Source organism: Brachyistius frenatus, unplaced genomic scaffold, assembly GCF_029030835.1.
Source record: "Brachyistius frenatus isolate BFR_SWC_R1_liver_20210118 unplaced genomic scaffold, ASM2903083v1 Contig_231, whole genome shotgun sequence".
Lineage (NCBI taxonomy): Eukaryota > Metazoa > Chordata > Actinopteri > Embiotocidae > Brachyistius > Brachyistius frenatus.
This window is the reverse complement of record NW_027210830.1, coordinates 27799-90000: the sequence shown is the minus strand read 5'-3', so window position 1 is coordinate 90000 and position 62202 is coordinate 27799. Positions and strand designations below refer to the sequence as shown.

At 45.4% G+C, this 62202-nt stretch overlaps 3 protein-coding genes across 3 annotated transcripts in view; all 3 read right to left on the bottom strand.

Annotated features, from left to right (window-relative positions):
- Nucleotides 1-1484: 1484 nt before the first annotated feature.
- npdc1b (neural proliferation, differentiation and control, 1b) lies at nt 1485-19108 on the bottom strand. Its single transcript, XM_069720069.1, has 9 exons — nt 18759-19108; nt 8057-8224; nt 6431-6520; nt 6149-6346; nt 4478-4544; nt 3697-3778; nt 2853-2932; nt 2587-2686; nt 1485-1714 (listed from the first exon to the last, which is right to left on the bottom strand). Exons 1-9 carry the CDS (start codon nt 18826-18828, stop codon nt 1643-1645), a joined length of 927 nt encoding a protein of 308 aa, XP_069576170.1. The 5' UTR covers nt 18829-19108; the 3' UTR covers nt 1485-1642.
- Nucleotides 19109-19818: 710 nt separating this feature from the next.
- On the bottom strand, nt 19819-42434 carry niban2b (niban apoptosis regulator 2b). Its single transcript, XM_069720063.1, has 14 exons — nt 42223-42434; nt 33594-33724; nt 33002-33130; nt 32804-32909; nt 31606-31773; nt 27585-27700; nt 27319-27423; nt 26989-27151; nt 26049-26236; nt 25811-25966; nt 23072-23185; nt 22369-22476; nt 22115-22226; nt 19819-21288 (listed from the first exon to the last, which is right to left on the bottom strand). Exons 1-14 carry the CDS (start codon nt 42275-42277, stop codon nt 20441-20443), a joined length of 2499 nt encoding a protein of 832 aa, XP_069576164.1. The 5' UTR covers nt 42278-42434; the 3' UTR covers nt 19819-20440.
- Nucleotides 42435-48368: 5934 nt separating this feature from the next.
- Nucleotides 48369-62202, bottom strand: part of LOC138633681 (protein mono-ADP-ribosyltransferase PARP14-like) — a 16071-nt gene continuing 2237 nt past the window's right edge. Inside the window, exons 5-23 of the mRNA XM_069720059.1 lie at nt 61805-61975; nt 61571-61696; nt 61039-61140; nt 58416-60591; nt 57296-57499; nt 57031-57106; nt 56252-56488; nt 55349-55558; nt 55101-55209; nt 53916-54065; nt 53164-53226; nt 52852-53037; nt 52323-52526; nt 51554-51672; nt 51161-51393; nt 50795-51066; nt 49811-49950; nt 49510-49684; nt 48369-48866 (exon numbers count right to left, since the gene is read on the bottom strand). Coding sequence (XP_069576160.1) covers nt 48583-48866; nt 49510-49684; nt 49811-49950; nt 50795-51066; nt 51161-51393; nt 51554-51672; nt 52323-52526; nt 52852-53037; nt 53164-53226; nt 53916-54065; nt 55101-55209; nt 55349-55558; nt 56252-56488; nt 57031-57106; nt 57296-57499; nt 58416-60591; nt 61039-61140; nt 61571-61696; nt 61805-61975 — 5237 coding nt within the window. The 3' untranslated portion in view covers nt 48369-48582. The remainder of the gene's footprint in view (nt 48867-49509; nt 49685-49810; nt 49951-50794; nt 51067-51160; nt 51394-51553; nt 51673-52322; nt 52527-52851; nt 53038-53163; nt 53227-53915; nt 54066-55100; nt 55210-55348; nt 55559-56251; nt 56489-57030; nt 57107-57295; nt 57500-58415; nt 60592-61038; nt 61141-61570; nt 61697-61804; nt 61976-62202) is intronic.

Sequence of the window (62202 nt, the reverse complement as noted above, 5' to 3'; positions counted from 1 at the left end):
AAAATCAAGTTTTACAGTAAAAATATATGAACTGAGAATGAAATTATTTGCATTGCAAATAAATTTGTTCTTACAATTTTGGTCGCAGAATTCAGAGTTTTGCTTGTGAAATTTTTGATTGTTAAACAATATCGAGCGCCGTAAATAGGCTCCGCCCACTACATCCAACTCAACTGGGAAACCAAAACTTTTTGTTTAGAAACCAAAAAGTTACAAAATTCTGAATTCTGTGACCAAAACTAACAAAACCTGAGAGCTAAATTGTTTTGGCTAATGAAAATAATTTTATTATCAGTTCATATATATATATATATTTTTATATTTTTTTTTTACAAACTTAAATGTAAAAATGTGCTCTCAATATGGGCAGAAATATGTTGGTAGATTAACTATTACAGAAAATAAATTCATAATTGAACATTTAGTTTAAAGTTGATTGAAAATTCAGTTTCAAACTAAAAAGTTGCGCAATTCAAATTGAAATAAAAATGGTTTAAATTCAGTTTCTAATGACATATTTCTGCCAACATCTCAAATTGTTGTTGTTTTCTTGCTTCTGTAATAAAGACACAAAAATACCTTCATAAAAAAAATGAGCGTCACATTAAAAGTCACCGTTTGCATGATGTCATCAGTTTGCGTCCGACGATGACTCAGCAGGTCGGAGGATGCTCTCCGTTTCCCAAAACTCTCACGTTTCAGTTAAAAGCTACAAATATAACAACAACAGGTCCGACAGCTTTTCTCTGAAACCAACAACAGTTGTACGAGCGCCGGGGTCAGAGGTCAACAACCCCCCCCCCCACCCGATGCACATCAGCAGCTATTTACACATCACAAAAAAAAACCATGTCAGTCAGGTGATCGTATGTACAGGAAGGACTTTCTGCTTCAGAGTTCACATCAAGAACATTTTCGAGAAACTCCTTTGAAATCGTTCAAGTCGTGTATTTATACCGCGTCCGCATATCGACTTTCGGGTTTCTCATCAATTCATGCATAGAGGAGCGAGACGGAGAACACGGCGGCTACGTGACACACACTGGTTATAGAGCGTGGTGCGTTCAAGGGCACGTTAAAAAGTTCTGTTCGTTTAAATAAAAATAAAGATATATATATATACACCGGAGTAAAAAAAAACCTGAAGCCACACGGAGAGCTATCAATAAACTGATAGAAATAATATGTGTGTGTGTGTGTGTGTGTGTGTGTGTGTGTGTGTGTGTGTGTGTGTGTGTGTGTGTGTGTGTGTGTGTGTGTGTGTGTGTGTGTGTGTGTGTGTGTGTGTGTGTGTGTGTGTGTGCTACATAAATGAAGCAAACTGTCCAAAAGCTGTGATGAAAAATGAGGCGAGCGGAACAGAAAGAGGCCGTGTGGTCGGGAGACGCCGGTCCCAGATTCAGTCCTTCAAAACATCCTCCTCTTCCTCTTCCTCTTCCTCTTCCTCTTCCTCTTCCTCTTCCTCTTCCTCCTATCTCCTTCCTGTCCTGTTAAAAAAAAAAAAGAAAGAAAAAGGCCGGACTCGAGCACAGCGGTGTGTGTGTGTAAAAGTCAAAAACACACACACACACACTCACGCAGGTTTGATGCTGCGTTTGGAGACGAGTCGTCGGAAACGTCCGGCTGTTTTATTTTTATTTTTTTACTTGTGGAACTTATGCAGGTAAAGTGTGGAGTCGTCAAACAGCGGGTTCTTCACCTCCATCTCTCCTGTCTGTACACACATGGAGAGGAGCAAAGGATTGTGGGTTAGGAAAACAACCACAGCACACACACTGTACAGTGGAGGAAATGCCTGCAATACCAGCGAGTGCCACTAGAGGTCGGCTCCAAAAAGCCTCCGGCTCCATAGACTCCCATTCAACTTCTCTCATAAAATCCAAAGTGACTAAAATGTGTCCATCAGTTATCTCGGTGTTGTTAGCTAAAGTCACTCCTTCTTATTAGTTTTCTGGAGGTCCATCTGAAAATAATCCCTCATTCATTAGAAAAGAAGATTCAAGAAGACCTGTTTTTGGGGGCGTGTCTGTTTGATTGACAGGCCTGTGGTGCAGTCAGGTTACAGCTATCGGTGGGCGGGACGTAGTATCGTCAGGTTTCCAATCAGATCGGTCAGATCCTCTACTGGCTCCTCCCCCAACTCGTCCAAATATGGTCACTTCCTGCTCCAAACTGCTCCGAACTATCAAGATGGTGACGGACAAAATCTGAACTGGAGGATTCATAACTTTGTGAACTCTGACTTTGGATTTGATGAGAGAAGTTGAATGGGAGTCTATGGAGCCGGAGGCTTTTTGGAGCCGACCTCTAGTGGCACTCGCTGGTATTGCAGCTGAAGACACTTCTGGATCAGAACCATTTTACAAACCTGAAGCTACGAACATTTTGGCGTTAACATCCTCGAAGTCTCTCCAGTTATTTCCATGCTGATGTCAGTCTGAACCCGACATTAAGACATTAAATTCAGAGGTATATTTTACTCTTTACGGCTCCGCTGACTCAGCGTGGTGTCGGATTACGCTGACACACAGTTTAACCTCCGAATAAAAGAGCAGATAAGAACCGCTTAAAGAGACGTTAACTCACTGGAGCCAAACCGGGACACTCGTACACCGTGAAGTCTCCGTCCTCGTTCTCCTCGTCCGTCGAGGCTCCCGAGTCGGGAACTTTCGGCTCGTCCCTGTGTCTGCACGAATCACACACACACACACACACACACACACACACACACACACACACACACACACACACACACACACACACACAGAGAGAGAGAGAGAGAGAGAGAGAGAGAGTCATAAAATATTCAACGAGGACGACAGTGATTGGCGGACGCTGTCGGGGTGACTCACCTCTCCAGGGAGAGCATCTGCTGCTTCTGGTGCTGGTAGTGGTACATCTGGGCGCTGTGAGCCAGCTTCTTGTCCCCGGGCTGCAGCACGGAGACGAGCAGAGGGGACAGCACGGAGACGAGCAGAGGGGACAGCACAGAGACGAGCAGAGGGGACAGCACAGAGTCATTCAGTGACATTCAGCACGAGTTCCCCCGACGCACCTGTTCGAGTCCCCGAGAGGACAAACGAGGCGTTTCCACGTATTTCTGCTCGTGAGACTGATGGATAATTAAAAATAAGAAATAACGATGATCTCATTTTTAAACGCCAGACACATTGGGGTTCAGATTTCGTAGCAGCTGTCAGACTGTTCAACACCAACCTAAAATAACTCCATTTCATTTCAGAGCACCTGACACTTTTTTTTCATCCCAAGCTGTATTTGTTTTTTTGTGTAAATAGTTTGTGTGTGTGTGTATTTATTTATTGTCATTTTTTTGCACCGTTTTCTTCCTAACTGTGTTTCTATGCTGCTGTGACGACTACATTTTTAAATATCTGTCTGTCCATCTGTCTATACTTTACATTTTTACAGCTATTGAATACATTATACATCCAAATGCTTTAATATTTAATATTTAATACTGATTTATTATTAAAAAATGTATTAACCTGATCAAAAATAGTCAACAACAAAGTCGCATGGCACACCAGACACGCTCAATTATATGTAATAGAGAAATATTAATGAGAGATTGCGACAGCTGAAGCTGTGAGTCTGAGATTCGGTTGTGGGACATAAATACGTGTTTTTTACCTGCAAATCCAACCGACCGCGTCACTTTCTCGGTTTCTTACTCACCATGTTGTCGAACGTTTGAGCCGTCATCAGTCCGTACGCCGGGTAGTCCACCTTCTGACTCAGACGCACTCCTTTCTGCAACCTGGAGCCACAAAGTCACACGTTTTATTTATTTTCTGTTCATTGAATACATGCATATATATTTCTATAATGCTTTTTTTTTTATCCTCTAGTAGTGGCTGTAAAGCTTCAGTCTCACCACCAGTTTCATCACACTGTGTTTTCCAGTCAGGACACTTTAAAGAAGCAGTCTGCAGAATGTAGTGGCCTCTAGTGGTGAGGCTGCAGACTGCAACCAACTGAACTTATAAATAATAAGTCGATTTACAGGATGTCGAGTTTTTTTTAAATTAAATCGTTGAATAGTTTTAAAGCAAAAATGTGAAGAGTGATTTATTTCCAGACCCTCAAATGTAAATATTTACTGTTTTTTTTTTATGGTTTTACGGTGTATTTTTTTCTTTATTTCGATAGAACGATGGAGAAAAGAAAGGAAAATGTGGGGAGACGGAGCAGAAGAAAGAAAATCAGCTGCTATATTTTGCCTCGTGTTGAATTTAAAGACGTCTCCTGAGGCTCTGGGAAATAATAACAAGCATTTTTCAGATATTTTACAGCCCAGATGAATCGATTGAGACGAGAAAATATAAAAAGTTTTGCTCAATATTCAATGTGTATTTTCTGAGGTTTTTTTGACAGAAAATCTACAGCCAGTCTTCAGGTTTTATTGTGAAATCCTGACAGGAAGCATTCAGAGTCTCTCAAAAAATAAACATCTCACCTGACCCAACAGGCCCCGGCGACGACCAGCGCCACGGAACCGGCCATGATGAAGACGCTGCTCATGACTGAGAAGAAATAGAGAAAGACGGTCAGCGGCAGGAAATGTTGAGCCGGTCTGGAGGCGACGGCGGACGACATGATGCCCGACCGAGGAGAGAGCTGCTGGAAATAACTGAGGAAGATATATAAATGAGTGTATCAGGCCCGGCCCAGAAAACACGTCTGAAATCTCAGGACCGACCCTGAAATCGGGACACAACAGAAGCCGTGTTCGTGTCCTGTTAGTTCTGCCGCGCTGCGTTACCGACATCACAGCGTGAAATGTTCACGACGAGCCGCACAGCAGATCTTTTAACTCACAATGTTCTACAGCGTGAAATCTTCTCCTCGTGTTTCCACGGAGACCAGTTCAGACTCGGTATTCAGTACAGAAGTCTCTACATCTGGCACGTTTTTAAGTCTACTTGGCTCCTTTTTACTTGTTTAATTGGATCCAATACGATATTTTGCACGTGTTCAGAAAAGAGAAATAATAATAATTGTACGCAGCCCGTCAGAACCAATCAGAACCATCAGTGATGTTCGGAGTGGTTTGGAAGCAGGAAGTGACCATATTTGGACGAGCTGTGGGAGGAGCCAGCGGTGGATCTGACCGATCTAATTGGAAACTATGACGACACTACGTCCCGCCCACCGATAGCTGTAACCTGACTGCACCACAGGCCTGTCAATCAAACAGACACGCCCCCAAAACCAGGTGTTCTTGAATCTTCTTTTCTAATGAATGAGGGATTATTTTCAGATGGACCTCCAGAAAACTAAGAAGAAGGAGTGACTTTAGCTAACAACACCGAGATAACTGATGGACACATTTTATTCACTTTGGATTTGATGAGAGAAGTTGAATGGGAGTCTATGGAGCCGGAGGCTTTTTGGAGCCGACCTCTAGTGGCACTCGCTGGTATTACATTTTGAATTTGGAAAAGTATTTCCTTCCTTATTTAGACAGATTGTGGTGATGGTGTAGTTTTTTTTGAGTGCTGCGAGGAAGATTTATTTTCGAACATATTGACGTCAATAAGAGCAGTTCAAATGGTTCATTAGCCGGGTCGAGGTCCTGGTATTTCCCAACACTCGTCCAGAAACCCCCGCCGGCGGTCTGGATGTTGGTCATGTGTGCTCCAGGTTGTGCTCACAGTGACCATAGTAAATCTGGATCCTCCCATCTTTCTGGGATTTGATGTCCTCATCACTGGTGTTACTCTTCTCTTAACACAAGAATCTTTCACTGGGTTGTGTAAATGTGTGTGTGTGTGTGTGTGTGTGTGTGTGTGTGTGTGTGTGTGTGTGTGTGTGTGTGTGTGTGTGTGTGTGTGTGTGTGTGTGTGTGTGTGTGTGTGTGTGTGTGTGTGTGTGTATGAAATTTTAGGCTGCTTCACAACAACAAACAGTTTCCTCTTGTGGGGAAATAAATATGCGAACTGAACATTAAAAAGTCCCCAAAGCTGTTTGAATAATTTACACCAGATCTTATTGGAAACTTTAGGTTCCAGAAGTAACCCTGGTTCTCTGATAACATACCTCCCTCATCTCATCAGAGAACTGAGGTTATCTCTGTAACCTAAAGTTTTAACCTCAGCAGAGCTCTTTGGAGTCAGAAAAGACTTACTGATGAAGACATGGTCATTGGAGGGGTACGGCAGGATGATGGGGTCGCTGAGCAGAGCGGGGGTGAGGTTTGTGGTGGTGGGCGGAGCCGTGTCGGTGGTCGTGGGGCCGCGGCTGGTGGGCTGCGCGGTGGGCGACGCTCTGTGGGCGGAGCCAGGCTCACTGAGCTGCTTGGATTTGCCATCTTGGGGGGGCGGAGCTAAGTAAAGGATGAAAAGTCAGCATGGATGCTGTTGTCGTTGCTACTGAACAAATAAAGGTGAAGCTGCGGCCCGTTGGGTACCTGGCAGCCTGGACTCAGTCCTCTGCTCGCTGATGATGGCAGACAGGAAGTCGATCTCCTCGTCCAGCTCGGGATAGGTGTTCACCTTACCTGGAGGAACACAACCAGAACCAATCAGTGCCTTTCACTAAACAATCGAGTTCAGTCCACAAACATGACTCAAAGGAGCAGCAGCAGTAATCTCCTCCGAATACTAAACACTGATTTTTAGCTTATTTTCTATCACCCTATTAATTAATACAGGAACTTAAAATGGAAAAATATTCATTTCTGCATCAACAACATGTTTCTATTCATCATCAGGCTGCATGTAAAGTTACAGATTTACATCCCTGCAGGGCTGAAACCATCTGAGGCAGCTGAAGATGGGAAATGAGGTCAACCAGCATCCTCTCAAGTTAAAACAATCCACCAGCTGAGCAGCATTTAAAGGGGCAGTACTTAGATTTAGTACGGCAACAACAACAAAAAAATAAATAAATCTTGAAATATAAAAAGATAAAAGTGCATCTAAAAATATAAAAATGAAAATAAAATACAAAGAGCCCTTTATAATTGGTGTAAAATTACAACTTAAAGATGCACGCTAGTGATTCATCAATGCATACGCAGGAAGTTGGTGGAGGCAAATTCAAAAAACGGACTTTTATTTCCCAATATTGGTCCAAAAAAAAAACCCAAAGTCTTCTAGTTCCACAACAAACCTCAGAAACTCTTCTGTTCAGGGTTCATTCATGATAAACACCTGTGTTTATGTAAATAACACCGCCCTCATGTGGCAGAAAGCCGTCACCTCCACCTCCGTGATCCTGCGCTGCACTGCAGATCACTGAGGGAGGAAGTTACTCAGGCGTGAGAGCTGACTGACGCAGTGTGTGTGTGTGTGTGTGTGTGTGTGTGTGTGTGTGTGTGTGTGTGTGTGTGTGTGTGTGTGTGTGTGTGTGTGTGTGTGTGTGTGTGTGTGTGTGTGTGTGTGTGTGTGCGTGTGTGTGTGTGTGTGTGTGTGTGTGTGTGTGTGTGTGTGTGTGTGTGTGTGTGTGTGTGTGTGTGTGTGTGTGTGTGTGTGTGTGTGTGTGTGTGTATTATGTTAGTGTGTGTGTTAGTGTGTGTGTTATCGTGCTCTGCTGTCATGCCCGGTTGCTCCCAGTGTGGGTGGATGGCAACGGGTGGGGGGGGGGGCAGAAGAGAGAGAGAGCGAGAGAGGCTGCTGTTGATGGTGGAGCGAGTCTTCCTTGGATTCATGAATGAAATGTGTCACTATGGCAACAGGGAGGAGGAAGAGGAGGAGGAGCAGGAAGAGGAGGAGGAGGAGAGAAAGAAAGCCAGGATGTTGCACAGAAGAAGCTCACACTGTAAATCATTTGGTTCAAATTAAAGGATGAGGATGACAATTTTCTGTTTGTTTAATATTTTCAATAAATCCCATTAAAAAAACACGTTGTGGTTGTTTTGTGTCTTTGTGGTTGTTTTGTGTCCCTTTGTGGTTGTTTTGTGTCTCTTTGTGGTTGTTTTGTATCTTTGTGGTTGTTTTGTGTCTCTTTGTGATTGTTTTGTCTCTTTGTGGTTGTTTTGTGTCTCTTTGTGGTTGTTTTGTCTCTTTGTGGTTGTTTTGTGTCTCCCACCTACCTTTAATGGACTGAGCAGGGTGAGGAATGCGTCTCCCCTTGGCCATGCAGCGGCCGTGGGAGTTCTCCACTAGGGGGCGCAGGCAGGGCCCGCAGTGAGAGCTGCCCGGCTGGCAGAAGTGTCGTCCCGCCCGGGCACAGTCTAAACTCCGAGGGCACAGATGAGAGCCTGTGGAGACAGACAAGACACGACGCTTTGAAGTGAAGCTACTCGAAAATGTTCTGAAAAAAAAAAAACGGAGCGTGGATGTTGCTGCTGGCGTGTTTTCTCCCCGAGCTGGTAAATAATTATAATCAAGTTTTCACAAAATAATACGGTCATGGTGAGATGTTTATGTTCACATTATGCAAAAGTCATATTTACATCCTAATTCTCTGGTGCGCCCCCTAGTGGAGTCCTGGAGTAACATGCAAAGCACAAAGACAATCAAGTCGTAAAAACACTGTTGCTAGGCAACGTGGACGGCGTCTAGAAGCCACAGAGGCTAACAGTTTATCATGCTAACGGGGAGGTAACGTAATGCAGGAAATACAAACTCTAAGTGACTAAAACTACAGTATATTAGCTTAACATCCGACCAAACATGAACCTCCACGACCTCTGACCTTTCTGTAAACGTCAGCAAACACATCACAAACTCATGAACTCGAGGCTGATAGAAAATTTTTAGTTCTGACGTCGTGAATACCACAAGAGGACGCCGTTCATTACGGACTATTCTACTGTACACGGGAAATATATAAAAGTATAAAAATGTGGACGTAGCTTTCAGGTCTGATAAGTAAGGACAATGCAAAAGTGTCATGAGTGCAATACCAGCGAGTGCCACTAGAGGTCGGCTCCAAAAAGCCTCCGGCTCCATAGACTCCCATTCAACTTCTCTCATCAAATCCAAAGTGAATAAAATGTGTCCATCAGTTATCTCGGTGTTGTTAGTTAAAGTCACTCCTTCTTCTTAGTTTTCTGGAGGTCCATCTGAAAATAATCCCTCATTCATTAGATATTAGGCCTCATAAAAGCGATATGTTTGGGAGGAAGTCTGTTTGATTGATCATGATTTCACTCGAAAAATCCTGTGTGGAAAAATCGTATCCCTCAGAAGTCAAAGCAGCTCGATCAAAGCTGAAGAAAAAGTGGTGTGTTTGAAGGTCAGAGATGACAAGTGGAGATTTATTACGGGGCGACTTCAGGAAAATGCCAACTGGAGAAAAAAGGTTCCCGTAACGTGATGAGAGCGAGCAGCGTGACCTCGTCTGGGCCGCCGCTGCTACGACACGACGAGGACGCAGGTGGAGGCAGGCCCTGCCCGTCTGGGGTCAGAGGTCACGGAGGGGAGCTGCAGCAGGTCAACGAACATATCAGGACAACAGGGAAGACAGGGACACCTCAAGACCCTCACGAAGACGTCGGAGACTCGTCACGCTCAAATTAAGTAGAAGTATATGAATACACAATAAATGAATGTGAGAGGAAGTAAAACATCTGGAAAGATAATAGAAATAGATATAAAAAAAAGGGGAAACAATTAAATATAAATTAAACGAACTGAGACACAATTAAAGCAAAAAAGATGCTGTCAGTTAAAGGCATTTTTTAAAATATATTATGATTTAAGATTTGATTTATATTATGCTGTGTTCAAAGTCATATTCACTGTGTACATGAATGGTGCCCTCTTCTGCTATTCACAACAACGGAACTCAAAATATATAATAAAATGACCAAAAACCATAAACCAAGCAAATATCTTCCAAATCTCAACAACATGTTTATAAAAGTGTTCATAGCTTACAGGTCTGAAAAATGAGGCTTTAAGCTGCAATACCAGCGAGTGCCACTAGAGGTCGGCTCCAAAAAGCCTCCGGCTCCATAGACTCCCATTCAACTTCTCTCATCAAATCCAAAGTGAATAAAATGTGTCCATCAGTTATCTCGGTGTTGTTAGCTAAAGTCACTCCTTCTTCTTAGTTTTCTGGAGGTCCATCTGAAAATAATCCCTCATTCATTAGAAAAGAAGATTCAAGAAGACCTGTTTTGGGGGCGTGTCTGTTTGATTGACAGGTCTGTAGTGCAGTCAGGTTCAAACTAGCAAAGATGGTGATGGACAGAATCTGAGCTGGAGGCTTCATGACGTTCACAAACCAACGACGTCCCTGCTGGTTGCTGATTGGTGGACCCACTGACCCACAGCATCAGTGGGTCTCCAGAGAGTCGTCATCACGACAAACAATCAGACAGCAGCTCTTCACCCTGCTGCTCTCTGGAAAAACAGCAGCGCTGAACAACTATTTATTTCTATCTATTTTTGTTTTTCTGCTGTCTTTATATATAAGCTCAATTCAACATTTATATATTTTTAGTTATATCTGCAGTTCTCGGGGGCAGAAGTTGTTTTGTTTTACAGGAACAGACTGAACTGAGGTCTTATCCTCCGTTACTCCTCTCCAGTCCTCTCTGCCACGGACGCTTCCCACTGGGACTATCTATTGCACTTGTTGTTCTGGTGTGACAGTGCATCCATTGACTTCACACACACACACACACACACACACACACACACACACACACACACACACACACACACACACACACACACACACACACACACACACACACACACACTCAGAACAGAGCTCGACGCCACACGGGTGGGAAAAAATAATCAGACCCCCGGCCGTCGATATTAACCCCGATTTTAGCTTCTCCTCCTTATAGCGATCGAGGAACCTGGGCTCTGGTTGCCACGACGACTGCCATGGCAACTAGAGGAGGGAGGGAGGTGTGACATCATCAGAGGGGGGTGAGTCACCACGGTGGATGTACAAGTGAAGTCAGGGATGGAGGATGTTTTTTTTTTTTTGTCTCGGGCTGCTGTGTCAAGTAGAAAAAACAGGCGGAGACGAGGAACGGTCGGGGGTGGGGGGGGGGGGACGCCGACATGGTGTGTGTGTGTGGGGGGGGGCATGGTGTGAGGTGGGGTGAGGGGGGGGGTTGAGCAGGGTATTTAGAAGTTCCTGAAATCAGAAAACCTTGCTTTTAAACACGTGGTTTTATGTAACGGTGCTGATGATTAATACTCTCACACACACACACACACACACACACACACACACACACACACACACACACACACACACACACACACACACACACACACACACACACACACACACACACACACACACACACACACACACACACACACACACACACACACACTCACACACACACACACACACACACACACACACACACACACACACACACACACACACACACACACACACACACACACACACACAGCTCGCCCTTGACGACTACAACAGTGCTCAGCAGCTACTCGATGTGAAGCGTTTCCAGCTGGATAAAAAAACCTGAAAATAATCCAACTTTGGTTTGTTTTTTTCACCAATCAGCTGTTTCAGATGTTTCTCGCTGCACAAAACAGAACAGAAAAGTCATTATTTCCGTCGTGTCATAAGAGGCAGCAGCTCTGGGTGGACCTGTCGCACTCGACAAACAAAAGGAAACTCTGCGCTGAATCTATTGTTCCTCTGTCGAGTGCTCTGCTTCAATCCTTCCACGTTCATCTTTTTTACGGAGGCCGTTTGGAGACAAAAAGAGGCAGCGAGTCCCGAGAAGGGCTCTCGGTCATCTGTCTCCTCAGGTCTCCGTCTCCTAGCAACCTTTTGTCTCGTGTTTGATCAGAGGAAACATGTTCGGTGCCTCTTTTTCTTCTTTTTAGCTTCGTGCCGGAGCGATTTGTCCCTGAGAGGGTTCAAGGAGACGCCGCATACTCGCTGCACGTCTCCGATCGGATATCGACTCTTCCGTCAGACCGGATGTCGGTTTATAAATGTTCCGCTGAAGCATCGCAACCAAATTTTATACAGACGAAATCCAATTAATGGAGGAAAGAAAAAAAATGCCAACAAACTCCCAAGACAAATAAAAAACCTTCTTCCCTTTCTGTCAGATCCACCAGAGCACTAAATGTATGATCAATAATATGACCACGACGTGACCACGTGAACATTTGTAATTTCACCGTGGACCTTTTGGAAACAGGAAATCTTCCTGAGTGTTCCTGAGCCCATGCAGTGATTTCCACTGAGTCAAAATCATCAACAGAAACCCTCGAAACGTTTCAGAAAGTCTGTCGGAGATGAAGCGACGAGCCGGGCGAGGTGTTCTGATGACATCACGTTTCAAGAGGGGGCGGAGCTTCACCGTCCAAAGACTGAAGAAGAAGAAGGAGCGTCAGGTCAGGAGACACCAGGTGGGGTTTTTCTTTGACGTTGGTGGAAGTGGTGCAGCCGTGAATTCGTCCCCCCAGAGTCAGACTGTCAACACCGAGTTCCACTGGGAACCTTCTGAGGACTCTGAGGGTTGTTAGCGTTGTTAGCTGGTCGTTAACTTGAGTTTAGCTGTTTTTTAATAAAATTGGCTCTTGGTTAGCTTTGTTATTTGGTTTTTAGCGTTGTTAGCTGTTAACTTGTTCAGCCGGTGTTTAGCAAAAGTAGCTGTTTGTGAGCTGGATGTCGGCAGGTTGTTATGAACTGTTCGTTAATTTGAGTTCAGTTGGTTTTTAGTGAAATTAGCTCCTTGTTAGCAGGTTGTTCGTGTGGTTAACAATTAATTTGAGTGAAGCCGGGTTTTTTTTGGTGATATTAGCTGTTTGTTAGCTGTTTGTTAGCTTTGTTAGCTGTTTGTCAGACTGTCAACACCGAGTTTGTCAGACTGCCAACACGCCCGCTCACGGCCAGTCGAAGACGGGACGAACACAATCGTAGCTCCCCATCAGTCCTTTACATTAAACTGAAACCTTCTTGTTCGTTTCGTGTGCGTTCGAGCGTCGGAGGTTTTCTACGACGAACCTCCGACCGGCGACACGAACACCGTCGGGTCGGTTTGACCTGACGAAGACTTCCTCTTCCTCTTCCTCTTCCTCTTCCTCTCCGAGGTCAGAATGATGTCACGGAGGAAAACACACGTTTATGGTACGAAGACAAAACAAGAAGAACCTCCTTCTCTTGCTGCGACTGCCTCCGTCTGCGGGTCTTAAAATAGAGACGCAGAAATAGAAACCCGACCGGAGCGTCCGTCAGAACGCCGTTCATGACGGGACTCCGTCCGAGTCGAGCGTCTGAAACACCCGGCGGTGATGAAGAGCGTTTTAATGAGTCATCATCGTTGCGTTGAGCCGCCGCCTGCAGGAGTGTTAAACCGGCGTGAGGTCTGATTTCAGCGCCTCCTGCACGCATTGTTTTTTCATCCGTTTCTCTGCTGCTGAGACGACGTGACGTTCAGCAGGAGGAGGAGGAGGAGGAGGAGAAGGAGGAGAAGGAGTAGGATGATGAGGAGGAGAAGGAGGAGGAGGAGGAAGAGAAGGAGGAGAAGGAGGAGAAGGAGGAGGAGGATGATAAGGAGGAGGAAGAGAAGGAGGAGGAGGAGGAGGAGGAGGAGGATGATGATGAGGAGGAGTAGGATGAGGAGCAGGAGGAGGAGGAGGAGGAGGAGGAGGAATCATGTTGGATGCAGCGAGCGTCTCCCGTCAGTCAGAAGTGAGACGGAGATGTTCCATGTTTTTATTCACGTGTCCGTCCGACGTCCTGAAACTCAACAAATCCCAATTTGTGCAACGACGCTTCTTCCACGACGAGAGTCTCTCGGTTCAAAACGCAAACACGATGAATATTTTGTCGTAAACATCAGTCCGTCCTCGAGCGACATCACACGAGAGGGTGACGCTTTACCGTCAATAACAACACGACATGCAATGGGTCATTTAATAGACCTAGAACAAGTAGAAACTACATTAGGTTACATATTGTATGAAATTCTACTCTAGTTATATATTCCCATTGAGAAGGTGGAGTGATATTTCTGGTGATGTCATGATGATTTGTTCCAAATGTTCAGTCGACCAATCAGATTGTTGTATAATGTAATTTAGCCGAGATCAGCGCTGCTAACTGACGTCTGAATCCAGATGTGTTGAACTAGTTATGAAAGTTTAACGTGAAATGTGACATGTCAAATGAGATATACTGACAACATCACGTGAATAAATATCAAACTGAATTTTTTTTCGGAATATAAAAGCATATTTGATGTAGAATAATAAGACTTTTTATATGAAACCAATAATCCTGAATAAAAAAAGAGTATCGCCAATGATTACGTTTATACATTTATATATACGTATATATACACACACACACACACACACACACACACACTGACAGTCCACAGAAAACTAACTGACTTGCAGTTGCGTCCTTTCCTACCCATGTTGTCTCAATCCTCTGCCATCATAAAGGTCACCTGGACTTGATAAGTCATAAACACGTTATATATCCAGGATGTGGTTTCATTCGCCCTCCAGAGGGAACCTCAAACACACTCCGACTGAAGAGGCCTCTCCATCCTGATAACACGGCCCGCTTGACCTCTGACCTCTGAACACGGAGCAGCATGTGACCTGTTATCACAGCTGGCACGTCAAGAACAGACATGTTTCATTCATCATCTTCTGAAAAACACGTTTCATCTTTCTGACCCGATAATGGAGCTTTAAAAGGATTTCAGGTTTGGTTTCAGTTGATATATTTTTTAAACATATTTCAGTGGATGTCCAGGAAAATATGTTTCAGTCCAAAAATAGCTACAAAAAGAAACTAGAAAAACAAAAACAACACAGTTAGGAGTGTTTTCTAATTCCCACCTACATATACAGCAGTACGACCCAGCAGCTTCTAGTTTTTATCTCCATGCCGACACGATGGCACCAAACAAGGAAACCTCAGAGGACAAGATGCCTGGTTGTTGTTGGTGGTAAAAAAAATAGTGCCTCCATAAACTGATGTTTCTACATCATATTTGTGAGCGAATTTTCATTTATCAATCCAGTTTCTCCAGCTCATAGAGTCACTGTCTCCTCCTGGAGGTCTGTTTCAGTCTTTATCTGGAAATATAGAGCATTTTGGGGGACGATAACTGGACATGGGAGGAATTCAGATATGGACAGATATAAGACATCTTTACACTTGTCCCTCCAGTCAAAGTTTGTGCCAAATCTGAAGAAATTCCCTCGAGGTGTTCTTGAGATATTTGTATACACAAGAATGGGAGGGACGTGAGGAAACAGTGACCTTTGACCCTCAAAATTTTATCTGATCATCGTTGAGTCCAAGTGAACGTTTGTGCCAAATTTAAAGAAATTCCCGCGAGGCGTTCTTGATATATCTCCATCATGAGACCATGACACGACTCAGCAGAACTGAATCAAGCAGAAGATATTATTCATATCAGTAAATTAGTCCCGGTGCATTAAGTGAATTAGCTGCATTAAATCACCTCCATTGATCTAATCCTCCACCGCACTGAGGCTCAAACTGTCCAATCAGCAAACAGCTTCAATATCAAACTGACACGTCTGACAGGATTTACAGAGATCCTGCAGGAAAACACTCCGACATCCACCTCAGAGAGTCTTTACTTTATTTATACTGTCCGTGAGTAATGATATGATTCAGTTATTGTAATGGAATTTAGGATAATCATGTATAAATACATTTTATGTGATATATGAACGTGTAATATATGTAATAAAATGACCAAAAACCATAAATCAAGCAAATATCTTCCAAATCTCAACAACATGTATATAAAAGTGTTCATAGTTTCCAGGTCTGAAAAATTAGGTTTTAAGCTGCAATACCAGCGAGTGCCACTAGAGGTCGGCTCCAAAAAGCCTCCGGCTCCATAGACTCCCATTCAACTTCTCTCATCAAATCCAAAGTGAATAAAATGTGTCCATCAGTTATCTCGGTGTTGTTAGCTAAAGTCACTCCTTCTTCTTAGTTTTCTGGAGGTCCATCTGAAAATAATCCCTCATTCATTAGAAAAGAAGATTCAAGAAGACCTGTTTGATTGACAGGCCTGTGGTGCAGTCAGGTTCAAACTAGCAAAGATGGTGATGGACAGAATCTGAACTGGAGGTTTCATAACGTTCACAAACCAACGATGACATCACTGATGTCATTAAAACATAAACACTGACAATAAATAAAGGCTAACTAACATTACAGCTACGTACATGGAAACTTTTATGTTACATTTTTAAAACTCTTTTCCCTGTCTGGAAAGGAGTTTTTAAAATGCCCTGCGAACATGAATGAATATTCTTTCATCATGTCGTTGAAGCAGACAGTCGAACGCCTGCGTCATGAGACAGCAGCACCGGCCTCCTTCAGACGGCCGTAATCAGGTTATGTGAGGTTTAATAGTCTGGATTAGAACTCATCAGGGATCACAGCCAAGAAGCTCAGACACCGAGCTGCTGGTCAGCGTGGGAACGTAAAGACTCTTCACGTGCTGCCGGCTGAGGGAAGGAGGTTATGAAGTCTGCTTATTTATGAGACTATTTGTTGTGAAGATATTCAACCAACCATCAGTGATGTCATCAACCATCAGTGATGTCATCGTTGGTTTGTGAACGTTATGAATCCTCCAGTTCAGATTCTGTCCGTCACCATCTTTGCTAGTTCGGAGCGGTTTGGAGCAGGAAGTGACCATATTTGGACGAGCTGGGGGAGGAGCCAGCGGTGGATCTGACCGATCTGATCGGAAACCTGACGATACTACGTCCCGCCCACCGATAGCTGTAACCTGACTGCACCGCAGGCCTGTCAATCAAACAGACACGCCCCCAAAAACAGGTCTTCTTGAATCTTCTTTTCTAATGAATGAGGGATTATTTTCAGATGGACCTCCAGAAAACTAAGAAGAAGGAGTGACTTTAGCTAACAACACCGAGATAACTGATGGACACATTTTATTCACTTTGGATTTGATGAGAGAAGTTGAATGGGAGTCTATGGAGCCGGAGGCTTTTTGGAGCCGACCTCTAGTGGCACTCGCTGGTATTGCAGCTGAAGATACTTCTGGATCAGAACCATTTTACAGACCTGAAGCTACGAACTCTTTTAGAAACAGTCTGTGTTGTCCAAAAATACATCAGAGACACACACACAACCATGTGGTTTAAAATAGTCCAGACAAATCCACCATTTCCTGTAGCTGCTTTAGGAAAATAAAATTGCTTTTTTTACATTAAATTGTGAGTTTGTTTGTGTTTTGTCTGTAAAAATGAACGGTTTGAGGCCCCGACAGTAAAGACGGGATGTTTTTAATCCGGCTGTCGTGTCACATGGTGGCGAGACATCAGTGTGTGACGGTCAGGTCCGACAGCAGGAATGTGTTCCTGAGGGCCACCAGGCCACCTCCAACACCTCTGCTGTGATAACCGGGGGGCCACAACGCCCCCCTCCCCCACACACACTCCCCTCCCCCCGACGATGCCACACACACACCCCTGAAAACCATCCGTCTCTGATTCATCCTCCTCCCTCCCTCCTCGCTGCCTAATAGGATTCCTGCTCCACCGCCTCCCGTCCAGACGCAGCATCACACGTCAGCGGGTGGAGAAGCCACGGAGCCACGGTGGCACCAGACGGAGCCTCTGATTGGTCGACACCGCAGATTCATGTCCAGTATGGGCGTCTAAAAATCTGACTTTTTTTTTTACACTCAATTATGAAACTAAACGCTCCTTTGAGGATATAAATAAGACAGACGGAAGCAGCGATGTTAGAGAACTTCACACCAACCAGGAAAACAGCTGCACGTCAATGTGAAGCATCTCATCACGTGTGTTTCAGGTGAACACGCCTGACCTCGTGATTCATGTCATGTAAACTCATCTTCAAGATTTCAGGTCTTCAGGTGTCACAACAGATCAGACACTGATCATCTCAGTCTAATTAATGAAGTGATTAAAGCTGGAGGGTAGCGTGTCTCACACACACGGAACAATAATAAAACGTGTCCGTCTTTATGAATGAACATCATTATTTACAGTAAACATAAACAGCCTCCATCAGCTGTTTTTATTACTATGAATTGAACCTGAAGATTATTTCCTTATTTAAACGTGCAAATAATAAATGTCAGAAACTCATAAAAACTACACAAAAGCATATTTGGATTTTTGTTTTGATTTGACAAAGATATTTAATTTTCTGTCACACAAACAAATAAAGCAGATTAACTGGTATTTTTTTTTACTATCATGTAACCTGAAGATTATTCCCTCATTCAAATGATTAAATGTTTAATATGTCAGAAACTTTAAATTTCTGTTTCTGAAAAACAGTAAAAAAAAAAAAAGATACTTAATTTAAAAACAAATACAGCAGCACATCTGCTATTATTATTGTCAGTTAAACAGAAGATTATTCTCTCAGTTAACTGATTAAATGTTTAGTTTGATGTCAGAAACTTGTGAAAACTACAAAATAGAGTATTTAAATGTCTGTTTTGGTCTGAAAACCATAAAAAAAAAAGATATTCAATTGACTTTCACATACAAACCAATAAAAACAGCCGATCTGCTGTTTTTATTGATGATTTTGTGACAAATAAATTACAAATATATATGAATTGATCACAAAAATGGACAAATAAATGGGGGAAAAAAAAAAAAATAAATAAATAAAGATGCAACAATAACAGAGTCACATATTGTAAATACTAAGCGGAGGTGATAGCAGCAGATATCATGAGGTCAGACTCGGAGGGCCGCGCGCAGCTTCCTGCCACAGCACCGCGTGTGTGAGTGACAGGTTGCAGATCTTACCTGTCAGACAGGTGCTCAGCGACAGCAGGGCCGCGAGCACCGCAGCCTGGCCGAGCAGCGGAGCCCGCATTCTGGGCAGAGCTCCGACGGCGGGTCGGGGACACGGAGACCTAGCGACGGAGGAGGAAGAGGAGGAGGAGGAGGAGGAGGGCAGTCGGTGCCGATCATTCCCCCATCTCCTGGTGCTCAGGGAGGGGAGAGGACTCCGGAAATAAGAACAACCAGGTAAATACACAGGAAGGAGCCGCGGGGAGGTCGGTGGAGGTCGGCCGGACGCTGCGCTGCGTGTCTGCCGCGGGAGGGCTGCTCTTCTCCGGGGACCTGCTGCTCGGTGCACCGACGGCTGTTGGACTGATCGTGTTCTCCTCTTCTGCTGCTGCTGCTGCGGAGGAGGAGGAGGCACGTCGGCCTGTGACGTCAGCCCGCTACACCCCCTCCCTCCGTGCTCCGTTCAAGTGCAACAGAAGATCAAAGACACTCATCCTTTGTCCAGGTGAGTGTTCGATACGGTGACCTTTGACCTTCAGGAAAAAACGGCCTTAAAATCTAGTTATGAACATTAAAATCTTCTTTCTTCTTCCTGTCACCTGCTGCAATGTTGGACAGGAAACAGAAATCAAAACAAAAGAGAGAAAGGCTGTTGTTTTTAAATGGGTAAAAGAAGAAAGGTGATTAATGGGATGGATGCTTTGGCGCCCTCTGGTGGCACCCAGTTAAATAACACTTCTGGTGGAGAAGGAATCCGTAAAAATCCTGATTTTTAAAACCTTTCTAACAAAAAAAAAACATTTACATTTTATTCCTCTTTGTAATTGTTTTCTAAAACTTGTAGCTTTGTTTCTAGTCAAAGCAACAATATTTAAGATGGAGAAGAATTTTATTTTCCATTTTCTTTCATTTTGATTTGTTGTACTGTATATAAAACATTGATATATAAAGCTGTAAAAACTGAAAACAAAAATGGAAAAATTGTGAATTCAACTTTATAAGTTGCTGAACTGAAATAAAAAAAAGAGAAAAAAGTGTTTTGCAGGAGAACAGCAACAAACTGACAAGCTCATTAATCAATTCATGATTTATTATCAATAACAGCCATTTTTATATCACACAAATAAAAAGAATCTAAAATTAAAGAGAAGAGGGTGCGAAATAATAAATAAAACAGGAATTTGGAGATAATGAAACGATATATAAAATCATGTAAAATGAATGTTTGGTACTTTTATACATAATATACACAAGCTTTCTTTCAATGAAGGATGAAATCGTAATAACATGATGTCGTTCCCACCGACGCTGAAGAAACTGTCGAGTCAGCGTGTCGTCGAGGCGATGAATTATTTATATGGAAGTTTAACGGTTTCGAAATAAAACCCCAAAAAATATTCTGGAGCTTTTTGTTGTCACACTTGGTTTCAGATGCTCGTCGACTTAAAACTCGTAAACAAACAGCACAAACTGTTATCTGTATGAAAAATGCAGGTCCTTGAAGGCCACACACAGGTTAAACGGGGACAGAAGGAACCTGAACTCATCGTTTCTGTGAGCATTAAAAAAGACAAGGACGGCACCGGAGCCCGGCTTGGTGACGGAGACGCTGAGTGACTCCGAGAAGTGAAGTGTAAAGAGTCTTTAAAAAAAACAACAAAAAAAAAACAATCAGGGGGTCAGTGAACGCATCATCACTGCTCTCTGCTCTCTGAGTCCCTGCTGTTATCGGGCTCTGCAGCTCCTCCCGTCTCCTTCACCTCCTCAGGCTGCGGGACGGCTGTACTGGTGGCCACCTCCTCCTCCTTTGCTGGCTCCTCCTCCTCCACCACTGGCCCCGCCTCCTCATTTGCTGGCTCCGCCTCCTCACTGCTGGGAGAATGGAAGCCGCTGTTGTCGTGCGGTGGCAGTGGCGGGAGGTCGGAGGTCGTCTCTGCAGTTTCGGGTGGGGTTTCCTCAGGAGGAGGTGGAGGTAACGCCTCCTCTGACTCCTGCTGGTCGGAGGTTGGATGCACCTCCTCCTTCTCCGCCGGCTGGCTGTCCGCTCCCTTCACCTCCTTCCCTACCTCCTTCCCTACCTCCTTCCCTTCCTCCTTCTCTTCCTCCTTCTCTTCCTCCTTCTCTTCCTCCTCTTTGGTTGAAGCAGCTGATTCAACCTTCAGCAGGACTTCTTCATTCTCTTTCTTCCCGACAGATCCGTTCGACATGTTCGGAGGTTTCTCCTCAGAGGAAACGTCCTCCTCCTCCTCCTCTTTCTCCTCCTCCTCCAGGATGTCGTCCACGCCGGGCATCTCCATGCAGGACTCTCCGACGGAGCCCTCCACCTGGATCATGGACACCACCTGCTTCATCCTCCTCCTCTTCTGCGACTCCCCGCCTTCTCCCCCGTCAGGGTCCTCCTCCTCCCCCGCTCCTCCATACTCCCCGGCCCAATCGATGGACGGGTTGTCTCCCAGCAGCAGCAGGTTGGGGTCGCTGTTGCTGAGGACGATGCTGTCCCGGTACAGGTTGTGTCTCCTCTGGACGGCGGCCTCCTTCACCGCTGCAGAAGGAGAGAGGAGGTTAAAACGGGATTCTACATGACGTAAATAAACACATTTAATGTCTCCATCATGTTGCCTTCAGGAGTCCAAGTGGAAATCACTGCGTGGGCTCAGAAACACTTCTGAAAACCAACACAGTTCATCGCTGCGTCCACAAATGCAGGTTAAAACTCCCCAAAGAAGAAACCAGATAGAAACATGATCATGGACGCTGCATCCTCCAGGTTAAAGAGGAGAGGGAACATCCAGCTTGTTATCAGTGCTTGTTATCAGCGCTCAGCATGGTTCTCTAGTAGAAGAGTCCGCTGATGAACTGGCCTCCTGCAGTCCAGACCTGTCAATCACTGAAAACATAAAACTAACCCTGAACTGTCGAGCAGCTGAAATCCTCTGTCAGGCAAGAATGGGACCACATTTCACTTTCAAAACTCCAGAAACTGGTCTCCTCAGTTCCCAGACGTTTACAGAGTGTTGTTAAAAGAAGCGTTGCTGCAACACGGTGGTAAACATGAACCTGTTGCAGCTTTCTTTTTTCTTTTTTTTAAACACGATGCCATCAAATTCAAAATGAGCACATATTTTTCATAAAACAAAACAATTTCTCAGTTTTAACATTTGATTTGTTGTCTTTGGTCTAATTTCAATAAAATATGGGTTCATGTGATTCTGTATGTTTTTACATTTCACACAGCGTCCCAACTTATGGAAACGGTTGTGCACTGATCTCTAACATTATGAAGGGAGCTGCAGTGACGGGCTGTGACCACCAGGGGGCTCCGACGCACTCAGTGAGACTGCAGTGGAACAGTAACAGAAACCACTGACCCATCATGATGTCCTTCATCACCGAGTGCAGCACCACCTCCTCGAAGATGTTCTCCACCAGGATGAAGCGTGAAAAGTCCTCAAAGATCAGCTCCTGGAAGCGCGGCAGCTCCTGGTGTTCGACAACAAACAAACAAACAACAACAAACCTGTCAGCATCTGAACACTGTATTAGTGCAGGTTGTTGCAACATCGTTGTTGATGTTTTCTGGATGTTTTTTTTGTTTTTGGTGATGTAACGTTCAGGGACCCACCGAGCTGCAGGAAGGGCTGAGCTGCTTCAGCATGTACGGGATGAAGATCTGCAGCAGAGCCTCGCGGAAGAAACGCTTCCTCACCGTGCTGCTGTCGTAGTCAAATTTCTAAAAATACAAAAAAAAGAAGAAGAAAAATATCACTGAGTACAACAAAACCCAAAATAATCCAACATGGAGAAGAACAAATATATGCGTGTGTGTGTGTGTTTGCCCTGATTTCTGAGATCAGTGGGGAAGTATCATGACATAGTGCGGGTAAAAAAAAAAAAAACGACAGCAGAGGTGGAGGCTCCGCCCACAGTGAGACACAGAGATCAGAGGACACAAACACAGCAGAGAGTCTCAACACTGAGCTCGAAACACAATGGCTGCTCAGAAATTAGGGGAAATAACAGAAATACTGTATTTATCAGGAGGACCAGGGGGGCGGAGCTATAAAGATCAAAGTTACACCGCAGGTCGACCGAATGCTGCGACTTTTCAAAATAAAACAAAGAAAAAACTAAATGGCACAACATGCATGCGGACGAGTGATGTGATACAGTGATATGTATGTATGAGAGAAGTTGAATGGGAGTCTGTGGAGGCTTTTTGGAGCCGACCTCTGGTGGCACTCGGTGGTATTGCGGCTTTAAGACAACTAATTTTTTTTTCCGAGCCGGAAGCTACGAAGACTTTTATATCCAGTCTGTGTTTTTACCTTGATGACTCGGTCCTGGCAGCGCTGGATGGTCTTACAGAGGTCCTCGGTGCCCTGAGAGTCCAGACTCTGGTGGAGGATCTGCTCAAACGTGTACACCGCGTCGTCCATTTGCTGCGAACACACACAACGGCTTTCAGAGGTGATCACAAAAAAGATGTTTTTGGATGATGTGGCGCTCGTGTACGCCACCGATGAAATATCCACATATTCACAGTGTCAAATTTAATAATGCAATGCTTCCACTTCTGCTGGTTCTGCACACAAACATCTCCTCCATACTTCCCCTTCATCCCCAGCGGCCTGAGACGGCACCAACCGAACCAGCCGATCGGCCATAAACGCTGCAAAAACAGAAGCTGCAGAACAACTTCTCCTCGTTTTCTTCACAACACGAGAGTTCAAACAAGGGCAACTAATTAATAACTCCCCCAAGCCTCTTCATCATCATCATCATCAAGTGTTTGATAATTCAATAACAACTGAACGACTCTCTGTGGAAATAAAAATCGGATATTGACCTCGTTATCTCCTGGATTTGATCAAACTAGTCATCAGAGTCTTTATGAGCTTCCAGGAAAACCAAGAGACACCAGAAATACACAACATACCATTTTACTTTGTATTTACTATCATCATTATCCAGTGGTGTAGAGTATACAAGATATATTCAGTATATGAGAATATACTGGAACCAGACGTAGAGCTGAAGCACCTCTCCAACGGTCAGCTGACTGGTCGGTGCAGAACTGCTCTTTTTTTTCAGCTCCTATTTCTTCATATTTTGTTTTTTATTGGTGCCATTAAAATGATGTCAAAGTATCTATTAGCTGCTGTTACGAACAGATCGTCTTCTGTCTCCCACTTTCTGAGCAAATTTAGGGCCGTTTTCTTTTTTTTAGTTAAAAAATAAAAATCTGGGAATAATTTATAAAAGCTACTTTATTTCAACATTATTTGAACATGTAATCTTCGTCCGAGCCCTCGGTGTCGAGGTCCCGACCGCGAGGAAGACTCCGTCAGATGACGACGAGTCAAAAAGCTGCATACTTTGTCATGAGATATTTTTTACAGTGTAGAAGTTCAGGAACGGCTTCACAGCTTGAGGATATGTAGTTTCTAAAAGAACGCTCGAACTCTGAATGACCTTGAGTTAAAGTGTACCCCCCCCCCCCCACTGTCTCCGGGCCCCACAGAGGAGGTCAGGATAAGTGATTTCTCCTTGACGGGGGTGTGGGGGGAGGAGAGGGGAGGGGGGGGCTGCATGCCGGCCTTTTGGTTCTCTTCCCTGACACTTGGAAGATTTATGAAATTATCCGAAGGGCCCTGGGCTTTTTTTTACATCAGGAAGAAATACTGTTGCTACGGTTACGCACGCGCACACACACACACACACACACACACACACACACACACACACACACACACACACACACACACACACACACACACACAAAACAATAATAATAATAAAGTAGCTGCATTCCAATGTGGAAACATTCATGTTTTTACTTGAAATAAGTGGATTGTTGTACTTTTATGGGCACGAAAAAAAAAGCCAACAAGAAACAATTGGTTAATTTAACACTAAGAGCTTTTAAATAAAATAGATTGATAGACTTTTAATCTTTCCTCGTATTTGTTCATGCAGATAAGTTTGGGTTTTCTTTTTTCCAGGTCTTTGCATTGATGTCAATACAATGGAGGTCATAATAAAACTAAAAATTTTAAAGTGTTTCTTTGTCAGACAGCAGTGAAACGGAGAAAACACTGAACAGGACATTAAAGTCTCCATGAACACAACGCTCTTATTCTGAAGGGCTGCAGTCAAAACATTGGTGACACACACTCACACAGATCATCCACATTTTAAGCTTCTTTTTTTTTCTTTTTGCAGATTGGTGTAAAATCAAATTTGTGTGTTATGAGATTATCTGTAATCCAGAGAGAACAGACAGCAGCTGACATGATGCAGGAGGTTTCTGGATGATAAATGACCTGAATCAGAGACTCTGTGAAGTCTGACAGGTAAAAACCAGCATTAAAGGATTATTCCAGATTTATTACAACATTTTTAGTAGTTTTCATCATCAGTCCAATCATATATTCACCTTTACTTCCTGTTAGGTAGGTAGGTATTTACTTTATTAATCCCCGAGGGGAAATTTTTTTGACTGCTAGTGCAGAGCTTTACAGGGAGCAGATTTACAGATGAAGTTCTGGTCATGCTTTTATTTTTGAAAGGTCCCATTTATTGTACTGTGAAGGTCTCATAAAAAAGTAGTTGATATTTAGCTGGAAATTAAAAGTAAGGTCTTCAAATATAATATTTAAAAAAGCTCTTTCCTTCAGCCGTTCTCTATCTCCTCCTACTGCGCCTTTAAAATGCATTTTATTCTAAATTTGATCTTGAACTGTTCTATTTTTCAAAGACATGTTTTTATGTCCTTTTACATCCGTTTGTATTTGAGCACTTTGAGCTGAATTTCTTCTATGAAATTTCATTATTATTTATAATTTCTACATAAATTCTACAAACCTGTAAAATAAACTCGCTGCTAAACTCTGATGTACTGATGTCTATAAATTATTTTGTATTTACTTCACTCATAATTTCCTTTCTTTTCATTTTCTTTTTTTACCTTTGCTTAAAAATCAGTTTGAGACGCAAAACTAAGGAATTTCTAACGAAGCAGAAAATGTAAAACTGCCGTTTAAAGAAGCGAAGAGAAGCGTCACCTCTCTCATGAGGATCTGGGCTCTCTGGACGAACACCGACGGGCTGGACACGTCGAAGCGCTGCTGCAGGCCGTCCAGACTCAGCTGCTCCACCTTCTCGTAGCAGCTCTGCATCTTCACCGGATGGAAGGCCAGCATGGAGATCTTCTCCATGTGCTGAGGAACATGGGAGGAGATGGGATGGAGGTCAAAAGGGGAATAATGACCAGTTTTACCTCCTCCTCCTCCTCCTCCTCACCTGAGCCACCGTCTCCTTGGTGCCGTCGTTCATGGTGTTCTTGCTCATGTCCACCAGCTCCCTGAAGAAGACGTCTCGGACCTCGGAGAACCCGCGGCTGGTCGGCTCCATCAGGGCGTCCAGGATGGATCCGATGTACGGCTGGATGCTCACCTTCAGCAGCTTCTCCGACTTCGGGAGGACCGCGGCTGAACGCAGGAGAGTCCAGGAGTCAGTATTTAAGGAAGAAAACAGCTCGTGCAGAACAACTTCCTCCCGCTGGAAGCAGATCGACGCTCGTTTTATTCTGACGGGAACATTCCAGCGTTCATTCGCTGTATTTTTCGACACCACGTGGAAAAAGGTTTTAGCTATAATAATAGAAACTAATAGGTTAGGTTAGGTAGGTAGTTACTTTATTAATCCCCGAGGGGAAATCATAAATAAATAATCCATGATTCTGTATCAAATATAATACAATTTACATGCTTGTGTTTTATTTAGTGGCTTTAATGCCACTCGTATATTCCATTTATCATTTGATGTTACTTTGATGTCAGTTTACTAAAATATATTAATCTACAAAAAAAAGAGGCTTCGTACCAGATTTAATCTACCAGCTCATTTCTACCTGCAGTCCCACTGAACAGGATTAAACACAAATCCAGATATTAAATTAATACAACCAAAAATATACGAGAACAGGTTGTCAAATGTAAAATGAAGTTTGGTTATTTAAAATACATTTTTGTTTTAGCATCACTGGAGAAGACGTCTTTGAAAATCTTTGCAGTTTTTTTTTGTAAGATTTTAGATGGAGAGTTTATTCCATTTATTAACATCTTAAAAGAAAGTTTGTGCAAAAGTCATTTTGGGGCGTTTAACGTGACAATGAAGCCGACGTCTTCCTGCACGCAGAACCAGCGAAGGAAACCTGTTCTTAAAGAGCTGCTGGTCTGACCTCTGATCTTGTTGGTGACGTGCTCCTTGGAGGTGATGATCTGGTCCATGTCGGTTCGGATGGAGGCCTCCAGGGAGGAGGCGGCCGCCTCGCAGCGCTGCAGCACCTCCTCGTACTGCGCCCGGCACTGAGCCTGCACCAGGCCGTACACCGCCTCGCTGATCTGCACCGCAAACACACACAGCTGAGTGGAAACAGACCAATCTAAAAGAAAACAACTCTATTTACTGTCTTGCGTCCTAAATGCTTCAAAACACACTTTATTATTATTATTTTTTTTTCTTTCTGAAAACCAGCGAAGTTGAAAGTTGTTGGGACTCGTTTTCTCACCAGCATCCAGTTCCTCTGCTTCTCCTGCAGTTTGCCTTTGAGGCGGGGGGAGATCAGGTCCCTCAGCTCGGGGAGGAGACCCTCCATCACCAGGTTAGACAGGATCTACACACACACACACACACACACACACACACACACACACACACACACACACACACACACACACACACACACACACACACACACACACACACACAGTATATTTTAAATCAATGATGCTGTACGACAGAGTCCCCGGAGAAAGACGTCCCTGCCGGTCTCACCTGTGATTGGACACCACACATCATGTCCCAGGTGCCGTAGTGCCCCTGAGCCTGGCGGTAGAGTCGCACCGCATCGGTGAAGGCCGGAGTCTGAACTTTATTCTCCTCCGACAAACCTGGAGACGAGACGTGAGCGGTGAGCATTCAGGCACGCTGTCCAAGAAACAACTTTCATCAAATAATATTATGACTTGAGAAATCCAATCGGTTATTAATAATAAAAAAAAAAGAATAAAATGAATTCCACTTCAATGCTTCAGTGTGATTGTTTTTAAATATGCAGAATTATCTGCAAAAATATAGGTATTCTTAAAAAAGATGGAAATAGAAAGTAAATAGAAATATAACAGACAGTGAAATGTCGGTATGAGGACATCCAGCTGTTTGTGAAATCAACAGAATTAAAAGGTTTCTGCAGTTAAAAAACAACTAGTTTTAAAACTGGTTTGTGTCGTTCACGTGATGTGATGAGTCATCGCGTCACATCGTGACTCGCCACGCTCTCTTCTGTTTCTACTGTTGTAGCCCACGGCTGTTACCATAGCAACAACCCTACGACCGGGCACGTCACGAAAATAAAGTTGATTTATTCGTTCGTTCGAGACCTGCGATACAAGTTTTACACACAAACACAGTTCAGTGAATCTCCGCTGGAGAAGTGAAACTTCTTTCAATTCCCCAAAATATTCAAATCATTTCATAATTTGTGTGTGTGTGTGTGTGTGTGTGTGTGTGTGTGTGTGTGTGTGTGTGTGTGTGTGTGTGTGTGTGTGTGTGTGTTTTATCTGACAGGAGTCTTGAGAAACACGAGGCCTCAGACAGAAGTTCAACTCTCTACATTCCTCACGTCGTCCTGCTTCCAGAGAAAATGTGAACCAACTGTTAAAAACGCCGCTCGGCCAGCGTGTGACAACTCAACGATGACAAAGCCAGGAAGAGAGAGAGAGTGTGTGTGTGTGTGTGTGTGTGTGTGTGTGTGTGTGTGTGTGTGTGTGTGTGTGTGTGTGTGTGTGTGTGTGTGTGTGTGTGTGTGTGTGTGTGTGTGTGTGTGTGTGTGTGTGTGTGTGTGTGTGTGGCAGCAGACAGGAAGTCCCAAGACCTCTTTAAAAGAGGAGGTTATTATTATTCTGACTCGACGACAGGATTTCAAAACAAAACAAAACCTGGAATTTCTTCTTCTTGCTCAACAACCCTGAAAACAAATCTGTCTACTCGTCACAAGACGTCCGTCACAGCGTCCAGAAGAGTCCGGGTTGATTTTCAGTGACTCGACTGATCTCGACTGAATCAATGTGACGATAAGAGATGAAAAATAAATAAAGAGGGACAATGATCCAACTCTGTCGCTTTATTTGGACGTTTCTCAGCCAGACAAAGATCAGTGTTGTGACACCGTTTTACCTCCGTGGCACAAAAAGCACTTTCCTGAAAGACCTCCATTAGAAACGGGACGTTTGTATACATTTTTTAAATCCCACTAATGAGCAATGTTTTATGAAATTAAACAAAATAAAATCCTGTTTAATGAAATAATAAATGCCCCGGAGGCCCCGCCCCCTCCCTCACTGGGCCTATGAGAGCAGGAGAAAGACTCGTTGACCCGAGCTGAGGTCGGTCCACACACACACACACACACACACACACACACACACACACACACACACACACACACACACACACACACACACACACACACTTTGTTTAATAGAGCTGTTGAAAGAAAAGAGCCAGCGCCGCTATGTGAAGCACACGGAGAACACACGGAGAACACACGGGGAACACACGGGGAACACACGGAGAACACACGGAGAACACACGGGGAACACACGGAGAACACACGGAGAACACACGGGGAACACACGGAGAACACACGGGGAACACACGGAGAACACACGGAGAACACACGGGGAACACACGGAGAACACACGGAGAACACACGGAGAACACACGGGGAACACACGGAGAACACACGGGGAACACACGGAGAACACACGGAGAACACACGGGGAACACACGGGGAACACACGGGGAACACACGGAGAACACACGGGGAACACACGGAGAACACACGGAGAACACACGGGGAACACACGGAGAACACACGGAGAACACACGGGGAACACACGGAGAACACACGGGGAACACACGGGGAACACACGGAGAACACACGGGGAACACACGGAGAACACACGGGGAACACACGGAGAACACACGGAGAACACACGGGGAACACACGGAGAACACACGGAGAACACACGGGGAACACACGGAGTCGTTCAGCCGCTACGTCACGCGTGTCGCGGCTCAGGCATGTTAACTATGGCTGCCTCGTCCTCTCAGCTTCCAGCAGCTCTGGCTCTTTGCCATTTGACTTTTTTTACACAAACTGCAGGACAAAGTCTCGTTTCAGGTCGTCGAAGGAACCAAAGATCAGAAACTCCACTCGACGAGAGGACCTGAAACTGGAGCAGAGAAACAGCAGAATTTATGGGGAACAGAAAATCTTCAACCCGCCCGCTTACAGCCGAGTGTTCCTGAGCCCATGCAGTGATTTCAAAACTCTGGAAATCATCAACAGAGAAACTTGAAACGTTTCAGAAAGTCTGTCGGAGATGAAGCGACGAGCCGGGCGAGGTGTTCTGATGGTGGTCAACGGTTCAAGAGGGGGCGGAGCTTCACCGTCCGAGACCGAAGAAGAAGAAGGAGCGTCGGGTGAGGAGACACCAGGTGGGTTTTTTCTTTGATGTTGGTGGGAGTTGTGCAACCGTGAATTCGTCCCCCAGAGTCAGACTGTCAACACCGAGTTCCACTGGGAACCTTCTGAGGCGTCTGAGGTAAAACATTGGCTGCAAAACCACTTGAACTGTGTCGCCATGGCAACGGGGGTTAAATGCAGCTTCAGTTCACTCAGCAGGTCCTCCGGCTTTATCTACACGGACCTCCCACAAAAACACTGTTTACAACACTGCAGAGCTGCACCTGGTAATCTGCACTCAGTCTGTACACACACACACACACACACACACACACACACACACACACACACACACACACACACACACACACACACACACACACACACACACACAGCTGTTTGTACATTTCCATTTCCACCCTGCAGTAACAGTTAACGAACAGTTCGAGGAGGCAGACAAGCCGACGTGAAGTCAGAACAAAGCTCCCGTTATGTGTGACAGGTTCCTCAATCCTAATCTGAACCCAGCGCCATGGCAACCAGGTAAATAAATCCCAGCATGATGACACTCAGTTGTATTCACCGTGATTTCCACTTTTTAAGTCCCGTGCTAGTTTCACATTCACCTCTCCGACTAACCAGAAATATAAATGTTTATTGAACTGAATTACTTGATGGTGTCTGATGTAGTACCGGACACAGCAGAAAGGGGACGCTCTTGTTTTTAGCTTCATGAATCCCAGACAAGCGACAACTTTACTCATTAATGGGATTTAAGTTACAATTTAATAATTAACTTGACCATATTTGGGTGAGCTGGGGGAGGAGCCAGCGGTGGATCTGACCGATCTGATCGGAAACCTGACGATACTACGTCCCGCCCACCGATAGCTGTAACCTGACTGCACCACAGGCCTGTCAATCAAACAGACACGCCCCCAAAAACAGGTCTTCTTGAATCTTCTTTTCTAATGAATGAGGGATTATTCCTACGAGCCTGTACGTTCAGGATGAAGGGGCATCATTTCTTTCTCTACATCTGGCTTTTTTCCACACTAAAAAAACTCAGTATATTTGAGATATTCAGACTCAGACGTTTCTCGAGGACACTTGTGGGGACGTTTGGAGTTCCTCCCTGTAGACCTCAGCAGCCACAGACCAAATCAAAGTCCCCATTTATCCCATAAACCTGCCTCACAGCATCAGGATAGAGCTTCTTCTTCCCAGGAATGTTATTAACAAACGTGTGTGTGTGTGTGTGTGTGTGTGTGTGTGTGTGTGTGTGTGTGTGTGTGTGTGTGTGTGTGTGTCGTCGTGGAGACTCACCATCGTTGGCGTGCCGGACGCAGTCCTGGAGGACGGCGTGCCACTTCTGCTGCTCCTTCTCCGTCACCACGCAGAAGTAGTAGTGACGGCCGTACGGGTGCCAGAGGATCAGAGGGAACTGGGTGGCGCACTTCAGGAAGGGCGACGTCCCGACCTTCGCTTTCACACCTGGAAGAAAACGTACACGACGTAAATACACCGAGACGTTCGAACTCTCTGAAACATGCAGCGTGACGTGAATCTGATGTCATAAATGTCTTAACAGGTGTTTGAATATGGACAAAACAAACACATTCTGTCTCATTGAAATTTTATTCTGTGTAAATGAAATGGTGAAACATACGACGATCTGCTACCATTCAATTACATTAAAACTAAGAGTCAGTGATGTCATCGTTGGTTCATGAACGTTATGAATCCTCCAGTTCAGATTCTGTCCGTCACCATCTTTACCAGTTCGAAATGGTTCGGAGCAGGAAGTGACCATATTTGGACGAGCTGGGGGAGGAGCCAGCGGTGGATCTGACCGATCTGATCGGAAACCTGACGATACTACGTCCCGCCCACCGATAGCTGTAACCTGACTGCACCACAGGCCTGTCAATCAAACAGACACGCCCCCAAAAACAGGTCTTCTTGAATCTTCTTTTCTAATGAATGAGGGATTATTTTCAGATGGACCTCCAGAAAACTAAGAAGAAGGAGTGACTTTAGCTAACAACACCGAGATAACTGATGGACACATTTGATTCACTTTGGATTTGATGAGAGAAGTTGAATGGGAGTCTATGGAGCCGGAGGCTTTTTGGAGCCGACCTCTAGTGGCACTCGCTGGTATTGCAGCTGAAGACACTTCTGCATCAGAACCATTTTACAGACCTGAAGCTACGAACTCTTTAATAAACCGTCTGTGAACTCTTGTATGATGGTTTGCTGCATTTCTCTCAAATCTTTTTTAAGAGTTTTGTTTTGTAATTGAATATTGTTGGATTATGGTTTTACAAACTTTTCTGTGTCCTTTTGAAGCTGTTTCACAAGTTATAAAGTTAGGTAATGAATACTGACCAAAAAAAACATATTTTGACACCAGTCCTATGAAGGAGGCGGAGCCAGCTTAGGTGATGTAGGACCTTGTTAAAGGTCCCATCTTTTTGCGGCTTATTTCCCAATTAATTATGATTATTTTCCTCCTCCTCACCAGGCAGGCTGTTGCTGATCAGCTCCAGGTAATTCTCCATCGTCGTCAGCACTCTGTAGCCGGCACAGTTGATGGTTCCTTTGGGATGGAGGCGTCTGTCGTGGGACTGTTCGTTAGGACATGGGAGCAGAGTTAACGAGCGAGGCGGCGAAATCGAACCGGCGTCGCGTAAAACCGACACGGAAACGAGATACGCACCGATTTGTTGTCGTAGCAGTTGATGTTGTAGGAGTCGGGCACGAACAGGAAGCGGTTCCTCCACTTCCTGTTCTCCTCCAGGTACTGGAAGAGCGAGCCGGAGAAGATGGACTTGTTCTCCAGAGGGACCTGTGGGAGACGTTCACATCTCAGATTAATCCTTCTTTATCCTCAAACAGAGTCAACATCGTCTTCCTCAAGAGACACCTGCGCAATAAACCAGGCTGTGTGTGTGTGTGTGTGTGTGTGTGTGTGTGTGTGTGTGTGTGTGTGTGTGTGTGTGTGTGTGTGTGTGTGTGTGTGTGTGTGTGTGTGTGTGTGTGTGTGTGTGTATAAACTGTAAAACAAAAGTCTTTCACAAGCCCGACACACTTTGATGACGTGATGAACACGGTAGGTTCTCCGGCGTCTCCATGGCAACAGAAACACAAATAACCATTTACTTGCATTTTCCAGGAAGAAAGTAAGGATGAACTTTCTATTTGTTTTTAGTTGGGATGTTGTTAGAGAACAAAACCAGCATTTCTGTATGAATATTTTTTTTTTAATTTTTTTTTAACGAATTAAAAAATATATTAAAAGTATAGTTCACCTTGCGGTGCAGCAGCTGAGGCTGCGGGCCGCCTCCTCCTTCGATGTCAAAGCGGACTTTGTTGAATAGAGCCACCGCGTACTGCTGCTCGTAGAGACGGCCGAACTCCCCCATCAGCACACCGGTCCGAGCTGCAACACACACACACACACACACACACACACACACACACACACACACACACACACACACACACACACACACACACACACACACACACACACACACACACACAATGTAAAGACTATAATGTTCATTGTGCCTCATATTGTGTTTCAAACAATCGTCTGCTGACGTGCTGCACAGCATTCATTCACATCAGTCTTATCAACGTGACTCACATCAACACACAAAGGCTCAAAAGATGTAAACATTAAAGTCCTTAGAGTCCATAAAAAAAAATAAGAAGATCTGATTAATGCACTGGATTCAGATGTATCGTGTCGTCACGTGTTGAGTTGTGTTTACATCACTTTTAAACCCAACTTTAACCCTCGACAGAAATGTTTTCCCTGATTTGGAGTAATACCAACATTGGACACAGCAACGCATTACTTTCTCCTTTTACGAGACAAATGAAGGCCGAAATGAAGAAAATACAACCCGGTGCCACGATAAAAACGTGAAACTGTCACGCCTAGAGAGGCCGAAGCGTCGCTGTGTCACGTTTTGTTTGCCGGGTCGTCACTATCGTCTTTGTGCTTCGTGTGGGAAAACATTACGGTGAAAGTCCAACCCATACTTTGATTAAAGCCGCTCACGCTGTTCTTTTTGTGTTTTATCAGAGCGTCCACGCCTCGAATGTTTGCTGCAGCTCTGGTTGACCTTCAACTCTGTCACTGCTCTGTTATCCTACAGATACGAGGTCAACCACAAAGCGCTGCACGGAGAAACGGGAAGCAACAACCTTCACGAAGAAGTGTCGTCTCACACGTGACATTAATATCATGAAGAAGAAAAAAAAAAAAAGGACTCCTGAAGATCAAATTAAAGCTCAGCAATGAACGTTTTCATCACGATTCACACAAACACAAAGCCAACAACATCAAGTAATTAGGATAATAAGGCAGTTCAGGCCCAGCAGGGAGGGAGGAGGGGGGGGACTTCAGGAAAACAAAAGTCTCTTTGTTTACTTCATCATGAACAAAGAAAAACAGTTCTCCATCTAAAAATGATGATTCAGTTTAGTAATTCATGAAACAAAGCATTTTAAAATCACATTACATGTTGATGCTGTAAATTATCAACCAGCAGCTCTTCACTCTTCATCACTTCCATGAATATCAATGTAACTGGTAATATTTGACTTATCAAGCGATCAATATTAACGCATGAATTCCTGCGTTAACACGTCATGAGATCATCAGGTGAGCGACACGAGTTGGTTCGTCATCTCGTGCGTGAACAACACATTCAGTAAAGCATCGACTGAGGTGATGACTTCATCAGCTTTGAACCCAAAGCTGCAAAAAAAAAGAGAAAAGAGAAGCGTAGAAGTCGGCTGACCACCGCGGGTTACGATAAACACAGGATCAAGACACGCATCTGGATTATTAAATGTGATGATGCAGCTTTTAGCTCTGAACCAAAGGTCAGTTACACAGAATCCTGAGAAGAGTTGAAGCTGCATCCAAAAAAAAAATCGGACTGAAGGAGGGAAAGAAACCGTTAAGAAAACAAATGGAGCCGAACGGCTGGAACGAATCAATAATGTTTCCAACATGAAAACCACCAGCAGAAACCTTCCTGATACCGAGCAAACATGCATCTTTATTAGGCTTTAAAAAGTCCGAAAACATTTGCAAGATTTTGACAAGAAATGACAAAACATGCACATGTGGCAATTTAAAAAAAATAAATAAAATTCCTTCAGTATTTGGTGGGAAATATGTGTTGCAGCTGCAGCGGTGGGGAGGATGACCCGTCTGCTCCCATCTGCTCCTCATTGTGGTTGTAAAATACCGCTTTTGCATTTGGAAGTATGTAATTAAGGCCTTTCTGGTGGAGCCATTAGGAAGGTATCCTCACAGTTATGAGTGACGGACTGAACGGAGATACGAAGAAGGAAAACGACCCGGAGAGTTCAACGGTTCGGATTATACTGAAGCTCCTGCACAAGCGCACGATCGTGGAAAATAAAAAAAAAGCACAAGGGAATTGTTTTCTGACTTCGGACAGGAATGTGACCCTTCACTTTAAAAAGATGGAGGAACTGGAGAGATGCCAAGAGAAAGTTCAGAGCCACGAGCCTTTTTTTTTGTTGCTTGGCACGAGTTGTTTGCTGGAAAAATAAACATCTAATGCAGCTTCACAAGTACATAAAAAGCCTAAAAAGATCTGATCGGAAACCTGACGATACTACGTCCCGCCCACCGATAACTGTAACCTGACTGCACCACAGGCCTGTCAATCAAACAGACACGCCCCCAGAAACAGGTCTTCTTGAATCTTCTTTTCTAATTCAATAATATTGAAAACCCATTCCTTGTACAAATATCAAAACAGACAACATGCAGGAATGTTGTTGTTTTTAAATCCCCTAATTAACTAACAAAATGAGCAAAAAGTCATCAATGTCTAAAAGTGGAATTATGATGATAAAATATTAAAATAAAAATGTACACAAATACATCAAACACTGAAACCTGTCAAACACATTTCATTTAGTACCAACACCCAGCGGTTATCTCGATCAGATTTGCGCCCAGTTGGTTAACTTCCTCCTTTTCTGAGTGGGAGGGGCTTAAGACACTGCAGGATGAGTGCATCATAGAAGGGATGGGGGGGAGGGGAGGGTGGGTCAGCAAACAGAGTCATGGCTGACTCATTTAATACTGACTGCAGACAGTAGCAATGCAATCGTCTTAGACTCGTCTTAGTCACGCGGCACTAATCTCCGTATGATCATGAAAACCACAGAAAACCAACATGAGTTCGCACCCTGCGGACGTCGGACAGCTTCCTCCCTGCATGTCCACCTTCAACGTCTTTATTCGTTTTCAAACCCCGTTTCAAAAGTTCTTTTTTTTCCCCTGACAATTATTTACAGCGATATTTGCGATTTTCTAGTTTTCCTCCTTCTGGCTTTTAAAACTCTCCACGGTCGACATGTTTTCATTTGGAAAAGTCATTCAGCTTCATCACATGACCACCAGACCAGCAGGGAGGTGTGTGTGTGTGTGTGTGTGTGTGTGTGTGTGTGTGTGTGTGTGTGTGTGTGTGTGTGTGTGTGTGTGTGTGTGTGTGTGTGTGTGTGGTGGTGGGGGGGGACAGAGAGGTGTGTGGGGGTCAAAGACCTCCTTTCATTTCAAAAGACTGACCGCAGCAGGAAGATGCTCTCCACAGATAATGCTGTCTTTATTTGCTTTAAGTGCAACGTCAGCAAACTTTTTCAGGATTTCCACCGTCTGTCCGTCTGTCCGTCCGTCTGTCCACTTCTTGACTGAGAAAACCGCTGAATAGACACATTTCATGGCCAAAAGTGGAGACGCCCTGTTTGCCTTGTGAAGCTAATGCAGAAGTGCCTTAACGTGTAATACCACTGAGGGCCACTAGGGGCTAGCTACAACAACAAAAAAAACTCCCATTGAAAAAGCATCAAAAAGTTATCAAGTCATCATGGTGTCATTGACATCAGGACTCAAACACTCATATCTTTTTTTTGGGAGGGGGGTGGGGGGGGCTGTTTGATTGACAGGACTGGGGTGCAGTCAGGTTTCCGGTATAGGTGGGCGGGGCATAGTGTGTCCCTGTTGCTTCCCCCCCAGCTTACCTGAAAGCTTTCAAAACATCCGTTCACAAACTATAAAGTGAGAACTATAAATTCATGTCAAAGAAGCTTTTTCTCGCGAATAAAAATCCAAGAAATCAGCAAACTGATGTTTAAAAAAAACAACAACAACAAAAAAGAGCAAAAAGCACGACGGTCGAATAACCTAAGACAGGATAACGAAGCCTCGACTGAGTCGCGCCATTTTTGGAACGATCTATTCACGGAGCTGTAATTTACCGACCTCGTGTCCTGTTATTGGAAACGCAGGTGAACAAAAGGTTCCCGTCCTCCGGAGGACGTTTCTGGACCCGAGTGCGTGAATGTTTTGTGACGTCGTCTTTATCTCCCGTCAGTCGGGGACGATTCACCCTCCCACCCCCTTTTGGCTCCTGCTCCTCCTCCTCCTCCTCTTCCTCCTCCTCCTCCTCCTCCTCCTCCCTCCACAGCGCCTTAACAAAAACATTCCTCTGAGATGGACCCATCGGCTGACTCATAAATTCAGGCCGTGTTCCCGGCGGCTGTTCTTCGAATGAGAGCGTATTTAGTCAAGACTTAAACGTGTTTACGGAGATAATTAGAGGCAGTTTGACTTCAAAACGTTTCACTGGAGGAGTTTTTGTCTCTGGACCACCAGAGCTGAGATGGATATGTATTTCATAAAACCTGGAGACACTTACATGATCAATGATAAATAATAAAAAGTTATTTCACACTGGACCGACCAGCAGGCATGTCATCAACCATCAGTGACGTCATCAACCATCAGTGACGTCATCATCCATCAGTGATGTCATCGTTGGTTTGTGAACGTTATGAATCCTCAAGTTCAGATTCTGTCCGTCACCATCTTTGCTAGTTCAGAGCGGTTTGGAGCAGGAAGTGACCATATTTGGACGAGCTGGGGGAGGAGCCAGCGGTGGATCTGACCGATCTGATTGGAAACCTGACGATACTACGTCCCGCCCACCGATAGCTGTAACCTGACTGCACCACAGGCCTGTCAATCAAACAGACACGCCCCCAAAAACAGGTCTTCTTGAATCTTCTTTTCTAATGAATGAGGGATTATTTTCAGATGGACCTCCAGAAAACTAATAAGAAGGAGTGACTTTAGCTAACAACACCGAGATCACTGATGGACACATTTTATTCACTTTGGATTTGATGAGAGAAGTTGAATGGGAGTCTATGGAGCCGGAGGCTTTTTGGAGCCGACCTCTAGTGGCACTCGCTGGTATTGCAGCTGAAGACACTTCTGGATCGGAACCATTTTACAGACCTGAAGCTACGAACTCTTTTATATACAGTCTGTTGCTCTTGACTCAAGACAACAACTCTGCACTTCACCTATTCGCTGCTTTTAAGAAAATAAAACACCACCTTTGGAAGTTGTGGCTCTAACAAACAGCACTGCACGGGTTTTACGTGGTCCAGTTATTACAGTCGGGTTTTTTCCTCCTAATGGAGATCACAAAACTTCTAATTGCCGCCAAGTTTACAAAGAGTTCCCTCATGCAGCCCGGTCAGTGGGGGAGGGGCCAGGAAACAGGAAATCCTCCGTTTTATTTTGGTTTCTTTAAATCCCAGGCTCTGCAGCGAGGCCTGGTCGAGGTGTGTCTACTCTCACCTTCAACACACAGTCACACACACACACACACACACACACACACACACACACACACACACACACACACACACACACACACACACACACACACACACACACAGTTTTTCTTCTGGTGTTATATTCACATGAAGTTAAACCAGATTTTGATACTCCATAAGTCATTATTAATGTTTTTTTCTGCCTGGAGGCAAACTTTCTCCCTGCTGCTGCAATAAAATGGATTTTTCAGGGCCTGAAATCAGTTAACATTGTATTTTAACAATGTCTTATTGTCTCTGAATGTTGCTGCTGCTGCCGTCGAGGGGTTTTTCCCTCCTCAACCAAACGGTCTCTCTGTAAAGCTGCGTTAGTTTTGAGCGTTTTCACAGGAAAAAATTAATAAAAGCTGCCCGTTGCTATGGAAACACAGTTAATGAGAGAGGAGAACGCAAGCAAGAAAAAAAAAAAAAAACTATTTGCTAAATGAGGTAAAAAATATAAAAAGCTCCATAGAGGGAATCCAACATCCTCCCAGGTCAATCTTTATTTCTTCAGTTTTATTACTGATCTCAAAAAACTGCTCTGAAAACATTCGGCAGTTTTTGTGAGTCAAAGAGTTCCCGTGCTGAACACACGTCTGTTTTGTGACCGCCGGTAACGTGAACATTCGTGATTTCACCTCAAACTGGAACAGAAAAACATCCGATTCTGACAGAGAGGTGACGTCTTTCATCGAAGACAGACGAAGGAGACCGAATGTAAATTACTGATCTGATCAGAGTCACAGCAGCTTATCACCTTCTCAGTGTCAGGAATGAATGTGTGTGTGTGTGTGTGTGTGTGTGTGTGTGTGTGTGTGTGTGTGTGTGTGAGTGAGTGTGTATATGTGTGTGTGTGTGTTTTGGGGTTTTAATGATAAATCCAGGCACTTCCATTGAAGGCAGCCGGCACACTCAGCCTCGTCTTGGCTGCAGAGACCAGGCGGCGCTGCTCAAGGCCTGGAGGAGGTTTCCATCTCCACACACACACACACACACACACACACACACACACACACACACACACACACACACACACACACACACACACACACACACACACACACACACACTGTGTGTGTGTGTGTGTGTGTGTGTGTGTGTGTGTGTGTGTGTGTGTGTGTGTGTGTGTGTGTGTGTGTGTGTGTGTGTGTGTCTGCTTTCGCTCTCATTATCAGCTGCTCTTAAACTTTCTGCAGAACTGGAGGATGTGATGGGTCCAATCAGACAGACGGCCGTCTACATGTTGAAACATGTTTCCTGTTATATTTACACTCCTGTCAGGTCAAACATGGCAGCTTCATACTTTACAGATTAAATCACCAACAGACTGTTTCTAAAAGAGTTCGTAGCTTCAGGTCTGTAAAATGGTTCTGATCCAGAAGTGTCTTCAGCTGCAATACCAGCGAGTGCCACTAGAGGTCGGCTCCAAAAAGCCTCCGGCTCCATAGACTCCCATTCAACTTCTCTCATCAAATCCAAAGTGAATCAAATGTGTCCATCAGTTATCTCGGTGTTGTTAGCTAAAGTCACTCCTTCTTCTTAGTTTTCTGGAGGTCCATCTGAAAATAATCCCTCATTCATTAGAAAAGAAGATTCAAGAACACCTGTTTTTGGGGGCGTGTCTGATTGATTGACAGGCCTGCGGTGCAGTCAGGTTACAGCTATCGGTGGGCGGGACATAGTATCGTCAGGTTTCCGATCAGATCGGTCAGATCCACCGCTGGCTCCTCCCCCAGCTCGTCCAAATATGGTCACTTCCTGCTCCAAACCGCTCCGAACTAGCAAAGATGGTTCAGAATTTGAACTGGAGGATTCATAACGTTCACAAACCAATGATGACATCACTGATGGATGATGACATCACTGATGGTTGATGACGTCACCGATGGTTGCAGACCGACTCCTATTAAACAAAGTTTGGCCTCTTTTGCTCCATGAAAGCAAAATGAAAACTCTGCAGCTGAATGCTGACGTCTGCATGACATCACGCTGCTGAAGGTCATATTTCGTGGTTGTTGGTAGATTACAGTCTGTTTAACACACGCCTGGTTACTGAGGATGATGTCATCGCAGTCCGCACCGCCGAGAGCTTCACGTGCTCCGACGTGTACGTCAGAACGGATTTAACATGTTCCTGTGGCGTCCTGCTCGCAGTACTTTTATTTGATCTGCTCCACATCTGACTTCACTTCACACGCGGATCGGTGGGCGGGGCCTCGTCGGATTCATGTGTATGAACCGAAGTGGGAACAAAGTCCAACCGAGCACCGGTTAACCGGGTTGATAAACTGTGATGGAGTGAACGGACCGGGTGTGGCCGGATACCTGAACCTCTTTAACCACCGAAGATTAACGTATGGAAACACAACGGAGACAAAACAACCGTTTTAATTTAATCAGCTGATTAATCAGTTGGTCCACTGACAAAAGAAATCTGCAAACTGTGGTGATCATTTTAAATTGGGTTTCAAGCAAAACTTCTTTAGTTCAAGTTTGTCTGTGATTTTTTTTTTTTTTTTTTTTTTTTTTTTTAAGAGATGCAAAGTGAATATTTTTGTGTTTGGAGCCTTTTTTCAAATCAAGACATTCGCAGATGTTCTTTAAGTCTCTTTTTTTTTAGGCCACAACTTCCTGATATTTTCAAGAGCAAACGATTGATTTAACTAATATACAAATAATTGAAAGAAGATTCAAGAAAAGATCCCAAACCTACCGTAAAGACAACAATAAAGTCAAATGTAAAGCTCAGTTTTCTGGCTGATATTTTTCAGGTGGTCATTTTTCAGATCAAGTAAAGCGGAAGAAGAAGAAGAAGAATTTGACTTATTGGAGAATAAAAGTAGAAAACGGCTCTCGGACCGTCAGCTGAGGAAACTTTGGGGCAACAACTGTTTTAAAATGAGTAAAAAAAAAAACCCCGTTTGAAAGTCGTCCCAGAACAGATGAACGACCTGAACACTCCCAAACTAAAAGGTTTTCAAACGGTTTCCAAAAGTATCTGCGGACTTCTGATCCGCTGCTTTCTTTCCACGCTGCGTGACGTTCACTGCTGCAGTAAATCTGACACACGGAGGTTCAAGCAGAATAATAAAAACCAGAAGTCAGACTGAGATCCTACTAAAACATGACTCTCACTTTTCTCGGAGACTCTTTCAGAGTTTGGAGGCCGCTGCGTAAAAAACGCACACGTGCCAAAACAACGCCCCTCACCTGAGATCATCTCCCGCTTGGCTTCATCCAGATGACTGGAAACCACGTCCCCCATGGTGAATGGGCTCTGAGATCCCCCACACAGACTCCACTGCTGGTCTACAACTTGGTGTGGCCTCCCCCTCGTGCAACAAGCAGCAGCAGCTCCGTCACCTCCTCTCCGCCGCAGCACGAGCTCACTGACTGCAGCCTGGACGGACGGGCGGTGGCAGACGCTCCGCCAGGGGTGCTGGGGAAGGACAAAAAACCACAGAGTTGGCAGGGCAACAAACTGAGGGCTGTTTCTCGGAGAGACACGCCCCCTTTGGGGAGGGGGAAACTCCGTGCGTTCACGGTCCTCTGGGAAACGGAAGACCTCTGCAGCAGGATAAAGAAGTCAAAGAAAATGCTGAGGTCGTGAAACCACATCTATTATCACCATAATAATTGTTTCTGGCAAATAACAAAGTTCACAAACGCGAGTCTTTTTGTCTTGACTGGTTTGTTCTTGTTTTAGTAAGAAATTTGAAGCTTAAATTACATAAAAATGGTTAAAAAAAAAAAAGTGTCTTTCTTGACTATATATTTGTATCTCTGATGTTAAAGAGAGACCCCGTGTCCAAATCTGGATTATAGCTGTTCTGTTTCGTGCGTGTCATTCATGTTTCTTAAATCTGAGCCCTTATATTCCATCATAGAGAATAGGACATCATTCTCTCCGACAGGTTAATGCAGCTGTAAATTATACAATATGAGGGTCAACACAACACGACAGCATCTGAAGGTGACGACTCGGAGCATGAAGTATTTATAGACAAAACCAGAAAGATAGAATAAATGAAAATAGATTATTTACAGTAAAAATAAAAATCGAATTAAATGTTTTCTTTAAAAGTGCATAAAATACATAAAAAAGGGTTGTAGAGAAAATGAATCAAATAAAAGTACAAAAGTAACGAGAGGTTTTTTTGGAGTTCATCAAGTTTTGGTGCGTTTAGGGTCATCAGGAAAAAAAATGAACGACAGAAATGTCATATTTTAGAGGTTATGAGTGTTTGTTTCAATCAAAATTGAGTCACAGGCAGAGAAATTAGACAAAATACCTGTAATACAGTTACTGATCCCAAAAATCCAAACCTTTCAGTGTATATAGGTGGATTATGACTTTTTCAGGAATAATCCGGAATCTGCTTTTAATCAATCCTTTTAACTAAAGATGGAATGAGGTTGGATGTTTCAAAAAAAATGTGAAAAACATCTTGCAGTCATTTCAGACAGAAACAGTGACTTCTCCTCTTGAATACCTGACATGCAGTTTGCGTGTCCTCTGCTGCCCCCTCGTGGACATTAAACCCAACAGTTTTCTTGCTCCTGCATCGTCATGTAACATCCCGTCAGTGTGGAAACCACGAGGCAGATTTACAAAAAAAAATCTAAATTACAAAATAAACACACACACATCCGGGGACTCAGCTACTCTGAACACCTCATTCACACATACACTGAAGCCTGGACTCCCTCACTGACACACACACACACACACACACACACACACACACACACACACACACACACACACACACACACACACACACACACACACACACACACACACACACACACACACAACTCATTCTCCCCAACGTCACTAATTCATTATATTCAATAAAACAGTTTTTGTTCATTATTCCTGCTTCTGTGTCTCTTCTGTTCACACATAACACAACATATTATAGTTATTTTTATTTGGAATTTTTTTTATCACATTTTGGACGACATGCTATGATACAAAATTTTTATAACATTTTGGACGACATGCTATAGTATAGTTCTACTCATCTTGGATTCGAACCAAAAACAACCAGCTTGGTTAAAATGTGACATTTCCCCAAATATTACCCAAATATTATTCCACCAAAACAAAATGTTTTGTTTTCAGAGATATTCAAAGACCTTACGAGTTTACATGACATCGGCCGGCATGGAAACTTACTCTGCATCAACATTAGTTTCAGTTTTTTCTGTCTTTTTCAAACAAGAGCATGAAGGAGGACCAGACTGACTTAATCCGGGTTATGATTGATGACCAAACGGATTTCTTCTGTCTCCGCTGACTCTCTTGTAGCAGCTTGTCCACTGAGACCTCCAGCTCTCTGAACATCAACACCAAATGACCACATTCACCGTCATCACTGGTCCAGCCTATCAGGGCAACGTTTACAGTAGTCTGGTTCAGTCCAGCGAAGGTCAGGAGAACTCTGTCTGATAAGACTTGGCAGTCAGATGACGGGGTCAAGTTCAAGTACAGGACATCTGTAGCGTTGTCTTTGGCGCAGTTGTCAATGGTGACTGAGCCGTGGTTGAAAGCCAGCATGTAAATGTCATTTCCATCCCCCCCAACGAGGTAATCTCCATCCGTGGACACCAACACGTCGTTCCCGTCAGAGCCTTTGAGAAGAGAACTTTCATAACCGGACACCAAGACGTTGGCATAGATGGTGCCGACCACCGTTTCCACGTCCTTCAACACGTCCCCCTCAGCATCAGCGTGGCGTCCTTGTCCAGTCAGCAGGTTGACATAAACTCCTTGACCCTTCTCGTGATCACCACGGTACAGAACAGTGTCTCTTCCAGGACCTCCGTCCATGAGGTCGGCCCCTGGTCCGGGAATGAAGACGTCCCAGCCGGAGTTTCCCATCAGCGTGTCGTTTCCGTCCTCGCCGTAAAGAGTGTCGTCTCCTATCCCACCAATCAGGATGTCGTCTCCGATCCCTCCGATCAGCGTGTCGTCTCCCTCGCCTCCGTCCAAGGCGTCGTCCTTCCACCCGCCCATGAGAACATTGTCTCGATTGTTGCCGAGGACGTCATTGGACCGGGAGGGACAACCTTGCACCGTGTGGACCTTTGACAGATTCATCTGGGCGCCGAGGTCCAAGCGACAGTCAACCTGCGACTGCGTCAGAGTCCCTTTGAAAGCTTCGATCTGAAACGAGGGAACGTCTCCGGTCAGGTTCACCGCTCTCAGGAGAAAACGCACCCCGTCGGAGCTCTGAAACTCTAGGTGCTGATGCTGGGGACCGTTTTTGTAGCTGAGCAGACTGAATTTTAACGTTTCCCCTTTTGTCACGATCGTCACTGTCACGTCTTCTGTTGACGAGTCCAATGAGACTTGACTGCCGTCGAGGAAATCCATGTCAACCAGCACTGTATCAATATTCTGATCTTCTGCAAAGTTATCAATCAGTAAGCTCGTTTCAAACACATTCAAATAAAAATCATCATTCCACAACTGTGCGTTCTTCTCATATCCAAGTTTGATTTTGTACGTGTCTTTTCCTTCACCTCCGAACATCAGCGCACCGCCGGTGTACGGATCGAGCAAGTTCTCGTTGCTGTTCCCGACCATGATGTCGAAACCTGCGGTGCCGTACATGTCTCTCACCGAAGGGGCGTCATTCATCGTCATCACTCGGCCTCGTTGGTAACAGAAGACTTTGTACATTGAATTTTTGCTATATTTGTAACAGTTCCTGTAATCCGACGGTTCCTGGTTTCTGTAATCGACTGTTAAGGGTGACATTAAAGACTCGCCACAGCTGCTGATGTTGGGAGTCAGTCCGGCTGTCACTCCGTCGCTGGTCCTGATCTGCAGGTGTTGATTTCTCTTTGAATCAAACCAGTTGTGTAAAACAACATCTCTTCTGCCGTGTACCAAAATGACGATGCTGCGTCCTTCACAAGTGGACGTTAAAGTCAGATATTCTTCTTTGAGGAAGAGAACATCCAAGGCTCCATCGGGTGACTGATTGTTGATGGTTTTCACTCCTTTGCCCGGCGTGATGACGTACCAGTCCTCTCCTCCCCGACCCTCAACATAATCGTCTCCACTACCGGGAACAATAACGTTGTGCTCTTTGTTTCCTTGGATGCGATCGTCAAACTCGGAGCCGCGGACCTCCGTCACGCCGTCCAAAGCCTCGTCCTCCTCAAGGTCCACCACCAGAGGCCGTGTGGAGCTGCTGTAGTCGATGCTGCGACTTTTTATGCATTTGATGAAGGTGTAGCCTCGCAGGCAGTCCGTCTTGTCGTCTGAGATCGTGAACGTGATCAGGTCCTTCGTGATGAAAAGCAAGTGTCTGTCCGCTGGTGATCTGAACCAGTTCACTAATGTCACGTGGAGGCCTGTGAAGCCTATTCTGCCTCGGCGAGCTTTTAAAACAACATCATCACCGTCTACCATCACTTCAAATTCATGAAGATTTGCTTCTATTATGGCCAGGTCTGTTTTACTGTCTCGGGAGTAATTCTCAATCACCACGGAAGACAGTTTTCGATCCTTTACGATGTATGTGTCTTCTCCTTCACCACCCATCAAAAGGTCTTCCCCTCCTCCCCCATCTATCAGATTCCTTTCCCCATTTCCAATGAGTACATCATCATACTGGGACCCAAAGATGTTTGTGGCTGTACGTAAAAGAGGCCATGATGCGTTCACGGTCGCACCTTGTTTCATAAACATCTTGTTAATTCCTCTGGCTACCAGCTGAACAGAAGAAACCACCGTGGAGGAAATCTCGAACAAGACTCCATCTCCTGACATCATGTTCATGTGACGGTACGGTTCCCCTAAAAACCAGTTTGGTATTGTTACAGTGTGGCTGCCCTCGTACATCAACACGACATTGTCTCCCGATTTGGACACAGAAATGTGACCATAGTCAACGCTGAAATGGAGCACATCTTGGTTTTTGAAGGGGTCGTAGTTGTTGATGATTGTTTTCCCTCCGTTTTCAGGAACGATGTAGGTGTCTTTACCACCGGCGCCTTCAACGTAACTTCTCTGTGGACCGAGGAAGAAAATGTCATCCGTGAAGCTTGTAATAGTAACTCAACATGACTTCAATCATATGTTGGTCCACTGCTTTCTGAACTGCAAAAAAACCGATTAGAATCTCTGTTTCCCTTGTACTTCCCATACCGTGAATTTGATATACTCTTATAACCTGAAACTACTGTCACAGAGCGGGTCGGTATGAACATTAGTAGTTTTTCTTGTATTGTCTTGTACTCTAATTGATGTGACTCTCCCACACCAAGAATGATATCGTTGCTTCCCTGTGTGTTAATGTACTCGCAACTCCTCCCCAAACGCTGGTCACTAGAAACAAAATAGTCCATGCAGAACGCAGACAGACCATCATCTGCCAGGCAGAAGTCAATACCTCCTCCGTTCCAGGAGGAGGCGCCACCACTGAAATCAACGGCACTGGCTCCATCTTGTTCCTCCATGATATTGTAATATTTGTGATAGTCTGATATCTGTGCAACGTATCTTTGTCCCTCCTCAATTTCATCACAACGCCAATCATAAATCAAACTAAAAACCATTCTTCTAAAATGTTGAATCCCTTTCTCAAAGCCACCATCAGCTTGTTGCTCCTCACTGAGACAAACACTACAAAATCACGACTGTTTGCTGTCCTGACTCCTAAATGGTAGAATGAGCTCCCCACTGACATCACGACAGAAACTCTGAACATCTTCCACCACAAACTAAAAACACACCTCTTCAGACTTTACCTTAGGAGAACTTTAGTATCTTAACATGGAATTTACTAATAGAACTTTGTAGTTTGGCTTTCTGGAAGAAAATTGTATTTTCTTGATTCTTGTTGTTCTGGTTTTGTACCCTCATGGTTGAAATGCACTTATTGTAAGTCGCTTTGGATAAGAGTCAGATAAATGAAACGTAATAATGTAATATAAAAGTGTTCGTAGACTCCAGGTCTGAAAAATTAGGTCTTAAGCTGCAATACCACCAAGTGCCACTAGAGCAAATTAAACGACAAGCCTGATCTTAGATCTCGGTGTTGTTAGCTAAAGTCACTCCTTCTTCTTAGTTTTCTGGAGGTCCATCTGAAAATAATCCCTCATTCATTAGAAAAGAAGATTCAAGAAGACCTGTTTTTGGGGGCGTGTCTGTTTGATTGACAGGGCTAATACTCAAATGAAAACAGAATGATATAATATTCCATTTCTGTCTACAGATCCTCCTGAACCTACACTGGCCCTTTAAGAGCTCTGTGTCCCACCTGTGCTCGGCTCACAGGTATGATGACTGATTGAGTCATAGTGTGTGTGTTGTGCACTAAATTACTACACATTAATGGAGTGTTTTAGTGTTTATTGGAAAGAAGAACCAATGTTTCTGACAGAAGTGAAAATCCCAGGCTACATTCAGAAGTATTGACGTGTACTTAAACACCACGATGTCGCCCAATCAGACAAAATATTATTGGAAATAGTTTTTTTTATAGACCGTGAATTTTAGCGAAAGCACAAACAGTAGAGTTCAAATGTGATCAGAAGTGAGACGGAGGTTCAGGTGAACGTGACGAGGTACTCCGGGTACGCCTGCATGTCGCTGAAGATGACGAACATGGTCGGGGTGGTCGCGTTATCGGTGACACTGTCGTACAGGTCCGCAGCGTTCCCCGTGTTTTTGCTGGGCGGCGTGATCAAGCCTTGTCTTCCCTGAGTGAAGTCTCCGACGAGGACTTTGGCCTGGTACATGCGCTTGTGCCCGTTGGTGTCTGGCCTGGCGTAGTTTCGTGCCGAATACACCGGATCCACAGCAAAGTAGGAGCCGTTCCCGTACATCACACCTGCAGAACAAAGGACAGTGGAGTGAACCCACAGACTGTTTATTAAAGAGTTCGTAGCTTCAGGTCTGTAAAATGGTTCCGATCCAGAAGTGTCTTCAGCTGCAATACCAGCGAGTGCCACTAGAGGTCGGCTCCAAAAAGCCTCCGGCTCCATAGACTCCCATTCAACTTCTGTCATCAAATCCAAAGTGAATAAAATGTGTCCATCAGTTATCTCGGTGTTGTTAGCTAAAGTCACTCCTTCTTCTTAGTTTTCTGGAGGTCCATCTGAAAATAATCCCTCATTCATTAGAAAAGAAGATTCAAGAAGACCTGTTTTTGGGGGCGTGTCTGTTTGATTGACAGGCCTGTGGTGCAGTCAGGTTACAGCTATCGGTGATACAGATATACAGTCTGTGGTCTGGACCAGTATAAATAAATCTGGGCAGCTACGTCACCAACTCCACTGTGTTGGTTAGTGAATCATCTGTAGAAAATGTTTGTTTGTTTGGTTTCCAGCAGAAATAAACTCCATATAAAACAGCAGAACGTGCTTGTTTCAGCCTCCTGGTTCACGTGCATTCAGCGCGCTTGTATTGCAGATTATTTGAGTTTAGTTCGGTATAAATTAGTGAAATAAAGTGTTTAATGGGTGGTATGTTACCGTGCGCTCCTGCGTGGCTGCGGTTGAAGCCTTGGTTGTTGATGAAATCGATGGCGGTGGGGCTGGTGCCGTGAAACAGCAGCCGTTCGTTGTTGGTGTGTTTGTTCTTCACCTCCAGTTGTTTCTTCATCAGCTGGTAGCTCTGCCACAACGTCGTGTTCTGGACCCGTTCAATCTGCCGACAGTTCGAACACAACATGACGTTTATCCCGACAGAATAACGACGGTTTTTACCTGTATGGTGTGACCTTATTTAACAAATAAAAACCAGCACATATTCCTGATTATCAGGTGAACTTACCATGATGATGTTTGCTACGAGGCCGGTGTTTGTGACTTCAGTCTGCACGTCGTTGTATTCTTGAGATCCCGCAGTCACAGGAAACAGTTTCACGATGTCGCCCTTCATATCGACCCAATTTGAAGGCAAAGCAGCGTCATCTGCTAAAATAAAAACGTTTGTTTCAAATTAAACGACAAGCCTGATCTTAGTTTATTTTTAAAAAATTTTTCCCATAATCCACATCAGAATTCAGATTAGGATTTGAAATGTATCTGATACGATCTCATGATTTTGAGCTCCGGATCTCGTACGCAGGGTGAAGTTTGTGATTATCGGTCAAAGAATCTCTCTGTTCACCATCAACCAGGAAGAACCTCATTTCTCTGTATATTTGTTTGATATTCAGCTCCATATCTCATCGGCTTTTAGTCTTTTCCCGCTTTATTTGCATTTGAGTTTCTCCAGAAGGGGCGAAGAAAAGTAGAATCGCAATACCAGCGAATGCCACTAGAGGTCGGCTCCAAAAAGCCTCCGGCTCCATAGACTCCCATTCAACTTCTCTCATCAAATCCAAAGTGAATAAAATGTGTCCATCAGTTATCTCGGTGTTGTTAGCTAAAGTCACTCCTTCTTATTAGTTTTCTGGAGGTCCATCTGGAAATAATCCCTCATTCATTAGAAAAGAAGATTCAAGAAGACCTGGTTTTGCGCTTGTGGTTACAACACGAGAAGTCGTGTGCGCTGCATGCTTGCCGTTCAAGTGGTTAAGTTGTAAATACCCTGTTGCTAGGCAACGTGGATGGCGTCTTGAAGCCACAGAGGCTAACAGACGGGTAACATAATGCAGGAAATCCAAAGTCACAGAGGGAAAAGATGAGGCCGTCGGGAAGATCAACATTTTCCTCAGACGTATTCTGTTATCTAAGTTATGAGGAAAAACTCTACGTGACTAAATTTACAATATATTAGCTGAACATCCAACCAAACAAGAACTCCACCCACCTTTCAGCTCCTTCCGGAGCAGCTCCACCTGCTGATGCCCGTTGGCGGAGACGGCCTTTTTGAGCCACGGTTCGGTGGTGAACTTTCTGCCGTTGATCTCGATCGTCACGGCTCGTCTTTTCTCCAGCGCCTCCTCCAGGTGAACGTTGGTGTACATGTCGAAGGGCACCATGGTCCCGCCTTGGTCCTGAAACTGCCACTCCACCAGCCCGCTCAGCAGCAGGGCCTTCGCCTTCAGGTTCTCCGTCCTCTCCACCTGCTGCAGGATGTCCCTAAAAAAACAAAACACGTCATGTTAAGACCTGTGCAACGATGACTCATCATATATTTATACATCTGTGTGAGTCATCGTCTCTGTCCGCCGACCTGACTTTAGAGTCGGCGGTGAACACGTCCCGGGTCAGACCCTCCAGGTGGATCGTGGGCTCCTGGTCCTGCTGCCGGTCCAGAGAGATCCTGACCGTCAGTTTCCCCTGCAGGGCGTTCAGCTCGTCCATGTCGGCCTGCGACAGCTGGCGGATGAACGGGTCGGCGATGGTCCGCTGCGCCTGCTCGGCCAAAATCATCTCCTGGATCCGGACCTTCGCCCGACTCACAGCCTGCAGCGGCGGGAAGACGGGTCGTTACAAACAGGCACCGATCGCACATCATGGAAAAACTTCACTTTTTTTCCATTTTTACTGCAAATGTATTTCAGTTTCAAATATCTGTTATCAGTCTCCTTAATTAGCAATAATTAGTATTAAACTGCGTGTGCACCTTGTCGTCGTCGGAACACAGCTGAAACACGGTGGGCTCGAACTCCTCCTTCTCCAGAACCAAACTGTCGGAGCTCGGCTGCTCGTCCCCGAGTCCCGCGAAGAAAGAGGAGACCTTGTCTGAAACAGCACGAAGAAAACGGTTTTACACGTTTCAACTATAAATCTGAGGAGATTCTGGATTTTTCCAGTTCTCCACTGTGCAACTAAACATCTTTGATTTCTTGATACATTTGCGTTAACATTCAGGTTCAGGCTCAAAACTTTGTTTGATTTGAATCTACGTCATGTTTCGTTTGAACACAATGTCCCTCAACTATTTTCCTTCAATGAAATAAAGCTTTTTTTGTAATTGTGCTGATGCAGCAGGATAAACGGCTGCTGTACACGTGTCGTAAATCAACATCCACGTAAACATGAAACTCTGCAGAGAAAAACCTTCGAATCAACTCTGTTTTCTTGCCTTTTTTTTTTTTTTTTTTAAACAAACACTAAAAAACTAATTGACCTCAGTTAAGATGTTAAATGTGGATCAACACTTCTTTCTCAGCACTTTTAAACAATCAGTTATCTTGCTTCAGGTAAAAGTGTGAAATAAAACTTAACATGAGAGAATAGAAGAACAGAGCGTGGTCAGTAGAAGCTATCAACACGTCCATCCTCTGTCTTACAAAGTCCGGTCTTTGTTGACGACATACATTCAATCCATTTTATTTCTATTAAATTGTCCAGTTCCAGTCTAGTTTCCTCCTGAGGAGGCGCTGAGGTACCTTTAACCTTGGTGAAGAGGCTCTTCTCCTCCACCTGCTCTCCCTCCCTCCTCTTCATGCTCTTGTGGAACTCCGCCAACATGGCCGACTGGAAGATCAGGATCTTCACGCTGCGGACGAACCTCGAGTGCTTCTTCCTCACCAAGTCCACCACCGCGTCCACCATGGCGTTCGCCACCGCCGCCGGGCTGGCTCCGCCCTGACCTGACGGGGTGAGGATGAGGATGGACAAGAGGACTGACGTGAAGACACAGCGTCCAGTTAGGGTTCAGATAATCGTAGAGAGGTCGACGTCAGCGCTGAAGGTCGATGACAAACTTTGTTTCTGAATTATCTTTCTGACAGACAGAAGCTACTTTACATCTCCGGTCTGTTTTTAACACAGCGAGATGACGTAAACGGAGTCACAGAATCAGTGAAATGATTGAAATGGAAAAACAGAAGAAACAGAGAGAAGAGTGTGACTTGGGGTCGGAGGAGGAGCCAGCGAAGAGCTCGGTGTGTGGAAAGCAGCTGCTGCTGTTCAGACCTGTTCCGAGCGCCGGGAAGCACACCGAGCTGAACTTCTTCTCCTCGCAGGCCTTCAGCACCGCGTAAACAACTTCCTTAATCTTCGCAGGGTCTTTCTGGCCGATGACGTGGAGGATGTTGCTGCTGGGCAGCTGCCCGGCGGACGTCATGATCATCACCTGAGGCTGGTAACCCGGAGAACTCACTATGGAGGCGGAAACACAAGTTCTGTTAGGAAATTTAACAATAAAGTTACAGCACGACTCAGGATGTTCAATAATCAGAATTTATAAACTACATTTAGGAGTTCTGGGTTTGAAATGTTACACACCGATCTGTAAGCACTCCAGCTCAACTGTTCGTCCGGCGCTGTCCAAGATGGCCTTCGACACTCCTGAGAAATAAACAAGAGGAGAGAAACACGTCTGGTGAACGACGCCGACATTAAAACGGCAAGAAAATGAGAACCAACAGAAACACAAACTCCGTGTTCGTGTGTGACGGCCGCCTCTCGTAACCTACGTCTGTTTGGAGCGTTTGGTTGTTCACGTCCTCAGAAATGAACACAAGGCGTACGCAAGATGTGATACACACATGACCTGTAGGGGCAGTATGGAGGCAACTGCCATCTTTGCTAGTTCGGAGCGGTTTGGAGCAGGAAGTGACCATATTTGTACAAGTTGGGGGAGGAGCCAGCGGAGGATCTGACCGATCTGATTGGAAACCTGACGATACTACGTCCCGCCCACCGATAGCTGTAACCTGACTGCACCACAGGCCTGTCAATCAAACAGACACGCCCCCAAAAACAGGTCTTCTTGAATCTTCTTTTCTAATGAATGAGGGATTATTTTCAGATGGACCTCCAGAAAACTAAGAAGAAGGAGTGACTTTAGCTAACAACACCGAGATAACTGATGGACACATTTTATTCACTTTGGATTTGATGAGAGAAGTTGAATGGGAGTCTATGGAGCCGGAGGCTTTTTGGAGCCGACCTCTAGTGGCACTCGCTGGTATTGCAGCTGAAGACACTTTTGCGTCGGAACCTTTTTTCAGAGCCGGACGACGAGGAAGAGTCACCTGCTTTCAGGGTGAAGTCCTGATTGGAGGAGTTGACAATGACATCACTGGCCTCCTTGGTGATGTCGCCCGACGACACCTCGAGGGTGAGCTGACCCATCTGCATCCGGTACACACCGAGGGAGGGGGAGGATACGAGGCTGAAGGAGGCTGACACACAGAAACACACACACACACACACACACACACACACACACACACACACACACACACACACACACACACACACACACACACACACAAGTTATTCTCAGTTGTGTTTAATTTGCAGGTGGAAGAAGAAGTGATCAGTTTCCTGTCGGAGGAACATGTTAAGTTGTGATCTGGAGGTTTAAAACATCGTCACCGGTCTGTCTCTGAGTAATAAATGAGACTCCCTGTTGTGTCTCTAATCACTGACTTCAGAGACAGAACAGTGATGTCATGTTGAAGGTCACCATTTAAAATTTGAATTTTGTCTTTAAAATCATTGATTAATGCCACTATTTAGTCTCTAATATCAATAATATCAGTGTTATGTCTCAAAATTTCATTGATGTGAATAACGTTGCTGTTCTGTCTCTAATCACTGATTTCAGAGACAGAACAGTAGCACCAACCATCGGTGACGTGCCCCGTTATTAAGCGTGGAGTTCGGATTGTGGTCCTCCTAGTTCGGAGCGGTTTGGAGCAGGAAGTGACCATATTTGGACGAGCTGGGGGAGGAGCCAGCGGTGGATCTGACCGATCTGATCGGAAACCTGACGATACTACGTCCCGCCCACCGATAGCTGTAACCTGACTGCACCGCAGGCCTGTCAATCAAACAGACACGCCCCCAAAACCAGGTCTTCTTGAATCTTCTTTTCTAATGAATGAGGGATTATTTTCAGATGGACCTCCAGAAAACTAAGAAGAAGGAGTGACTTTAGCTAACAACACCGAGATAACTGATGGACACATTTTATTCACTTTGGATTTGATGAGAGAAGTTGAATGGGAGTCTATGGAGCCGGAGGCTTTTTGGAGCCGACCTCTAGTGGCACTCGCTGGTATTGCAGCTGAAGACACTTCTGGATCTGAACCATTTACAGACCTGAAGCTACGAACTCTTTTATATCCACTCTGGTTCAGACTGAAACTATTGCCTTCTGAATGAGTGTGAATAATCCCTGAATCTCTCTTTAAAGGTGAAAGTCGTCTCACCTGAGGAGTGCTGTGATTGGCTGACTGGGTGCAGGGCCGGCAAGTTATAATCCGTTGCACGTTGAAGGTTCCTTGGACCGGTCTGACCCGAGAACTGTCTGGAGAAACACTGACAGACAGGAAGATTCATTTTAATTTCACACCAATTTTTTCAAAGATTTCACCCTTTTTGGGTCATTGTCCGGTGGGATCATGTTTGTCGTTCTGTGTTTGAGCTTCGTTCCCCGTCAGGAGAAGCAGAGATTCACCTCCACGGTCTGGCGGTCGCTGGGGTGGACGACGACCACCACCTCCGTCAGGTGGCGAGGAGCCGCCCGCCGGATCTCGTCCACCAGGACTCGAGACACCACGTCTCTGGGGAAGCTCAGGTTTCCTGTGCCGATGGCGGGGAAGGACAGCGACGCCATCTGAAGCTGATCGGCCTCGTCCAGACAAAATCTGATGATGGACTTCAACTCCTGACAAGAGAGAGAGACAGAGGGAGAGGGAGGGAGGGAGGGAGAGGGAGAGAGAGAGAGAGAGGGAGAGAGGGAGAGAGAGAGAGGGAGGGAGAGAGGGAGAGGGAGGGAGGGAGAGAGAGAGAGAGAGAGAGAGGGAGGGAGAGAGAGAGAGGGAGAGAGAGAGAGAGAGAGAGAGAGAGGGAGAGAGAGAGAGAGAGAGAGAGAGAGGAGAGAGAGAGAGAGAGAGAGAGAGAGAGAGAGAGAGAGAGAGAGAGAGAGAGAGAGAGAGAGAGAGAGAGAGAGGGAGGGAGAGAGGAGAGAGAGAGAGAGAGAGAGAGAGAGAGAGAGAGAGAGAGAGAGAGAGAGAGAGAGAGAGAGAGAGAGAGGGAGGGAGAGAGAGAGGAGAGAGAGAGAGAGAGGAGAGAGAGAGAGAGAGGGAGAGGGAGGGAGAGAGAGAGAGAGAGAGAGAGAGAGAGAGAGAGAGAGAGAGGGAGGGAGGGAGAGAGAGAGAGAGAGAGAGAGAGAGAGAGAGAGAGAGAGAGAGAGAGAAACAGAATATGAATCAACAATAATTCACCAACCTTCCTTCAGTCTGTATCTTTAACTTGAACTCTTCTCGTGTTCTGCGTCGACGGACAGATTTGTTCCTTTCCGTGAAACCTTCTGTCGTTCTTGTTTACGTGAACGTGAACGATGACGCGACGCTCTCACCTGCTCCGCTCGGCCGCCTCCGTCGTCCCAGAAAGGACAGACGGCGTGAAAGACTTTCTGACATCGGAGTTTCCCGCCGCCGGTGACGACGACGTCGCCGCTCTGCTTGGCGGTCGCTCCGGCGGCGGAGAGAACGGCGAGCTGCAGGTCGTTTCCCGCCGCCTGCAGCAGAGCTTTGGACACGGCGCCCCGGTCCAGGAGCAGGTTCTCGGCCACGGTGTTGACGATGACGTCCGTCTGCGGAGCGGAAGGACAAACTGAGGACCGAACACCGCTGACGGGAGGAGACGCGGATCCTTCTGTCCAAATATCTCTCGATTATTACTCAGATAATTTATGAAATAGCAAAACGTCTGCTTCATCTTTCATAAATCTTCTCCTGCATCTCAAACAGCAGTTTAAACTAAATGTAACCAACAAATACAAACCGCTGACCTCGGCACTCCTCTGTACGCAAACTATGTTTTAGATCTCTGTAGTTTGTAAACCTTGTTTCCCACTATCAGAGTTATTACTTAAATCTGATGTCACAACGATCTATTTGAGACTTTGGTCACAGAATAGTTGCGTTCACTGCCGTAGGAATTTCGGGAACATCTGTTACCGTAGATACAGAAAAGATGCACATGCTGTTGAATTTAAGCTGCTGTGATACAAAATGTGTGTGTTGAGTATCAGTTTGTTATTGTTAGCATAAAAGACGCTGAGTCAGCTGGTTTGGGTGGAGCTCAGCTATGTGAATGAATGTTGCTGGTCTGGTTTGCCGGGTCGCTACTCACAGTCTGGTCCTGGATGTTCCCCTGACGGAGGAACATCTTCAGCCCCCCAGTTGTGGCCTGCTGCATCTCGCCCAGCCTATAGCCAATCAAAACACAGCGGTGATGTCACCACAGGGTGCAGCAGCGGTAGGGTTTGTACTGGAGGTGAAGTGTTCATGGAGGAGCAGCGTGTTGGAGAATCTCCGGACGCGTGATCTTAAAATATTTACTGAAGAGCAAAAAACAAAAAAAACAAAAGAGAAAGTTGGAGATGTAAACGACTCACCCTGGAAGCCTGGTGTTTCCTCTGGAGATCGGACCTCCTCTGCTCGCCTGAAGACTTCCAGCTCTTCCTCCTCTTCCTCCTCCTCTTCCTCCTGCTCCTCCTCTTCCTCCTCCTCCTCCTCTTCCTCCTGCTCCTCCTCTTCCTCTTGCACCTCCCCATGGCGGCTGGCTCTGCCCTCGACCTCGGCCTCGACCCCGCTGATGTCTGCCGACGTGAAAGTTCAGCTGTAACACCTCTTTTGCGGAAAGTCGACTGAGGAAACCGACCGAACGTCCAAACGGAGCGCGGAACACTAAAAAGCTTCGACCTTCGTGAGTAAGTACAAATGTCGTCGCTGGAGTTACGAGCATTTTTGTGAGCGAGCTCTCCGTGGACGTGACCAAAGAGCGCTCATCAAATCTTTCGCCAAACTTGATCAGAGAAACCTCAAATTTTAGGGCAATTTTTTTTTTTTTTTTGGGGGGGGGGGGGGGCTCTTCAACACGCCCGCTTAGAGCCGAGTGTTCCTGAGCCCATGCAGTGATTTCCACTACAGAATCAGGGCCGTCTTTATAGCGGTGTCGCCTGGAAATCATCGACAGAGACCCTTGAAATGGGTCAGACTGTCAACGCCGAGTTCTACCGGGACCTTCTGAGGCGTCTGAGGGTTGTTAGCATCATTAGCGGTTCGTTAACTTGAATTTAAACGTTTTTTAGTGTTTCTGACCCTCAAAAACACAATCGTAGCTCCGCCCCCTTACTCATCGACGAACAAAATTTCCAACACTAATTCTTCATGAACGTCACGATGCTGCTCATTGTTCACGCGCTGGAGGAGCAGTCTCTGAACTTCCTTGAGCAACTCCTCGTATAATGCTGCCGCTAGTAGCTTAGCACAAAGACATGACACTAACAAATTAACACATTGAATCTCGTTTGTTTGAAAATCAAAGCGTTACGTTTTCACACGTTTTGTACTTGTAGCCGGATGTTGTTATCGCTGTTAACGGAGCAGGGCTAGCTGTTTCCAGCCTTTACGCTAAGCTAAGCTAACTAGTTTACTGTGCAGAGATGAACTCGTCATCGGTGGTACGTTCTGCTCTTAAAAGTTTCCTATGATAAAATAAAATACTCGAGTTACCCTGAAGCTCCGCCTCCTGTCTGCCGCGGGACGGTCATGGTTGGTCCGAGGTCGCTGAACTCTGTGTTGACAGCCGCGGCCATGATCCTGACGGTGTTGTCGTTGTTGTCCACCAGGTGGATCTCAGTTATTGACCCCAGACCTTCCGAACTGTCGCAGATCTCGCGCACCGCCCGGGCGATGGTCTCGCTGCAGAGCTCGACGGGGAAACCGAAGATGCCGGAGCTGATCGCTGGCAGCGCGACGGCGGAGCAGCCGACCGTCTCGGCTCGTCTCAGACTTTCTTTCACTGCGGCCTTCAGGAGCGACACCGACGTCTTCCTGTCAAAGTCGGAGAACCGGGGTCCGACGGCGTGGACCACGTACTTGCAGGGCAGGTTATATGCGCCGGTTACGATGGCCTCACCTGGGCGCAGGTGTCCGTTTTGAGTGACGTATTCGTTGCTGCTTTTCTGCAGCTGCGGTCCTGCAGCCTTCAGCAACGCCAAAGCTAAACCGCCAATGTGCTGCAGTTCCTCGTTGGCCGCGTTGACCACGGCGTCCACTCTGAAGCTGCAGATGTCCGCCATGCTGACGGAGACCAGAACTCCACTGGCGGTCTGCACTTTACAAAAACAAAGGTTGTTGTCTTCCTCATCATCCTCTTCCTCCTCCTCGTCGTCTTGGATCTCCGGGCGAAGCATCACCACGCAGCTGAACTCCATCATTATCGTAGACAGGACCATGCTTCCCTGAGACTGGAAATACTTCTTGGCTCCGGGCTTGTCCACCGTTAAGGTGTCAGTGAAGAGAGCACCAGCTAGTTTCTGAAAGCAGGATTTGACTTTCTGGACGTGAAGACGAGCTCCAGCGAGGACGATTCTCGGCCTCTTCGGATCAAAACGCACGGACACGTGATTCTCTTCGGCCATTTTGGACCAAATATTCGATTTTTTCTTGTCGATGAACTGAGCGGCCGCGCAGGACTCGACGCGAAAGTTTTCTTGAACTCGTGAGAAGTTCGCAACGAACTCCTTCAGACTGCGGCCGACCTCTTTCACCGGATTCACAAAGCCGACCACCGTTAACTTGTCTCGTCTCTCGGGGCGAAACTGAATGACCACCGTTTTCTTCTTGGAGGAGTTGTAGGTGTCCAGCAGCTGTTCGGTCAGCTGCGTCCAGCTGTGAAGCTTTAGGACCTCTGGGTCTTCAACATCCAACATCTGGTAGCTCAAAACCTCCTTCATCTTCCTCTCTGCGTCGGCGAGGATTCTGTCCGAACTCCCCAGCAGCAAAATCCCTTCGCTCTCGACGCTGTAGACGGCGCTGATGCCCTGAGACGTGAACAGGTCCTGGGACATGTCCATGGAATCCATCGTCCTCAGGAAGTCCACCAGACACAGCGGCACATTCGGCTGCTTCCTGCTCATTTTCAAATTCCTCTCCAAGATCCAGGTCTTGGTTTGGTAAACTTCTGCTGGGAGTCCAGTGATGGTCAACATCTGGGTGCCTTCATTGTAGGAGAACTTCATCTCAGGGAAAATGTCCAGGGAAGCTTTCTGCAGCCCGTCCTGCTTCAGGACGTACAGCCATGCGGGGGACAAAGGCATTACTTCAGAGATGCCGTTGGTCTGCCGTTCAACGTGACTCACAGCTTTCAGAAGGATGTTCTCCACCGGAGCCCTGACTCGCTTCATGTCATCAGCTCGGCCGGCGACGGTCAGAACCTCCCTGGATGCATCCAGCACCAGGACGGCGTCCTGCCTCACGACCGCATGGACGTCATCCTTCGCAGCTTTCCACGCAGGGGCGCTCACGGGACATTCGAAGGCCGAGTACTGAGACATCAGTCGACGGAAGGCTTCTTGGGCGGTACGTTTCCAGTCGTCTACATCTCGTGCGGTCAGACCTTTCTGCTTCAGGAAGCTCGGCAGAGCGGCGAGTCTCACTTCGGCGTTGTCCAAGTCCACGCTGCTGAAATGCGGTCGCATCTGATCGTTGAGGCTTTTCAGCAGTTTCTTCATGAGGAGGAATTTCCAGACGACGTGGTGAACGCTCTCCGTGAACGGCTCGGGCATCTTCCACTTCGGGCGCTCTTTGCCGTACAAGGCGGTTCCCAGAGACTCGTAGAACGGATACACCTTGAGACGGGTGGACCGCATCATGTAGTCTTCTTTAGTGCAGATGCGTTGCACGACTGCAGCAGCGCAGGAAACAGAAACAAAACGTCAGATCAGCGGTGAAACAAACAAGACTCGCTTTCAAGTTTCAGCGAAGATTCTTTATCGTCCAGCTCGATGCGTTCACTGTTCAGCCAAAAGTATGTGGACACCGTTGTTGTCACGTCTGCTTGGATCCATGAAGGACATTTTTTTAACTCTAAACTGACATTTTAGACAACAATGTTCTTCCTGTTTCAGGTCAAACGTTCTTCTCTTTTCTAAAGATGTGGAAGAAGTTGAGTAACTTGCTCAGAGCTCAGAAATGTCATCTTCAGGTTCAGTATCTGATGGATGGACTGAGACCAGATGAGTTACAGTCGTTAAAGCAGCAGCTTATTGATGGATGACTTCCTTCGATGTCCACATACTTTTGGACACATAAACATGCAGTATTAAATCAGTATTAAAGCTCAATGAAAAACCTTTGGGGTCTCTGAACGTGAGGACGGCAGCCTGCTCCTCCGGCATCATGACGATGTCGTCCGGGAGAGCAAACATCTTCTCAAAATGCAGCTCCAGCAAGTCTGAAATCACAAACACTGAATTTTAGACTTTAATACCACAAAAGGATCAAAGAACTCTGGATTCTTTCTGACACTTTACTGGATTAAAATGCACTTCTAATAATTTGAAGATGCTCGTATTGAACCTGCTGCCGATAACTGCAGCGTCACCTCCGTCGTTGTCTCATAAAATCTGCATTTAATAAACAACCGAACTGCGTCTCTACAAAATAAAGCCAAACAAACTCCAATGCAAAAATATATGAAGACACAACGAATACAACTCCCAGCAGAGATAAACCACAAAGAACAGAATTAAGATGTCAAAATTAGAATAAAACCTTCAAAGGGAACAAAATGTGGAATAATAATAATAATAATAATAATAATAAAACCTGGAACTGAAGAAAAAGCTGAATCTCCAACAAAGTTCTGAGAGCAGCTAACGTACCTTTGACCACATTCGGAGGAAGACTCTCCACTCGGACGCTGGTCGCCGCCTCCAGCGGCCGAGCGGTCAGTCCGTGTTTCTGCAGCTTTCTGCTGGTCGGACCGGCGGCGAGGAACCTCTGGACACCTGCCGAACACACAATCCTCCTTTAACTCTTTGAAACACCTGCTGCTTCACGATGTCAGAGTGATGTTGTCACGGTGACGTCACGGTGACGTCACGGTGATGTCCGACCTGCGGGGTCGTGGAAGGTCACCACGGCTCTGCTGGACTCCCGGATGACCTCCAGGCTGAAGTCGCCGTCGTCCGAGCCGGAGATGTTCTCCACCAGCACCGACAGCAGCTCATCGGACACGCCGTCGGACACGTTCTCCAGAACCACCGCCGCCGCGCTCGGATCCGAGTCTGAGACATAAAGAAAACAGCTTCACCTTCTTTACCTGCGTGTTTGTTCTGAGCGTTGAAGCGTTGAACGAGAGATTAACGAGAGATTAACGATTCATTTCCCAGATCTGTTATTTTATAATGATTTCCTGAAAAGAACAAAATAATTTGAGACGAATAAAAGTGGAAGTTTTAAGTTTAGTTTGTTGTGTTCGGATTAAAAACTGATGCAGACTTCCAGGTGAAAA

Coding starts and splice junctions, on each gene's coding strand:
- npdc1b (XM_069720069.1), bottom strand. CDS start 18,828: ATGCGGGCTCCGCTGCTCGGCCAGGCTGCGGTGCTCGCGGCCCTGCTG. Junction 6,521..8,056: donor CCCTGCTCAGTCCATTAAAG/GTAGGTGGGAGA, acceptor GTGTTCCTCCAG/GTAAGGTGAACACCTATCCC. Junction 2,687..2,852: donor CAGATGCTCTCCCTGGAGAG/GTGAGTCACCCC, acceptor TGATTCGTGCAG/ACACAGGGACGAGCCGAAAG.
- niban2b (XM_069720063.1), bottom strand. CDS start 42,277: ATGGGGGACGTGGTTTCCAGTCATCTGGATGAAGCCAAGCGGGAGATG. Junction 27,424..27,584: donor TGTGTGGTGTCCAATCACAG/GTGAGACCGGCA, acceptor GTGTGTGTGTAG/ATCCTGTCTAACCTGGTGAT. Junction 22,227..22,368: donor TCAGCCCTTCCTGCAGCTCG/GTGGGTCCCTGA, acceptor GTCGAACACCAG/GAGCTGCCGCGCTTCCAGGA.